Source organism: Vanessa cardui, chromosome 21, assembly GCF_905220365.1.
Source record: "Vanessa cardui chromosome 21, ilVanCard2.1, whole genome shotgun sequence".
Lineage (NCBI taxonomy): Eukaryota > Metazoa > Arthropoda > Insecta > Lepidoptera > Nymphalidae > Vanessa > Vanessa cardui.
The window spans coordinates 3,086,098-3,158,186 of NC_061143.1; the positions used below are offsets into that span (position 1 = coordinate 3,086,098).

General features: G+C 33.4%; 1 protein-coding gene across 2 annotated transcripts; it reads left to right on the forward strand.

The window, feature by feature from the left end:
* Nucleotides 1-29,695: 29,695 nt before the first annotated feature.
* LOC124538825 (synaptic vesicle glycoprotein 2A-like) lies at nt 29,696-56,462 on the forward strand. Of its 2 annotated transcripts, none has more exons than XM_047116035.1 (10): nt 29,696-29,953; nt 42,398-42,619; nt 44,215-44,377; nt 45,137-45,318; nt 46,811-46,995; nt 47,671-47,831; nt 48,327-48,489; nt 49,298-49,572; nt 49,915-50,042; nt 56,273-56,462. In XM_047116035.1, exons 1-10 carry the CDS (start codon nt 29,920-29,922, stop codon nt 56,338-56,340), a joined length of 1,581 nt encoding a protein of 526 aa, XP_046971991.1. In that variant the 5' UTR covers nt 29,696-29,919; the 3' UTR covers nt 56,341-56,462. The 2 variants fall into 2 exon arrangements, with proteins under 2 accessions (XP_046971991.1, XP_046971992.1); XM_047116036.1 differs by having other exon boundaries at nt 49,915-49,967.
* Nucleotides 56,463-72,089: the final 15,627 nt, after the last annotated feature.

A 72,089-nucleotide genomic window follows, 5' to 3' on the forward strand; every position in this document is an offset into this window, starting at 1 on the left:
CCCATTACTACTCGAACAAATATATCAGCTCGTTTCGAAGAAATTAAAGCAGATCCGAGTCATTCGTGATCGAATTGAAACTTTTTTTTTATGTTATAGGTTGGCGGACGAGCATATGGGCCACCTGATGGTAAGTGGTCACCATCACCCATAGGCAATAACGCTGTAAAAAATACTAACTATTCCTTACATCGTCAATGTGGCACCAACCTTGGGAACTAAGATGTTATTTCCCATGTGCCTGTAGTTACACTGGCTCACTCAACCTTCAAACCGGAACACAACAATACTGAGTACTGTTATTTGGCGGTAGAATAACTGATGAGTGGGTGGTACCTACCCAGACGGGCTTGCACAAAGCTCTACCACCAAGTAAGTAACTCATTTACACTTCATAAACGTTTCAAATAGAAACGTCTCAATCTTCGCTTTTATCACACAACTAGCGACCCGCCCGCTTTGCTCGGGTTCAAAGCTGATACTAAATGTACTATAGAATTTGTTTATTTACGACATTACATCAGAAACTTCTAAAATTATCAGTGTTTCTTTACTATATTGTCCATGTATTATATATAAGAAATTTCCTCTCGAATCACTCTATTTCTTAAAAAAACCGCATTAAAATCCGTTGCGTAGTTTTAAAGATATAAGCATAAATATGGATATAGGGACAGAGAATACCTGTTGACTTCCAAGCAGGATACATTAATTGAAATAATTGTATTTAATTAACATGACGTTGTATTTTTTAAATGTTAAAAAAGAGTAACTACTGAGTTTCTTGCCGGTTCTTCTCGGTAGAATCTACTTTCCGAACCGGTGGTAGCTTCACTTAATTGTAAAATGACGATTCAAAGGTGCTTATAAAAGCCTACTTGAATAAAGTTTATTTTGATTTTGATTTTGATTTAGAAAGCGACTTTGTTTTATACTATATAATGAAGAAATTTTATTTAAGTAATTCTAAAATATATATTAATTTGACATGGTTTTACAATTTTTTGGATTCATTTATATTCAACGGGAATTAAAACTTTCTACGTCTCGGGATCTTCGTTCGATACATACTTTATATATTAAATTAAGAGTACATGAGTCTTCAGTCATAGCTTGATTTTTAGCAGTACAATATTTTGGAATATTCTGGAATAATGTTAGGGGCGGCTAATTTTTAACAAAAATATTTTTTCTTCTGATCATATTGACTTTAATGTTTAACACGACACAACATCGCATACATTACTCTGATCCCAATGTAAGTAGCTAAAGCACTTGTGTTATGGAAAATCAGAAGTAACGACGGTACCACAAACACCCATACCCAAGACGACTTAGAAAATTAATGGTAATCAACATCGACTCGGCCGGGAATCGAGCCCGGACCTCCGAGTGGCGTACCCACGAAAACCGTTGTACACATCGCCACGGAGGTCGTCTGCTTCATTGTTTTACAAATATCAAATTGAATATTAAAAATGCTGATTCGAAATGAAAGTACGGAAATAAAATCATTCTAAATCGACAAGCATGCGTGCTATGTAAGTGTGCTCTACTAAGATTCATTGTTGACAATATTGTAACTGAAATTACATCGTAAACTATATTTGGATTGATTACCATTTGCTGTGCCATGTGTTATTCGTATATTTTTTTATATATTTAAAGAAGTAATGATCTAATTATTTTTTAATTCGAATCACGCAATGTGTCTTAGAGTCAAACATCTGTTACAATTAACGAAAGATAGTATCAATTTAGCTAAGGACGTGGTCCCAACACAAAGTGACTATTAACACTTTCCGACTAATTGCTCTCTGCCAAATGTTGGTACCGAATTCGAGTTGGTATTATAGTTTATGATAGTTCTCGACTTGGCAAATGTCTTACCAATATTGGATCATTTAGACCCAACTATCTTAATATATCATACCTCTTAAATGAGACCAACTCATCATTTTTTTTACCCGAAACATAAATGATGGTATTGTTGTGTCACTTCCCAAGGTTGGTGAAGCATTGGTAACATGAGGATTTGTTCATATCTTATACAGGACCAAAGTTTATGTACAGTGGTGACCATCTGGTAGCACATTTCCCTAACCACCTATCTACATAATATATATTATATTATAAAAAATAAGACTTGGGTATTGTCATTGCTTTTAATAATGTAGTTTCGTTTAATTTTTATAAATGAAACTTTGGACACGATTTGATTCTCTTGGGAAATCTACCATATTAAATAGGTACACAGGTAACCTTTTTATTTAAAAATATTCTAACTCTTTATTAATTTCACCCGAAATACAACGCAAGAGTACAAAATTAAAATAGTAATTCGGCTAAAGTTTTTCGTTTAAAAATGGTCCATTCTTAATTTAATACAATAATATTAATTTATATTACATAAACATATATTGTACTTTTTATAAAATGAAATATTTTTCTTTTAAATGTGAGAAAACTTTTCCATATTTCTCTTTCAACCGTATTTTTGGTTCATATTGGTTGAATACTAAAGTGGTGGTAAGTATATATTTATGTTAGTTTAGAAATCAGCTCCTAGCATTGTTATGAACATAGGATAGGTACCATTATCCAGTGGTTATAGAACATTTAAGCTTCTAATAAACAAGCTGCCACTAGAAGCTTAATAACAACAACAACAGCCTGTAAATTTCCTACTGCTGTGCTAAGGCCTTCTCTTCCTTTGAGGAGAAGGTTTGGGACATATTCCACCATGCTGTTCCAATGCAGATTGATGAAATACACACGCGGTAAAATTTCTATGAAATTAGACATATGCAGGTTTCCTCACGATGTTTTTCTTCGCCACCGAGCTCGATATGAATTATACACATAAATTAAGTATTCAGTGGTGTGCCTGGGTTTGAACTCGCAATCATCGGCCACCGACCACCACTTAATAAACGAGCATACAATTGAAGACACAATTTTTGTCTTAATAAGGCGATGTGTATTGGTCTCATAATTTGTCATGGCATTTTCAAGTCTTAGTATTTCAAGTGTTATCAAAATTCAAATGACTTCAACGATATTCAAATAACAAACTTTATAAATTTTTCCCTCAACATTTCGTAGTTCACAACTTTTTAAACCCCTGTAGAATGATTTCATTCAAACTTTAGGTCCGCAATTCTAAATTTTGCCGAAACTTTCGTGTGGCCTAAGATTTATAGTATAAAAGAATCTTTTTCGATCTACAAAATGATAACATCGAATCCTTCCCAATTTTTGTACCGATAACTTTACCTTTTTTTTCTGAATACAGAATTATCGAAACATTCACATGGGTCTAAAAATACTTTTAGATGATGATTTTGTTGAGTGATTTATGTTAAAGCAATTAAATTCAATCCCATCAAAACATAAATGTAAAATGAGAGCCAAATTCAGTTTATGAAGTATACCTTGGTTGTTGAATTCAAAGACAAAAGAAGTGAGATCTAAATGGGTGCCAAGTTCCATTATCCTTCCTGAAATTAATTTAATATAACATAAAATAACATTTCTCCCTAAAACTTTGAATAATGTATTGTAGACTAAGGTCTGACTCGGCTAGTTTGAAGTCGAAGACATTGGAATATTTCACTGCGTGCTTGGACACGTTCGTTAACATTTTATCGCAACGCTCCTATCCCGGTACTCCGGCGTCGGGTGACACGCTATATACTGAATTGCTTATTATTAATATTTTTATAAATGTAATGATTTTACACCATTGATGTTTGCATCCAATCAATAAATCATTGCAAAATCCCAGTAACGGAATAAATAAGTGCTAAAACGGAACTATTTAATTAAAAAAAAAATAAGTTTGATATTCAACTCGCCATATATTCACGTTAAGACACAAGTTTTAATTAAAGATTCTTACATCATTTTTTTTACAGTTGTTCCTAATAGAACCAATAAAATGAAAAATTATAACTAAATGATAAAAAAATTACCAGTTTCAGATTTTTTCCTTTATATTCGCTTAATTATCGGGTGTATGCCAAATTTGAACTTTGTAGGTCACCTAGAAGTGGGAAATAATTTTGATCTATAGGTCAGTCAGTCATAAAAATGACGACATTTGGACATTAATATCTAAATACCCGTTTGAGATGTACTTGTCAAATTCGGAGCACATATGTATCCTACAAGTCTTAATATATTTGACAATTTTTTTGACACGTTTATGTCAAACAGTTTTTGAGTTATGAAAGGGTCAAAAGTGCCTCCAAATGGTTCGTGTAAAATTACACACAGTCAAAAGTTCTGTAACCTAAACTTGGCTGACACACTACCGCGTGTCTAGATGATGGTAATGATTTTATATAGGTTACAATAAATTTTGTTGTTATATTCAAAGGCGTATAAGGTCACGGGCACAGCTATTTCAATAACATGGAGCTATAAAAACAGGTAAGCTTTGAGTATTATTTGTCCATTATTTCCACTCATTTTCATATGTAATCACCACAACTCAGTTGACAGTTTTAATGATAATGTCGTAACAATTACACGATATGAAGCTGAAAAATCACTCGATGAGATTGAAGACTCAATACAAAATTTATTAGAACGACATTTTTTTTATTTCATAGATAATAGGAAGAAAAAAAATACCCTCTTGCATTTATGCTAACGATAAAAATGAAACTGTATAAATAAAAACAAACGTATATTTTGATGTCCTTACTTCAAAAAGTCCTGTGTGTCCTATGAAAGGACATAATGATACAAACGAAACTAACAAAGATACTGAACTAACATTAAAACACTCGTAAACTGATTTGAAACAAAAAGGAAGAAAATATATAAAATTTTCAACGGTTCCCATAACAGCCATAACGGACTGTTTAAAATTCAGACGCGTACAAAGTTTATAAAGGCGCGGAATGAAGAATTACGAGCGTTAGGAAATCACTCGACGCAACTTGAGAAAGTACTTCTCTGATAATGATGAAGATCAAATATTTAAATGCCTCCAGTGAGTTATCGCATTTAAACGTAGCCCATCTCTGTCGTTCAAATAAGAAATACATTGGTAATAAAAGAGACGGTATAATTAAAGCTTGTATAATGAGTTTATTTAATAGAGTATAATGAGATAAAAGTTAAGATGAATTAGCATCCCAAGAATTCGTTTAATCCACCAAACGTGTTTTTATTTTTGTTTTTTTTTTCCTTTGTCTTAATTACAGTTATTTCACGCTAATTTTTCCTTGCTTAAAATTTAATATGAATAAAAGACGCTGTCGTTGACGCAATATGTATTAAGATATTTTTCTATTTTTTTTTAATTTATTGTAAATTATTATCAATAATTGGGAATACATTATTAAAAATAAATAAAAATATTGTTAAAAATGCCGTAAAATATCAAAAGTTTGTTGGAACAAAGTTCTTCCAAAAAACTTCTTTTTTCCTTAAATTCAAATGAGATCAATCGGGAAATAAAATCAACAAAGTATACCCCAAGGGAAGCATACTCCAAAAAACAAGAAAAAAATTCCAAATTTTCCAAAAAAATAACAAAGCATTGATTACCCTTATTCTTTCTTTCAAAAGTTTCTTCAAATTCTTTCCTGTGATGCAAATGCGTTTTGATCGTCTTAATGTAAAAAGTATCAATGTAATCAAGTGCTTGGGAGAAGTTCGGAATCAGTAAGCACTGTACACCAGTTAATTCGCAAGTCATTAAACCAAATTAAAGGTCACGAGACGAAGTTGCTAGCATTTTGTGTTGAGTTATAAATATTTCAAAAGTATTCTAGTTTATTTTTCAAGCAACAATGCCGTGAACATAACAAAGGCAAGGATTTATGAATAAATGTTTATCAAACACTGAATCGATTTCAAGATTTTCTAGTTGAGATTTATTTATCATATATATTTATAAACATTACAATACTACTATATTCATCTCGCTTCCACCGCAGTGAGCAGGAAAGGCAATATGAAGGCAATGTTGAAACATTCACTGCCTTTATAAAATACTACGAGACACTTATGACTTTTTGATGTTACGTCTCCATTTTTCGCTCTCAACTTATATTTGACATAAAATGCTTATAGTGACTTGTTTATTAAAAGATAGATAAATGGTCCGCTGACTTTTTTCAGATCTACTTAAAACTACTTTTTCGTTTTCGTTATATTGTTTTTATGTAAAGAACAATTCAGCGTATTTATTATATCTAAGGCAGGAGTTCGGTAGTGCTTGTGTTTCTAGCTTATTATTGTCTGGCTGGCTTATTATTCCGTTGTACTCATGATCGATGAGCCATCTTTGACTTTATGTGGAGAAACTTGGTGGTAGGGCTTTGTGCAAGCCCGTCTGGGTAGGTACCGCCCACTCATCAGTTATTCTACCGTCAAATAACAGTACTCAGTATTGTTGTGTTCCAGTTTGAAGGGTGAGTGAGCCAGTGTAACTACAGGCACAAGGGACATAACATCTTAGTTCCCAAGGTTGGTGGCACATTGACAAAAGGAATAGTTAATATTTCTTACAGCTTCATTGTCTATGGGTGATGGTGACCACTTACCATCAGGTGGCCTATATGCTCGTCCGCCAACCTGTACCATCAAAAAAATCTTTTCGTTTTCCAACAGAAAAAATCTGATGTCAAACTGGTTTCCTTGAAATTACTTTCCTCCCTTGAAGATACCATAATTCTGACCATAATCTCAAGCCTTACAATATGTAAAAGTGTCATTGAAATCCTCTGAATATTTCTTTTTTTGATAAGACATTAGTATCACCAGTCTCGTGACATATAGTGTTCCATAAATTTCCATAATTATCTGAGTGCAAAACGACCAACGTACATTTCGGAACGTGTATCACCACATATAACAAGGCGTTCGATACTCTCAGCTCCTGCCTGCATTCGCAATCAGATAAATAAACAGACGGTCGTATCGAAGCGCCGTTGAATGGTAATTATTCGTCAACAATAACTTCTACGTCGAATGCCATCTGGCCCAGTTTGCTTCGTTTTCCCCCGACACTTTTTCAATGATTCAATTTTAATTGACTAGTTATTTGTTTTAATAAATAGTATTGACTGTGGTGTGCTTCCAAATTGTGCGATGTATACCATTACTTTAGAATGATATTAGTAGTATATTATTTAGTAGTAGTCACCCGCGGATTCGCTTGCATTTTAGGGTGTTTGTTATGTGTTAGGAAAAAAGTAGCCTCTGTCCTTGATTGGAGTTCTACTTTGTTTCATACTAAATTTCATCAAATTCGGTTCAGCGATTTGGTCGTGAAAGAGCGAAAGACAGACAGTCATGGTTACTTTCATATTTATAATATTAATATAGATTAAGAACTACAATAAAACTCGCTGCAGGGCTTCCTACTGGCGTTTAGGTTTTAAAAATGATCGGTCTCAAGCACTGAGGACATTTGCAACGATATTTTAAAACTAAGTCCTTCCATAAGTCTTGTACTTAGAACTTCACTAACATACACTGATGATACAACTTTATTTCTATACTTGTACTACACAATATTGCTTTTTGCCAAATTTCATAATTTTAAGTAAACGGGAAGTACCCTATGGTTTTTGACCGCAAGAGACTGCAATCAGTATTTGATTTTGATTTCCACTTTATACCTCTTCGTGTTCCTGAGACAAAGGGCTTGAAAGACAAAAATACAGACTAACAAAGAAACGAACGTTGATGATTTTACAACGGGTACCCTTTTTCCTTAACTATATAGAATTCTTAAATAATTTCCATATCAATGTTTACATGATAATTAACTAATCTTTAAGTATTCTACAATAAATCTAAACACATATCAAACTTATATGAAGCATGAAATTTATTTGACATATATGCCAATAAAATAAGCTCTGTATTTTATTTTATTAATATGTGTATTTAAATTTTAACGCAAACATACGCATTCCAAATCAGTGGCTGTCAAAATATGATATATCCATTCATTTGTATAATACAATATCAATATTCCGGTAGTTTATACTAGAATTTTTTAACGAGTATTTTAACTGACATCAATAAAGATAGAAACTATTTTAAAGTTAATTAAACATTGTTTATTTCAATAAGTATCCCCCTCTACATATGCTTTATTCTCGAAATTCCTTTCAATCTCATAGCCCCAAATTTAGACTATACCCTGTACAATTTAGCGTGATCTTTTTGACGGACAGGCTACTGATGGGAAGCAGAAAATATCTAGTAGTCCAAAAAATAAACTATCTTGCTCAGGGCATACATAAACGTGTGCAACAACAACGCCTATTAAAAATCCTGTGCCATCACTATGTAGGAGTCGTAAGTTTATAAATTATTATCAGACCTTTTTAAATTAAAAACTTGACTAAGAAATAATTTATCATTTAAAGAAGTAAGGAACCTGATTAATATGGATTTTTTATCAACCAAGATAAATATGGAACAGAAAAAAACTGTGGTATCATTTGGAATTAGGATTGAACTCATTCGTTACCATCTCTACTCATCGCAGAGAAGGGCTTAGTCTTTAGAATTCTCCATAAGTCACTCAGGGTCATTTTGCCGATCGTTTACCCTAAGGTATCCAAAAGACACTTGGTCATAAGCTGTTATACTAACGAATACACAAATAGATTACCATATACTACTAGCCCATATGAAAGTAATGTTTTAAAGAAAACAAATACACAAGCATAAAAAAGTAAATATTTTTTTCACTTGAACACACTCTGTTCAATTTCAATATTACAGTTTTCTGTCTGATTTTATAAGCCATATGCTACGCCAATACGCATTTGAATACTGCATTTCTCCGCCTTCGATCTATTTGGAAAATATTCTGCTTACATATTCAAAAAGGATAATGTTTTTATATTACTGTTTTATTCGAAATAGAATATAAATACTTATATCATATTATAAAGGAATTATTGCTTGTAATATTTTGTTAACTGGAAGTATTCCATCAGCAAAATCAAAATCAAAATATATTATATTCAAGTAGGCTTTTACAAACACTTTTGTATCGTCATTTAACAACAATATTAAATAAAGCTACCACCGGTTCGGAAAGAAGATTCTACCGAGAAGAATGAGCAAATAACTCAGGAGTTATTCTTTTTTAACATTTAAAAATACAGTCATGTTAGTTAATTACAATTATATATGCATGTAATTAATATGTCCTGCCTGAAAGTCAACAAGTATTAATTCCACGATATTTGTACATATCTTGTATTGTAATCTTATTTTGAATAATGTGCCTTCTTTACTAATATATTTTTTACAAATGATTGAAATTTATGAAACGGCAAAGTTAAAAATGTCGTTGGAATTTGGTGCATTATAACATATTATGCAGAGTTCCGCATAAGATACCATTACAAGACAAACACAAAATATAAGACCACAAAAACTCAGTTCATAGTAAACACAATATGTTTGACCCACTGAGTTGTCTCACCTGATTTCGGTGACATAATTGATTCGTCCAATGTTATAAATTTCATTTCCATTTCCAATTAATTAAGTAAAAGAAAAACCTCGTAACATAAACTGTTTCCAAGATTCATTAGCTCAGCTATATATTGCTTGTTAAAACAAATCGAACTTAATCTGAAACACGGTAAGACACAAAGAAAGTTCAAAAGTAATCTCAATCGCTATTTGTGCTAACTTTTAAACAACGAACAACACGCTCAGTACAGCTGGAACGCAACTAATTTACAACTCATCCGAGATGCTTTATCATGTAAGCGAACTTATCGCAGTCTTACCTGAAAAAGGAAAACTTTTAAATTAAAAGCGCTTTACAGCGCTCGATTGATAGATATATCAGGATTTATGTGTAAATAATGATTATTTGCAGATAACGTTTACTTCCTTACAAAGTATAATGGGGATCGCCAAAAAATATCTATGGAAACGATCCACAGGAACCAATCCCCTTTCATATAGTATGGTTTGTGTCAATAAATGAGGCACTATTGAATCGTATATACAATTGCAAACTTCTGAGGTAGGCATTTCAATGGAATTCCTGTTTATTTGTATACGCTTATAAAGTAATGAATCAGAAGCAATGCTTCTTAAATAAAAATCTTGTTGTGTTTGTTTGTTGTTTTCAATTATAATACGTTCTTATTACCTGCTAATACACAAGGCACACTCTAAACCAGAGGACCCAATGGAATAAAATTTTGCACAGGCTTGCAAATGGCTTTTTTTTCAATTGCTGCCATGTTTCTTAAGGAATATGTTTCCATCGGATACACAGTTAGGTATTAATAGCTCATCTATAGGGTAAAAAACTAAAACCTTGTCTCGCTTACTCATATGGACAAAACCAAAAACTCAGGCTCAGCCAATTAAGACGTTGTGTAGCAAACTTAGTGCAATTTGATTATTTCACATTTTAGTCCATACGTTCATCGCGAAGTTTTGCTTCGCAATATCGCACCGTGTAAATATCTCAAAACGACGGAAACGCTTTTAATAAGACCACGACTGGTCCCATCCAGACGTATAATTTCATCCACGAAACTGCATGGTAAGAAGTATTCATTAAAACTTAAATTTTAATTCGGTATTGAATGCAGAACCGGCTGCCGTACTCGTGGACTAATTGCGTTGACTACGGACAGTCAACGTTACGTTTATTGAATAGAATTGTGGACGCCGAAGGTTTAATTATGCAGGTGATTAATTGGTTTAGTGGATGGATGAAAATTAAGATTGTCATCAGAATTTCATTAATTGGACTGTCAATGTGTGTCATTATGAATTATTCTATGAATATGAATTCATGAAGTTAGGAAGATTACTTTTCATCGACAGATTTAAGTTTGATTTCAGATTCAGACATTCGATTTCTGATTGGACATTTCTGGATCTCGTTGGTTTAGTTACTAGTTGCATATCGTAAGATAATGGGTTGTATTCCTAGAAAAAAAAAACAAGTTATTAAGTTTTACTCTCTATATCCATTATTTTTATCCAGAACACTGATTATATATATCGAGATTCGAGTTTCGACTATTTCTTTGAAATAAACAAACACAGTTTCTTCATCTAAAGATTTAGCGTAAAGTAATTTTAATAAGATATATTAATGGTTGAGTCAATATACACGAAACGAAGTATAAATGATCAATGATCATTCTATTGTTTTATACTGGATTTGAGTTCGATTGGGATCGAAGGATACGCGGTGTAACAAAGATCATGGGGTCATTGAACCCTAATCTAAAATCTTATTTATTCAGAATATTTGTTAAATATTTCGATTCTTAAATACCATATAGCGAATAACTTGAAAAATGAATCATAGTTTCATCTGGATTTCTCTGAACAGTGAAGTCATTGCTTACTATTTAGATTTTACTAAACTGTAAGAACACCTTCCTAGTATTGTCGGTGCTTTGAATATTTTAGACAATTGTGAATGAATATTATAAAGTATTATATTTGCTACATAAACTTAAATAACTCATTTAGTTCAATACGTGACTCGTGAGGTAAATCCAAAAGTGGCCAATTTTCTATTTCTTCGAACGTAGCTTTGAACTAACTTGTTATTCAGAATACATTTTTAATTTATTCTCATTTTACAACGAATTATATTCATAACTCAACTCTGAAAGTATTAAACTTAGTTCCATAATGACTTCTTGATAGCTACTACTGTTTTATATTCAGACAGAACTTACAACTTTTATAAATGAGGAAGTGAGTTTAGAGGTTTTTTTTTTTTCATAAAAGAATAGTTGGAAAATTCCTTAAGTAGAACTTACGTTCGAAAATATGTTTTATAAATTCCAGTTTGTATACATTGTATTTAGAAGTGTAATAAAATGTAACTTTCTTGTTTAGATGCAAAATATTTTTCTGAAACTCTTCTGATCAGTACTTGTAATTTGTGCGCTAACTTTTATACGACTATTTCAAAAAGTACACATTTAGGAAGCGTTTTACATATATTTTCTGATTATTTTGTAGCATTTCTACCGAACAGATTTATACCAGTACTCTTGGAACATTTCATTAGCATACTATATTTCATTTGAAAATTATAATATGTTAATCTCTTAGTAAGGTATAGCATTAATGAAGGCTTTATTAAGGATTTGATCCTTGGGTGGTTGGAGTGCTTTTGGAGTCGCTTCTAGCTTATATCAAATATGTATATGGTGCATACGAATATACTATAATAATTGTGTCCGCATGTAGCGGTTTTAAAATTACTTGTATTTTAATGTATCCTATCAAAAAAAAAAAAAACAAAAATCAAAATAAACTTTATAATAAGTGGGCTTTTACAAGCACTTTTGTGAAGCTACCACCGATTTGGAAAGTAGATTCTACCGAGAAGAACCGACAAGAACTTATTACTGAACGAAACATATTATTGATTAAAATAAAATATCAAAATTTATCCAACATTAGTCGAATGGAATTCTTCCACATTAAAGGCGAAAGGTAAAAAACGTTTTGAAGGGAAAAAAGAGATCCACCAACAAACACTGATCCAGAATGGTCGAATGTGCTACTAACCTTCTCCTCAAAAGAAGCAGGAAAATTACAGGCTGTACATGTTGTTGCTGTTAAAACCACCACAGTGAAATAAATTCCAAGCCTTATTTTAAGGAAAGGACGTCTTAGCCCATCAGTGGAACAGTTACTTTACTATACTTTTTACAAAAACAATTAATTATACAAAAAAATGTTTGACATACAATTAATTTAAATTGCTATTCTTATGTAAATTAAATTTAACATAAGCTGAATATGTAAATTAGTTTATATAACAAGGTTTCGGTTTCTAGATATTTCTGATTGTCCGAAGCAGATTTTTTTATTAGAACATCTCGTATCGTTACGCATTGCGATTTTAAATCATACCTAAGGTTATTTCCTTGTGAATATATAAATGAAAACGACGATACTTCCTTTGTTAATGAGTAACTACTGAGTTTCTTGCCGGTTCTTCTCGATAGAAGCTACTAGCCGAACCGGTGGCTTCACTTGAAATATTTGTTATATGACGATTAAAATAAAGCCTACTTGAATCAAGTATATTTTGATTTTTAATTTTAAATGCCACCTATTTTTGAATTTAAAAGGTTCAATAATATCATTATTAATACATATTATATTTAATAGGTCTCACATAATGTCCATATAAATGGTGGGTAATAATTGGGTCTCGAATAATGATCCCTGACTATCGAGTTTTCTTTTAAGTATGTATCTCCTTTTCCCTGTATGTGCTCGAAGACGTTGGCAATAAAAATCTATAACATCTTATTGGTGTTTTCGTTTCCGATCTTAACCTATTTTACACAATATCTGAAATTATTTCCTTGTAATACAAATACATGAGTAATTATATATATAATTATATAGAGTTATAATTGAGCCTTTTGAATTCATAAATAAAAAATATATTATAATACTTTGTAATATATTTTTTATTTATGAATTCAAAAGGCTCAAAATTATATATTACTAGCTGTTGTCCGCGGCTTGGCTCACTTAGAATATGAATATATTTAAAAATTAAAATATTATGTTCATGGACCTTATTTCCAATTAAAAAAATAGCATATGTCCTTTCTCAGGCTCTTGACTATTTGTATACCAAATTTTATTTAAATCGGTCCAGTAGTTTGATCGTGAAAGCCAGACAGACAGAGAGATTTAGATATTATAAGTACATATACACCAACAAAGATAATAATAAATCAGCGAGAAATAATATAAATATCAGCAACAAAAAATTAAATTCAAATTGTGTTTTTTGTTAAAATGACGATTCAAAGATACTTTTAAAAGCAAATTCGAATAAAGTATATTAAGATTTTATTGTTATAAAAATACAATTGAATTTAGTTACAAATATTTATTGACACGGCCCTCTGTGTCGAATTTATCGCTAACATCGAACGCGAGAAGAACTAAACTTTCACAATAACTAAAAATTTCTGACAGCTTTATACAACACTTGACACAAGTGCACTAACAGTACAATTGATTACATAGCTATATTACATTGCAAATAATAAAAAATAGTGGAGTAGTTTTGTGTGTATCATTATCATTACATAGTACAAAACAAAGAACCTTGCCTCTGTATGTACCTATGTATGCTTAGATCTTTTACATTACGAAACGGATTTTGATGCGGTTTATTTTAATAGATAGAGTGATTCGAGGGGAAGGTTTATGTATATAATACATGGACAATATAGTAAAGAAACTGCTAATTTTAGAAGTTTTTAATGTAACGTCAACATTACACCCGTGCGAAGCCGGGAGGGTCACTAGTATGTGAATAAGCCTCATAGCATCAGGTCTTTCTGCCGACGCTCTAAAGCCTTCTGTGTGGGATTATGTGCGTGAAATTGCGTACAAGATCTATTTCATTTTGACAACCCAAATTTTTATATGAATCACTTTGATCCAAAGTGTCACTTTTTTCTTAAACTTATTATTTATTAATTAATTTCTTGTAGTTCACCTTTATTTATCGTAAATATTTTGCATTTATCAACGACAAATTTGTGTGTTTTGAATTGTTGTGTAAACTGCGAGTCGATGACGTCATATTAAGACGTCGTAGGAACTTAATGTCGTACATGAAGAGAAGATAGTGTTAGATGGTAAACTATTATTTGGAATACCCAATCCAGTTATATTTATTTAAGAGATAAGAAAGAGGATTTAATGCAAGGAACACCCAAAAGAGGTTTAATGCATCTCCTTGAAATATACTTCGCCTTTTTAGTTTCCTATTTCATTGTATATGATATTCCTCTATCATATTATTGTGAAAAATATTATATACATATTTAGCATACGGAAGTGAAATAGATTAAAAAAAGACAAGAACATAAATTACTTTAATCAGAATATAAACAACTTCAATCATTTACAAATAAACCAAAAATAGTTCTAACTTCGAAAATATCTAAACATAAATAAATCACTAAATCACACATATTGAAGTAAATTACTTACTCAGTAGAGCTTACAAATCCAAATAAGGCACAAATTACACTTATAACAAATTACAAATCGCGTCAATATTGACCTTACTGTTCGCGCTCAAAAAGAAAGAATAATGACGGCTTGACACGATTTCGCACGCTTTTATCATTTTTTTTTTTAATTTTAATCTTTCCAGCCAGTTGTATAGTTAAAGGAATCTCCTAAATATATATATTTTACGCTGAATTTGTTTATTTACAAGTTTATGTAGTATTAATACTTTAATTTAACTAGTATTGACTTTTCAGTTATTAAATAATTTCATTAAGGAACGAGAAATGTATTTTGTGCAACAAAACAGTTTATATATATTTTATTTCAGCGAATATGAAGTACACTCGGTCTAGTGGTTGCTGTAGTGGACTGTTTATGGAAATTTAAAACTATAAAATTACGTTGAAAACAATTTTTATTTATATTTTGAACGGCTTTTGTAACTCTTTCTGTTGTTTAATTCGTTTGTTTTTTATTTTACCAATATGAGCATTTATCTTTTAAACCATTAGATGTAAGTTATCAGTATTCAACGTTGATAGTTTGTTTTATAAGGCGAAGTAAAAGTTGAAATCTATTATATTTAGAGGCTGGCAAATTTCAGCAACATTATCGGTCTAGTTTTTTTCTTATATCTTAAAAAAGGATATTTAAAATTCCTAAGTTATATGAATCATATTTCATGCCTGCGTGTGAATAAAACAATAGTAACACCATGAGTCCATTAACTTATTTATATTATACTAGATACACTTTGTGCAGTGACCCAGTGTAGTTTCAAGCCCAAGGAATATAACGCCTATCTGTCAAAGGTTGGAGACGCATTGGCGATGCAAGAAATTGATCAAACACAGCGCAAATGTTGGACAATGGTGACCACATGCCAACATCAGCCAATTGTTCCCGTGTTCCTATCAATGTAAAATAGAAAAAAAAGATGCTTTTTATCATCTATATAATGTTTCACGGCATAAAATGCTTTATATAAATGTAATTTAAACATTGTATTTATTTTCAATCTAAAAAATACTGATTGAAATTCTGTCTGGCAATAAAATGCGGGTACATTGAGATAATATAATTTGATATAACAATTATAAACAACTAAAATAAAACTAGTTATAACGGATTTTAATCGCGTATATTAATTATTTTGGACATCCCGACGTTTCGAGCACTTTACAGCGTTCGTGGTCACGGGTATAAACAACTAGCCATCCTCTCCGGCTTCGCGCGACTGCAATACTGATTCTAAATACATATAATACAAAAAATTGTTTACTAACGACATCACATTAGAAACTTCTAAAATTATCAGAGTTTCTTTACTATATTTTTATGCTATATAATGATATCTGTTATAACGCTACAGAGACTATACCTGTGAAGCAAATATACCACCCAAGAAAGGATAAATTTCGTAAATATGGAAAATCTTAATCAATAGTAGGCTTTACCTTAAAATAGATCTCGTTAAAATAATGTCCTTAAAATAATTTCGTGTGCTCAGTATGAGCGATAATCTACTATACCGATCGAAAATGACATATTGCGTCACAATGATTTGATGTTTAGTTTCAAAAGGTAGTAAGAGTCTAAGACTTGATAAGGGAATGAATTTAAAAACTGACGAAGGTTTTCTTACCCTGACTGTTTTAATGGTATAGGTTGGCGGACGAACATATGGGCCAACTGATGGTAAGTGGTCACCATAACCCATAGACAATGACGCTTTAAGAAATATTAACTATTCCTTACATCGTCAATGTGCCACCAACCTTGGGAACTAAGATGTTATGTCCTATGTGCCTGTAGTTACACTGACTCACTCACCCTTCAAACTGGAATACAACAATACAGAGTATGAATGATGAGTGGGTGGTACCTACCCAGACGAAGATTATTTTATGAGAAAAGCTTCAGCCATGTTTTATATTAATAAAGACTTATCAGTTAAAAATTAATTTCAACTCGGCTCAAAGGTAAAACTTAAAATTATCCGTCCCGTGCATCATAACCGCTACTTTGATAAATAGTTCTCTATTATGAGAGCAAGTTTTCAAAGTTATCGTGACTTTAATGGTCGTTTCAGTGTCCATTAGATCGTCTTGTTATTAAATGCAATATAATCGTATTTTATGGCTATGGATCAGGAGCTCCATAACACTAAAAGTGATTGTAAATAAATCTTCCAGAATAAATCGTCAATAGAAATCAATAGTGCTGTTACTCCTGCGCTTTGGAACGTTTGTAGAAGTAAGGCATTTCGTCTGTGCTTGACAGATAGTCTGCGGTTGAAAAAAAAGTTGAAAGTGCTACATCACATCAATTTCAAAATTTGATTCCATTTTTGAAAATAAGTGACACTAAGAGTCTCACATAAATTTCAAAATTTGTATCTGATGATTCCATTTTTGAAATAATTGACTCTAAGAGCTATATAGCGCAGGAGATATATTTGACAAATGATTGCGCAAACACAGTCACATTGTTTAATCAGTTACTCTCGTAATTCAATAAGACGAGTTGACACGACGTCTGAGATCCGGCACTCCGTTATGGCTTTTCGTGTTTATTGAGGCGCGAAAGTGTAACCAAGAAGTAACTTATGATGTTGCTCATCAGAATTTTTGGATACAATCCAAAAACTTTTACATACGCCTACGTCTTATAAACTTACAAGCTACTAAACTATAAAGATAATTTTTATGTACTATGAAATATCACTATAAAACATATTATAAAACAAAGCCTCCTCCGTCTGTCTATATATTCGCGATAAACTCCAAAACTACTGAACGGATTTTTATGCGGTTTTCTCTAATAGATAAAGTGAGTCATTTGAAATGTTGAGGTATATAATTTATTGAAGTTTTGTGTAAATAAGTTGAAATGAACAATCGTTAAACATGTCGGAAAAATCAAGCCGCCAGAGAGTTTCCAGTTTAATAATAAAGATATTTCAATATATTTAATAAAGCAATAAAAATATATTAATAAAAGGTAAAAATATAAAAAAATGTTATGTCTATCTGAGAAGCCGGGACGGGTCGCTAGTCAATTATTAACAACGCTTGTTAACATAAGACCGTGATTATTTCGAAATGACTCGCCGAAAATTCTCAGCCATAAAAAATCCTAATCAGTCTTTTACACGCTATGAATTCTGTTCGACCAGCGTAATTCACTCTGATTCACTGCTGGGGGACGATTTAATGAACCAAATGACAGCTGTGATTTAGTAACACTTGACCGTTGGTGACCTCTTATCTCCATAAAGTACACTCCAGGGTACTTGGGCGCAATTAGCAAGTCCAGATAAATTTATTTCCGACTTGGCTATGGTTGATTTGTATAGTGTGCGAGTGACTTGTGGATTTTAATATATATTTAAAGATTCTTTGTATAACTTTGCATTTTATTAATAGTATATAATTATAATTAAATTTGTAGGATTTATATTCATTAACTCTTAACTTACCATAACTAAAAATAATAAAATATTGGTACATGTGTATACTTAACATTTTAGGCAAAGCTATAAGTAATATATATATGTAATTGAGTCTTGATAAAGAAACCAAAAGTACAAACGCGAAAAAGCGTCGTGAACCTAGGACCTAATAACCGACTCATGTTATTAGTATAGGAGTCACATCAAGATGTACAAGTAAAAGGTGAAATTTAATGGACAAATTATTGGTACAAGGCATTGATTTCAGGTACTTCGAGTTAATTATACTACAACTGCAATAAATATCATTATACGAAAAGATTCGAGTGCAAAGGTGTGGAAAGCTGAATTAGAAAGAAGTGGAGATTGAAAAACAAAACGAGATAAAAAACTATACATTAGCTGTAAACTGTGTTAGCTTCAAATATGTTCGGATAAAAACGAACAAAACTGTTATTTAGTATAGTTTAAATTTGTATTGAGAACTAAAACTAGATACAATGCTAGACTTTAAATAGAGAACTTAAACACAGAAGATTTTTTACTTGGTGGTAGGGCTTTGTGCAAGCCTCTGTGAGTAGGTACCACCCACTCATCAGTTATTCTACCAAACAACAGTACTCAGTATTATTGTTTTCCGGTATGAAAGGTGAGAGGCAGTGTAACTACAGGCACAAGAGACACAACATCTTAGGTATGGTGACCATTTACAACCTATACTCTAAAAAAAGAGATTACGACTTCAAATTTAAAAGTGACAGTCAAAAGTCTTCGTTTAATATAGAAGTTTTTACACTTGCTTATTAATGGTCAAAAATCTACCACCGTTTCGGAATTTAACACCTCAGACCTGAGAAGAACCAACGAAAGAAAGTCAGCGGGATATATATTTTTTTAAATTTAATGTTACATGTATAGTAAGGGTCGAAAAGGTTCGTCACATTAACATCTTTTTTGTGATCAGTATAAGCGATTAATCTGCTTTACTGATCGAGAATGACATATTGCGTCGCAATTATTTGATGTTTAGATTAAAAAGGTACTAAGAGTATATGACTTGATAAAGCAATGAATTTGAAAACTGACGAAGGTTTTCTTACTCCGACTGTACAAAGACGTAACTTAGTTTAGATTATATATGATGCAGTGTCTAATTTTACGTCGTAGGTTAGAGAAGGACGTGTAAAAAAGCGTGGATTCGTATTTATTTACAAAAACTATGTTCTCAAAAAGCAGGTAGTAAGTTTCTTGTCGGTACGCCTAAGATAATCTATTTACGTGGCGGGAAATCCATGGTCATTTTTAAAATTATGATTCATAGATGCTTATTATGATTAAATTTATTCTTTTATACTAAATGCGAAGGCTCTCTTCATGTTTAAGCCACTGAACGAATGTAGATGAAATTTGGTAGGGAGATAGCTGAGTCACGGCGAAGAACATAGGCTTATTTATTTCACCCCTCAAAGGGGTTGACGTATTGTGTGCTATAGGTAAACATTTCTATATATCGAGTAGTATATTTTAATCGAGTGTAGAATTAGTTTTACTACGTAAACTTTTATTAAGCGACACGCCTCGGCCATTGGCATGGAAGTTTGATGCTCCCGAGAAGAAATTTCCAATAATTTACACAAATTATTGTCAATCAAATACAATTGAATTTAAATCTACGATAATGTGGTAAGTATATAATTTTTATATTTTTTCAACACACGATTTATTAATTGGAAATCTGTAGAATTAACTTATGGAATAAATTACTCTTATGAGGGTATTGTTTTTACGGTAAAATCACTGAACCCCAAAATTACAAATGAAATGGATATTTGATTTGAAATGTTGGCGTTGGAACATAATAAAAAATTACACATAAACATTTTTTCTGTTCACGTTTCACTTAACTTATTATATACTAGTGACTCGACCGGCTTCGCAAGGGTACAATTCTGATACTTAAGATTCATCACACTAGAAACATCTAAAATTAACAGTGTTTCTTAATTATATTGTCCATGTATTATATATACAAAAACCGTCCTTTTGAATCACTCTATCTTTTAAAGAAAACCGCATTAAAATCCGTTGCGTAGTTTAAAGGGCTAAGCATACATAGGGACACATACTGGTAAGCGACTTTTTTATACTATGTAATGATGATGCATTTTGTAAATGACAGAAGTTTGATAATGGTAAAAAATGTGCTTAGTTTTAAATGTGACCTTGAAAATCTTAATTTTTATAACAATGATAAATAATAAAATTGTCGGTAAATTATTTATACATATTACTAATGAGTATTAATTAAATATAATTTGATGGTGCTTTAATTTTTGGGTAACAAAAAATGAGGATTTATTACTCAGGCGTTTATTAATAAATCTTGATTTATTATAATTAAAACAAAAGTAAATATAGCCGGATTGTCCAAAGCTATATACTCAATATTACATAATGTGGTGCTGATGATCAAAAGTGATAAAAAGAGCTTTTTCTCCTTAGAGCAAAAACCGCTTCCTTACTTGGAGGAGGAAATGTACGTTACCTCATTATGTAAACCTTTTTTTTTAACAGCGAAAAAACATGCATAATAATAATGCCTGCCGGCATTTACACTTTTTCCCTCAGTGTGTGTGTTTGAGGGGGGGTTGAGCTGATAAGTCCATACTTATCAGCTCAACCCCCCCTCACTTACTGGCACCGAGCGCACTGAAATTCCCACTAAATTAGCGGTATCTACACGTCACTTCGGGGGGTTACGGGATCACTCGTGCATGCTTAATATGTATACCTTAAGCGCCAAGAACAAGATGAATAAACTTACATAAGTAAGTAAAGTAAATTAAAGGGGGCACGTGTTCGACCCTGCTATCTTATGTTAAGATTCATCTATTTTTGCTAATATACCATCTAGACTTACTTGACTTAACATCCTATGTCCCCTAGATGTGGCAGAGGGCGTCCAAAGACGTCCGATCCATCCATCGCGATCGGTCTTGAGCTTTAGAACTAGCCCGCACTGGTAACTTTTGTCACGGTGACTGTTTCGTCACTCTTGTAATCCGTCCGTGAATATGTACAGATGCAGACACAAATGTCACGTCGTAATGTGCGCGCACCTACATATATATAAAATATTATACATTATATAGAAATAATGTAACGGCTTTAAATATATATGTATAATATTAATGTGACCGTCTTACTGAGCATGTTACCGAACCCCGATGTTTTGTTTTTTACGTTTCTATAAAGAGTAATTACTAAGTTACTTGCAAGTTCATCTTGTCTTTACGATAGTTACTTAAATATACATTAATTCATTTAAATTCAATCTGCCGTATCATTCAATAAACTACATTTATTACTGGTACTTATCTATCATAGAAAGATATACGCTGTCGCAGACATTTATTAGAGATCTACAAATATCTCATACGAAATAATTTTGGCAGCGCTCTCTTGGAAAGTACCCAAAACGGCAATTTTCTCTCCAACCACTTTGATATCATAATAATGACAATTTATAAACTTATTATCCTTATATAGCCTTTCTACAACATTTTATATATCATAATATCAAAGGTTTATATCAATGGGATTCATGGGTTTTTGCACGAAGGGACAAAATAAACAAATTAACACGTATTTTGGACTTTCGATAGAAAGATTATATGAAAGAGTTACGTGCATTAACCATACTTGTGGTCTTAATCAATTTGTTTTGGTAGACTTGCGATGAAACTGCCTGATGGTAATAAACAAATTCAATGAACAAAGATTGGAATTATAGGTAATGAAAACCATCCTATACATGACGAATGGACCGCGAATAATGGCTAAGATGCTACGTCCCTTTTGTGACATACTGGCTCATTTACCTAAGGACTTTTGGAAAGGTAAGTTAAGGTAACTTCAAAAGTCCTACAGTAAAAACAATATGTAATAAATGATATTGTTGAAAGAAAATTTAGAAATATTAACGAATCTTATAATAAAATTAATTTGTTTTTTTTTTTCTCATAGAGAAAAGTACTGCTGTTCTGTAATGCTTACTCCAAAAATTAATTCAATACAAAGTTATTGTATATTACAATGTAAGAATTATCATGCAATGCTAGTGTGTTCAACACTACTGATTAACCTTTTTGTGATGACATACTACTGCATTTAATAACTTAACAGCGGTCTCTCCTCGTTAGAATGGAAAAGCTTCAATCTACCATATTCTTAGTCCAAGGTCGTTTTGATACAATAATAAAATAAAATGAAAAAAAAAACACGACTGCTGTGACATACTATTTTTTAACACTCAATATATAGTTATTTAGCATCGTTTCACTTAATTCAATAATCGAACGTTGACAAAATAGCGTGACCTTTTGTAATAAGCCAAGAACGCACGTGACACTATAATTCCATATAGTGAAACTTTACTACGTACATATGTATCGAAGCATCAAAATTTTAATTATGTTTTATTTATTTTTTGAGGTGGCAACGTCAGTATGAAAATTAATTGAATATTAAAAAAGGAGATTACGAATAAAAACGACGAGACTTACATTTTTTGAACAAAAAACATGTCTGATAATGAATTGATAAATAATATTTAAAATACTACATAAATAGTCGTATAAATAACATATGAATATTTCAGAGCTGTACTTTATTTTTTTAAATCTATATCACGTGTTTTCTTCCATATCAATTTTTAACGTTTTGTTATGCATTTCTGACAGGTTATATTAAATGATCATAAGTGAAATAATAGGCAATATTCCTATTTCATGGTGATCTAATCAATGAAAAATAAAACAAAGTTAATATTAGTTCAGCATAACAAACCGTATATCAGCTAATTAGGTCAAGGGCCTAAAGTTTCATATACTTCGCTGTCTGTTGATTAGTTCCTCTCCCACCGTCGCGGGGGTAATATAATTTACACAACGTTGTGTAGAAGCAGCTAGAATATAAAAAATGACGAAGCAATTATAAAAAAAGAAAATTAACTTTCACTAAAAAATAATTTCACATTTACAGATTTCAAATAATAAATTTCACAATAAACTATCTTAAGGGGAGAATTAAAAAGTAATCTATATCAGTTTTTGAAGGCTTAATATAACTTTGCACCAAATTTCATCAAATTTAGGTCCATTGGCTTAACGACAGACAGACTACTTTCACATTTATAATATATTATAGTAGTTTATAGTAATGCGAGTTTCTTGCTGTTTCTTCTCGCTAGAAGCTGTTTTCCGAAGCGGTGGTAGTATTTAATTATTGTCGATTCAAAAATATTTCTTTAGATTATACATTTTAAATTAAAAGTAAACTCGGGAATATTATTATAGAAACAAATACCATCGGGAAGGAACACTAACGTATTTAGCTTTTGAGTGAAGTTTTATCCTTCACTGAAATTTGAATACTAACTGCCAAAGTGTCAGTTGCTTTTGAAAATTTCTCGCCTGAATATCTTATTTTGTCTTATGTTTTCGGAATTCGGAAATCGGAATTCCTCAGGATCCTCATCCAAGAATAACGACTTCTAACAAACAAAATCAGTGGCCTTGTAAATTTTGAACGCAAAAAACAGACTTAAAAAATCTCAAAAAAAATACATCAATCTTAATATTATATAAGCTAAAGTACTGTCTGTATGTCTATCTATACAACCTGTGAAGCAACCTTGAATTGTAAGTGAAATAGGCATTTAAAACCTAACACCCGACCAATCAAGAACACTCGAGTGATTCCACGGCAACAACAACAACAACAACAGCCTGTAAATTCCCACTGCTGGGCTAAAGGCCTCCTCTCCCTTTGAGGAGAAGGTTTGGAACATATTCCACCAAGCTGTTCTAATACGGGTTGGTGGAATATACATGTGGCAGAATTTCTATGAAATTTGTTACATGCAGGTTTCTTCACGATATTTTCCTTCACCGCTGAGTACGAGATGAATTATAAAGACAAATTAAGCACATCAATCAGCGGTGCTCGCCTGGGTTTGAACCCGCAATCATCGGTTAAGATGCACGCGTTCTAACCACTGGACCATCTCGACTCACGGGATTCCACGGCAACTAGTTGTAAATATTTAAACCCAAAATCATTTCATATATTTTTTGAAGTTGGTTAATATAATATAATTATTAAACGACGACGCAGTCAAAATAGGATATGACAATCAAACAAGCGGCTTGCTCAGTCTATGCAAACATTACGAGCAAATAAGTCATTGTGTTCTGACATTATTTGAAATATAGTGTAGTACAATTATATGTAAATGATTTTGTACTAATGTAATTTCCCGCATATATTTTAGTTTTACCAGTTAATGATTTGAAAATTATGTTTAAAACTGATATTGATTACTTATCTATATATATACTTGTGGAGCTTGAGACTTTCTTCGGGATGTTTTTAACAAAGTAGGATTTCTCACTGTTGCGTCACAGTTTATTTACAACAATATTATGTATATTCACAGTGGCATTCACTGGTCACTTTGATAAAATCAGTGATAATCATTGTATGTGCACTAGAAGCAAGGATAAGCTTATAACGCCCAGTTTCCGACTCCGCAAAGTCAATAAATCCTTCTTGTATGGTATCCGTTTCTATAATAAAAATCCGCAGACATTTTTAATTTTGACGTTTCGTTAATTCAAATCGTTTATAAAAAATACATTGGTGAAAAAAGCGTATTATTCGATACAAGATTTTGTAGATGATAAAAAAGCGTGGAGTACCTTACTACTACTACCTACTACTACTAACTTAAAAATGTTGACTTCCAAGCAGGCTATATTTATTTAAACAATAGTATTTAACTAACTTGACTTTGTATTTTTTAAATGTTGAAGAAGAGTAACTACTGAATTTCTTGCCGGTTTTTCTAGGTAGAATCTACTTTCAGAACCGATGGTAGCTTCACTAAATTGTAAAATTTGTATGTGTAAATTGTAGATTCAAAAGTGCTTGTAAAAGCTTACTTAAATAAAGTTTATTTTGATTTTGATATAAAATAACTTCTTCTGACTGATTCATCATCGCCGAGCTAAAAATGAGTAAACTTAAAGTTAGGGCTTTGAAATTTGGTGAGTCTGAAACGTAGCGAAACGTTTTGTTGAGTAGATACCAACTAAGGAAGTATTGTGGAAATTCTATCCCTAAAGGGATGAAATAGATGTTGAAATAAAACTAGTTATAACGAATTTTTAAACGGATTTTTATCGGGTAGACGGTCTACCCGTGACCACGAACGCTGTAAAGTGCTCGAAATATCGGGATGTCCAAAACATTTAATATACGCGATTAAAAATCCGTTATAACTAGTTTTATTTGAATGTGTAATAATCGCGAAAATTTAAGACAACATTAGATGTTGGAATTTTATATGGAAGTTCGTAATTTTAAGACAGAACATAAAAAATGACGTTATTCTTAAATTAATTTAGAATATAATCAATTTTTCTGCCCGCGAAGCAGCGGACATCAGCTAGTCTAATATGTTTTTTTATGCGAATAATAGAGAAATTGTTAAATTTAATTTAAGAAAATGTCTTCAATTAAATAGAAATAAATAGCGCAGTTGACTTGCTGGTATTTATAAGAGTTCTGGATTGTGCAAATCTATTCAATGCTTGTATACTACTTATATAGGAGCTATAACCGTACGATACCAGATAAGTACAAAAACTTCTTCAAAGAGTATGTACAGTCGGGGTAAGAAAAGGTTGCTCATCTTAAGATCTATTTTCGTGTGCTCCTTATGAGCGACCTGCTTTACCGATCGAGAATGACATATCGCGTCGCAATGATTTGATCTTTAGATTCAAAAGGTACTGAGAGTTTAGGACTTGATGAAGGAATAAATTTGAAAACTGAGGAAGGTATTCTTACCCCCACTCTACATACTTAAATAATATATATACAAAATGACAAGATCCTACCTTTTTTGATGTCGGTCGAAAGTTTTAAAATGTTTGAGTGACGTACAACGCACGCCTAAACCATAAGGTGTAAAGGGATGCTGTCAAAACTTTTTGGAAAATCCATCACCTTAGAGGGTGAAATTGAGAATTTTTTTTTTTTTGCTTTTATTTTATGTGGAAGTTCTTTATTTTTATGCTTACATACTAAAGTTGTTATAAGCTATGAAGGAAACATACTTGAAACAAATTTACTTGGTGGTAGGGCTTTGTGCAAGCTCATCTGGGTAGATACCACACAAATTTAGATATTCTACCGCGAAACAACAGTACTCAATTTTGTTGTGTTCCGGTTTGAAAGGTTCAAATGTAACTACAGGTATAAGGGACATAACATCTTAGCTCCTAAGGTTGGTAGCGCATTGGTGATATAAGGAATGGTTTATGTTTCTTACAGCGCCATTGTCTATGCGCAGTGGTGACTACTACATATACCAACCTATAGCATACAATAAGTATATTTTAACAGCGAATTTAAAAACACGTACATATATTTCTGTAATTTTGGGTGATGGTAATAAATATTTTGACGTCTTAATGACGTGGCTAATGTTTAAAATAACGGATAATAGGATTATCATGCGAATATGTTATCATTTAATTGCATTTATTTAACATACATATGTTATCAAAAACTATTATACATTCATACTTATAATCTAAATTCTAAGCGGTAACTTTAAATTTTTCTTATCTGTTAAATGAATATTTAATAGAGTCGGGAGTAGAAAAGAGTTTATAGGCCCATGTGATTAAATTATAAAGATAATAACAACATAAAAAAACAGCTGCTTAAAAATCATTAGGAAATATATTGGAAGGATTCTATCATCAAACCATTAAAAAAGGATAAACATAAATAAAAATATATATTTTTCAAACAATTTAGATAATTACAGTCATTAAATACCATACCAATTATTCTAGCTACTCCTGTTAGCTACCACGATCGATAGTTTTCGTACAGGACATTGTTGGGTCTCATCAAAATTTAGCTAATAATAAGCTGCTTAATCAAGTGCAAAAATGGACACTCAGATCCTGTGCTATTTTAGTCAATATTGACAAATACACTTAATGTTAGCTTTAAGTGGATCCAGCAAGCTACCAGTCACTTACCATATATTCTAATCCCCAACATAAACAATTTTGTGGAACCAACTTTCGCCGGCGGTTTTTCCGAACCGATACGACATGGGAACCTTCAATAAAAGAGCGTACTCCTTTCTTAAGGGCCGGCAACGCACCTGCAAGCCCCCTGTTGTTGCAGATGTCCATGGGCGGTGGTAGTCACTTTCCATCAGGTGAGCCTCCTGTTCGTATGTCATAAAAAAAAACTTAGCGTTATAGTATTCCGGTTGATTCTAAACGCACAAGGGACATAACATCCTAGTCTCTTATGCTGGTAGCATGGTTGATATTAGGTATGGCTAATATTTCTTACAGCGCCAATATCTATGGGTGGTAACTACTTACCACCAGTCAGCTCATATTTTTGTCCGTGGCGGATTCACATGTGGCAGAATTTCATCGAAATTAGTCAACATGCAGGTTTCCTCATGATAATTCCTTCATCACAGAACTTGAGATAAATGTGTTAATAACATATATTAAGCATATGAAAATTCAGTATTGATTGCCTGGGTTTGAACAGCAAATTCTAAAACTCGTAATCAACGTTTTAAGATGTATGTTACATATTATAAAATGTGAATGGAGCTCTGATTTTACAATGAAACGCATATTTTGATAGTGTATATTTCCACATTAATTTAGTGTATTTATAATTAAACTCAAATTAACCCGTGTGCTATAATTAGTTAATTTAAATTTAAATTTAGAATTTCATTTTGTTCACTATTTAAAACTGCAGATTTATTTTTGTAGACTGTCATACTTAAATTAATTTCAATGTATTGTGGGAATAGATCGCGCATGATAATCATGAAGGCAGTTTAATATTTATGAATGTATGGAATTGCGTCACAGTTTAATGAAATTGTGCCATTAATTACAGAATGTGATAAGGAGTAGATATGCGTATGTCTATAAACCATCTATGGAAATTTTAACTACATTAATATTACATATTGATAAAATATTATCATTGGTTTACCTGTAAGTTCCAATCGGATAGCGATAGATGGCGTTGATTGAAAATGTGACATTTCTGCATCGCGCTGTCTAGATTTGCATTTGAACACTTACTTAAAAACATTTGATGATGAATGGCTCTCAAGGATACACCAAAGTGGGATCGGCTACAGCATGCAGTTCGCCGAGGCTCAATCTCTCTGCGGCGCGAACCCTACCCAAATCGAATACCACGGATAGTAATCCACCCAGTGACCCGACTGTAGTTACAAACGGCGTTGCCACCACTGCGGGGTGCCATCGTTCCGACCAGTTATCCCCGGGGCCAATGCGGACCTGCGGAGATATCTCCTTTGGAAGTTTTTAAAATGTTTATTGAACAAAATCTTCGTACCAGAACATCAGCGGCTTTTGCCGTCGGCTCTTCGACAAAAACTTAGTAAACGGAATAAAATATAATAAAATCGCTGTGTGTATTTTAATCGCCTGTGTGTAATTTAATTAAAGTGGGTGGCTCTAAAATATATTTTGAGAGTTTATACTTGAACCCGTTAACTGAGCTTACATTTTTTATATAAGATGGTAATTTGTTATAAAGTTGTGCTCCATCGAAAGCAAGATTTTTTTTGGAAATTTGTCTTTTGGAAGTACTAATAAGTTTGTTTTACGGATGCTACGTTTATGGTTTTATTTTATACATGCAAATCTGAATGTATCGTTTAGATAATTAATATTTTTTCTATCAGTAAAAGTTTAGTGTTTTAGCTACTTACATTGGGATCAGAGTGATGTATGTGTTGTTGTCTCATATTTATTTATTAATTTATTTATTCAAAACAAGAATTATATACATAAAGATGTCGTAAGTTCATAATGTTTGTTTCCTTGTAAAGTATTTGTTGATGTCAAAAAATATTTACCGGAATATCATAAATTATTATAATTAAAAAAAAAGAATTTTCTCCTCATATTATCAACACATAGTCACGCTGATAACGTTTTCATATACTGACTGCTTGTGTAAGAACAAATATCTTATTAATATAGAGTTGTATTAATATTATCTAGTATTAAAACCTCAAAATTATATATGAATTTTAGTAATGCAAGCAACACGGAACGAGTCACTGGTGTTTTAAAATTGCACAATTAAATTATTTTTTACGTAATTAATTATTATACGACGCGTATTTCAATGTTTGAATAAAAATTAAATGAATTTATAACCAGACGAAATATATATGTGCTTGTACCTAATAAGTGGTTTAATAGTGTTTTATATGTAATTGTTTTCCCCTATTGTGAATATTCAAAATGAATTTGAAAACTATTCCAGAACAGCCCAAAGGTATGAATTTATATTTAACTAGCTAGAGCACTTGTGCGCGTTAATAAACAAATAAATAAATAAATATGAGACAACATCACATACATTACTCTGATCCCAATGTAAGTAGCTGAAGCTTATTACGACGGTACCACAAACACCCAGACTCAAGACAACATAGAAAACTAATGGTCATCTACATCGACTCGGCCGGGAATCGAACCCGGGACCTCAGACTGGCGTACCCATGAAAACCGGTGTACACACTACTCGACCACGGAGGTCGTCAAATAAACAGATAGACAGACAAAGATGTAAAAAATGACATTAAGTTATAAGTATCGTGTATACACACCTATGCATTGAGTATAAAAGGGCTATTTTAATATTACAAACAGACACATTAATTTTTTTTATACGTATAGATAATTATGAATATTTAATAATAATTTTAATACAATGTTGTTAGCAGTTTCTGTAAAAGTAAGTAAAATATTATTCATTATTATGATATATTTATACACGATATGGAAAAATATTAAATAATAACATAAAATCTTTAACAAAGACAAATTATTCACATATTCCATTGAACTCGGAATATACGAAAACAATTTAATTAATTTTAAGACTTAATTAATAGTAATGACTTTTTTAACACGATTATAACAATCGCTTTTTTTTTTCTTAGTTAGAATTTTTTTCATCATTTAACTCGTTTCCGAAATGACGTATGTTTCCGTAATTAACGAAGATAACTTTTACGTTTTAAATATACGGTACTAGCTACTAAAATATTACGCTGATATAAGACCTCATTGCATGCTTCATTCATAACAGCCCTTAGGGCAGAATATCCAGAAACGCTTAAATACGTATCTACTCATTTTTAATCAGTAGCCCAAAAATAAAGTATCATGTTTTAAACTTAAAAATGACGGTTTTCTTTAAAAACTCTCAACCCTTATTACACCCCCTTAGTGGTAGAATATCGAGAAATACTTTAATACATAAATACTCATTTTTAATCAGTAACACAAAAATAAAACTTCATGCTTCTAATTTAAAAAATGACGGATTCACAGACTAACCTATATAAAAATATCAACCTCTAATAAACCCCTTACAAGTGGAATATAGAGAAACACTTAAATATGTATTTAATCAATTTTAATCAGTATGCTAAAAATAAAACATTTGTAGCCCAGGGATTCCATACATAGAAATGATAAACAAAATTAAGCAAACTAAATATAAGGAAAACTCTAATATTATAATTTTCTATGGAGACAGTTTATCAGTTAGGAAAAAAGATGTCTTAAAATCAATAAACATCCTTCTTGACATAAATAAAAATTATAAATGTAAATATTTACTATGTGCTTTCCCATATTCTAACTTATTAACGGAAGCACAAAATAAATACATCTATAATTTAAATCTATTTTTACATAGCATGACATGCCGTCATAGTGACGTATTTATTAATTTTGACATAAATAAATTTATATTTAACTTTAAGCTGACAAAGGATACAATGTACCTGCCACTTAAATATAAACGACATATAGCTACATTGTTAGCTTACAATATATTTGATCCAATTGTAGACACTACAATTAAAAAAAATATTATACCCTTGATTAGTAGTTGTGCTACTAACAATAATAAATTAAAAAACTAAGCAATAAGACAACGGATAAGCACTGTAAATATATTATTAGTATTGTACATCAGAATATACAGAGCTTATCCAGCAAAGATAACGAAATTGAATTATTTTTAAAGTACTATAATATTGACATATTTTGTATTAGCGAACATTGGATCCTGTCACATCAGCTACCACCTAGTATTAATAACTATAAATTGTCAAGTGCGTTCTTTAGAAAATTAACTAAACATGGAGGATCATTAATATACACAAAACAGAATATACATTGTAAAGAGCGAAAAGACATTGTGGATCTTTCAATAGAGCGCACTGTTGAACTGTCATGCGTGGAACTCGAGCATACTATAGCTATGTGCGTATACCGACCTCCACAATCGGATTTTAACATTTTTGAATGTGTGATGGAGGACGCCCTTAAGCGAGTCTGTACTGGGCGAAAGAATATAGTTATTTGTGGAGATTTTAACATTGACATTTTAGTGCAATCTTCCATAAGTACTAGGTTCATAAATTTATTTCAATCTTATAATCTAAATAACATATTTTGTGAACCTACAAGAATATCAGCGACTTCCGCAACCTGCATAGATAACATGTGGCGGGACTTGAATGGCGAAAATCTCGAACCATAAGCCGCTCGAATGTTTTTAATTGCTTGTTTTAAATTGAAATATACGTAACCCGTTTATGTTAAATTTTGTTAACTGTTCTAGTTGCAAGGAGTAAGTATAATGTAAGGATTAGAGGTAGGCTTGTAGGTACTTACCTCGGCCGGTTAATTGCAAATTTAGTTTCACAACAGATTTTGTTTAAAGTTCTTATAAAGTTCTGCTTATAGCACTGATGACACCTTTTATATGTCCTGGTAACACTTTCACTAGGCCTTTTGTGTATTTTGAGGTTTTAGTATTGTTTTAGAAGAATTTTAATTAAGTTTTTTAACACGCGCGCGCTGTAATGGCGGCGGATTAGCTTCGTCGCTCGATGAATTCTCAGTAGCGCCGCTCGCGTCACTCGGTGGTACTAAATGCTGTGATGGCCGAGGGAATAACAGCGGAAAAAGGATATGGGATTAATATTGGCGGGAAAATAGGAAAGCAAGCTAGAACATTCCCCCCCACTTGAAATCACTCCAGGGATTTCAAAAATATGACATTAAGTTTTATGAAAAGAATAAGAAATAGATAATTAAATGTAGTGCTGAGTTCAAATGAATCTGATGCGAGAATAATGTTTTTACATGTTAAAATTATTATAGAAAGACTGAATTAAAAAAAAAAAAAAGAAATAGGTAATTAATATATTGATGAGCTAAGAATTGACCGGTAAAGGACAAATTTTTACGACGGGCCTGCGAAGTAACCCATTTGCTGTACGTAACGTAACTACTCGCACTATGCCGTCAGTGCCAGGATGAAGTGCAGTCACACGACCGAAACGCCATTCTAATGGTGGTAGGTTTTGTTCAACAATTACAACTACATCATCTATTTTAACATTAGGCTGCCTCTCGAACCATTTGCATCTTTGCTGCAGGGTGTGTAGATAAGAGTTTCGCCACACCTTCCAAAACGATTGAGTTAGTCTTTGTAACATCTGCCAACGCTCTCGAGGCGGCAAATAAACTTCCGTAAGCGGCATCTCGGGTAATGAAACCAACGGCCCTCCAGTGAGAAAGTGTCCCGGTGTTAAGACATCCACTTCAGAAGGGTCACTAGATAACGCGCACAACGGCCTAGAATTTAACACAGCTTCAATTTTATTAATGACAGTTAGAAGCTCTTCAAATGTTAGCACTTGTAAACCAACGACTCTTTTTAAATGATATTTCATTGACTTGACACCACTTTCAAAAATCCCTCCAAAATGACTACCCGTAGGTGGGTTGTGATGCCAAATAATGTTTCGTTTCGAAAGCTCTACATTCAAATCAGGTTGTCTAGTTAAGAGGAACTGTTGCACTTCAGTTAAATAACGTTTAGCGCCAACAAAATTAGTACCGCAATCCGAAATTATCAATTTGCAAAGACCGCGACGTGATACAAATCTATCGAAAGCAGCTATGAATGCCTGTGTTGACAAGTCTGTTACCAGTTCTAGGTGTATTGCCTTTACTGCTAAACACACCATCACGCAAATATACACCTTGTAAGTGCGAGCATTACGCCTTTTGCTTTCTTTAATCACAAAGGGACCTGCAAAATCTACACCAATATTTTGAAAGCAACGTGTACCTTGTACTCTAGGTTCTGGTAAATTTCCCATAAGAGGGGTAATGGGTGTAGGTTTTACTCTACAACAGGTAACACATTTTGCGAGGCGCGATCTTATGAGATTTCGTATTCCTAAAATCCAGAACTTTCGCTGAATTATCGATTGTAAAGTTCGTGGTCCGCAATGAAGATGTAGTCGATGGTAGTAATCTATAATTAGAACAGAAACTCGAGAAGTTTTAGGTAACAATAAGGGATAAATCGCGGACAGTGGCAGCTGCGCATTTTCCAAACGCCCCCCCACTCGCAAGAGCCCTGCCTGATCGATGAAGGGATTTAGTTTTTGAATGGACCGTGAATATGATTTGTTATTTTTAATTGATTTAATTTCTTCACCAAAATGATTTGTTTGTTCATGTTTCACTAGCACGAATAGGGAGGATTCCAGCTCTTCTGTGATTAAACCTTCAAAATTCTTGTTGAGTTTTCTTGATTTAGAAATAAATCTTAAACACCATGCTACTATTCGCTGCACTTTAGATAATGATGAGTAATCTTTTAATATTTTTGCTATAGGATTTTCGTTACAGTGATTGGATTCAACAGTATGTACTAAATGAGGTAACGTTTTTAGCTCCGGTAGATTTTCAGATGATGTATATGAATATTTTGATATAGGCCAGTCAGACGATTCTAATATGAGCCACGCTGGACCAGCCCACCACAACGGAGACGAGATTAATTTGGAGCATGTAAGTCCACGACTACTGTGATCCGCAGGATTGTCATTCGTAGATACGTGGTGCCAATTTTTTGTTCCTATAGTGTCAGCAATTTTTACTACGCGATGAGATACAAATGTCTTTAGTTTGTAAGGTTCAGTATTAATCCAGGATAGCACTGTACTACTGTCCGTTAGTGCGATTACGTTTCTAATTTTGATATGTGACTGAAGTAAATCGTTCATATGTTTCAAAACTCGAGCTAGAAGCACTGCACCAAGAAGTTCAAGACGGTTTATAGTAATCGGTTTAATCGGCGATACTCGCGACTTAGCAATAATTAGATTTATCGATGCTTTATTTTGATTTATAGACTTTAAGTATACGCAACATCCATAAGCTTTAGAAGAACCATCACAGAAACCAATAAGATCGCATACCGTTGAAGTTGAAGCTAAAATGAAACGTGGAATTTTTATTTTATTTAAATTACTTAATTCAGCAACAAATTCTTTCCATTGTTCTACAATATCTTCTGGAATTGGATCATCCCAGTTCAACTGGAGCCGCCACAGTTCTTGAATTATAAGTTTTGCTTGCAGAACCATGGGCGTAAGCCAGCCTAGAGGGTCATAAATTCGTGCTACGTTGGATAGAATTGAACGTTTAGTGCATTTAGGGTTTAGCTCTGATTGAGAGTACGTAAAATTATCTTCAATTGGGTCCCATTGAACTCCCAATATTTTTAAAGTCTGTTGATTTTTATCGTCACAAAAGGATTTTGGGACTTGACAATGCTCCGTAGGCAGTTGTGCGAGAAATTCAGGTGAGTTACTACTCCATTTTCTCAACTCAAATTTACCGCAATCTAGTAAGTTTATTAATTGATTTTTCAGATCTAGTGCACAAGTTAAGTTGGGTGCACCAGCAGTGATGTCATCCATGAAAACATCTTCACGCAGTATGCTAGCAGCTTCAGGCCACTGTTCTCCATGATCCTTTGCTAGCTGATGTAGCGTTCGAATTGCTAAATAAGGAGAACTGCTAACGCCATAAGTGACAGTTTTAAGTTCGTATTCCAGGACTTCTTCGGTAGATGAATTTCGCCATAATATATGTTGATATTTGCGATCCTCGGGTCGTAAATCTATATTTCGATACATTTTTGAAATATCAGCTGTAAATACCAATGGCTGTAAACGAAACTTAGTAATTATGTCTACTATGTCATTTAAGAGTTTGGGGCCCGTGTATACGATGTCATTCAAAGAGTGTCCAGTAGTAGTCTTTGCGCTAGCGTCAAACACTACTCTTAGTTTAGTTGTTGCACTGTCGGGTCGCAGTACGCAGTGATGTGGAATGACATACCTAGGATCTTTGTCAGACATTTTGACAACTTCCATGTGATTTAGGTCTTCATACTCCTTCATGAATTTGCAATATTCGTTTTTTAATTCAGCATGACGACGAAAGCGTTTTTCCAAATTGTATAACCTGGATAATGATCCGTGGAAAGAATCACCTAACTCCTCTCGCTCTTCCTTAAGTAGTATCGGTACTACATATCTGCCGTCTTCGTTACGACGAACAAGGTCTGTATATAACTTTTCGCAATTTTCATTTTCTGGATTTGTAACTCTCGCCTTCGGTGGCTCTTCTACTTCCCAGAATTGCTTGACGATATTGTCTAAGTCAAGTGTGGATGCTACCAGTGCTGTAGTACATGCTGGTGTTTGATATTCAGGGTCAAACCTTCCCGTGATAACCCAGCCGAACACGCTATGCAGCGCTACCGGTAAGCCCGGGCCTACGTCTAGTCGTTGACCATCATAAATGTTATGGAAAAGTTCCGCTCCTATTAAAAGATCAATATCACCTGATTTATCAAAATTGTTATCCGCCAAAACTAAATGTCTATAATTTGTTTTTACTATTTGCGGAATTTTAACAGAAGGCATTTTATGAGTTATTGACTTCATAACGATCGCTTGTATATTAAATTTAGGTTGATCCGAATTTTGGGGTTGTATAGTGAATGACGTCATTCCTTTGACTTCATGTATCGGGTTCTGACCTAGACCGGCTACGGTTATGTTACAACGACGTAGCGGTAAGCCTAAAAGTTGTACACATTCTGACGTCACAAAACTGTCCTGCGCACCACTATCAATAAGTGCACGAATATTAAAAACACCGTTAGGGCCTCGCGCCCGTACAACACACGTACCTAATAACACAAACGAACGACCATGTTCTAAATTGGCACAAGAGTTGACAGAATTAATCGGTACAAATGATTCGCTATCAGCCGAACCTTGAGGAGGCACGGATGACACCGCGGGGCACGCCGCAGTACTATCCCGATCTCTATGAAGAAGCGTATGGTGACGGCTGTTACACTTCGTACAACACGTCTTTGAAAAACATTTATCCGCAGTATGATTTAATCGTAAACAGTTTACACATAATTTTTTTGTTTTAACAACAGTTTCCCTATCTTGAACGGTTTTGTCATAAAATACAGGACACTTATAAATTGAGTGGTTAGAATTTCCGCAACAGGCACACTCAAGGTATTTATTCGAAGTAGCGTGAGCATAAACACCGATATTAGAACATAAATTATTATTTTCCCTTTTATAATAATTATTCGTTAAAAATTCTTTTTCAGAGTACAGCCCTGTATTCGAGAACTGTCCGGAGTACGGCCCTGTATTTTCAAATTCTTCGCAATGTACGGGAAATGAAACGGATCTGTTATAGTTATTATTATTATTATTTTTACGTAAATGAGATTGCATATTATATTTTAAAAACGAGCCGGTGGGTTCACTAGACTCGAGTACCTTTATATAACGGTGTAAATATATTAAAAGGTCATTAAAAGTAGGTATTTGATTATTATTTTGTAACTCGAAACGTTTACGTGTATCGGAATCTAATTTACGAGACGATAAGTAAAACAAAATAAATTCACCCAGATTATCGATTTTTATTGACTTGAGAGCATTAACAGATTCTTGTAATAGACTTGTAAGTTTACGTAAATCATTAATATTACATGTTTTTAATGACGAATAGTTACATATTTTTTCCAAATAATTCACAGCTAATATTCGTTTATTTTGATATCGATCGATAAGTGTGTCAAAAACTATTTGATAATTATCTGCGGTAATAGGTATCCCCTTTGCTATGGATAAAGCGGAACCCACGAGACACGACATTAAATAATGAAATTTTTCGATATTACTAATGTTATTATTAGTATGCACCAAAGACAGAAATGTATCGTAAAAGGTTTGCCAATGTTCAATATTTCCATCGAATTTGATTAACTCGATTTTTGGTAAACGAGCTCGTGAAATAGGTTTTTGATTATTATAATCCGTCGTATTTGATGCGGCCCCCGCGAGTGGCATGGCGGCGCTTTCATCTGACAACGACGGCAATAATGCCTCGGCGACTTCCATTATCGCATAATACATTGTATCGAAAGAATCTAATGATTGCATATCAATATTTTCACTAGGATTCAACATAAGTTTTATCGAATTAATTTCATTTGTAAAATCTATGAATTCTTGACGTAAATCATTAATTCGTTTGTATCTACATTTAAAAGAACCGAGTTTACTTTTATCGTTCGTAACTATACAAGACAAATCGTATAATATTTGTATTTCTCGAAAAACATATTCTCTTTTATTAATAAGCAGTTTTAATTTTATTTCAAGTTCCATTTTTATAAGTTTTAAAAGTTATTATATTATATCAAAAATTAGTACCTAGGTATTCGTAGGTAAGCCGACGCTATAACCCGACTAAATTAAAAAGTTATTTCTGAACAAAGTTTTTAGAAATTATGCAATTTTGTTTTATTGATAAATAGTTTACGTGCTTATAATTTGTTTTAAATTATATATGGACTAATCTGGAGTATCTATTCAGAAGATTTGAACCCAGCACAACATAGGAATTTCGTGGAAAATTTGGCTCGATAGACCACTAATAATGGCGGGACTTGAATGGCGAAAATCTCGAACCATAAGCCGCTCGAATGTTTTTAATTGCTTGTTTTAAATTGAAATATACGTAACCCGTTTATGTTACATTTTGTTAACTGTTCTAGTTGCAAGGAGTAAGTATAATGTAAGGATTAGAGGTAGGCTTGTAGGTACTTACCTCGGCCGGTTAATTGCAAATTTAGTTTCACAACAGATTTTGTTTAAAGTTCTTATAAAGTTCTGCTTATAGCACTGATGACACCTTTTATATGTCCTGGTAACACTTTCACTAGGCCTTTTGTGTATTTTGAGGTTTTAGTATTGTTTTAGAAGAATTTTAATTAAGTTTTTTAACACGCGCGCGCTGTAATGGCGGCGGATTAGCTTCGTCGCTCGATGAATTCTCAGTAGCGCCGCTCGCGTCACTCGGTGGTACTAAATGCTGTGATGGCCGAGGGAATAACAGCGGAAAAAGGATATGGGATTAATATTGGCGGGAAAATAGGAAAGCAAGCTAGAACAACATGTTTTGTAGTTGTGAGGCCGTTAATAAGAAAATCTTATCTAACCTTACATCAGATCACTTTGGCCAAATGGTGACCAATAGGTATAAAAAAAAATCAAAAGAAACGAAAAATCACTTGTAGGCCAATTACTGTGAAAGGTTTAATCAACTTCAATAATGCTTTACACTGTAGCCTTCCAAAATTGAATCTCAGCTCAAATGATCCCAACTCTTTATATAATTCTCTTTTACAACTAATTAATAACGAATTCAATAAAATATTTCAGTTAAAAACCTTTTATCAAAACAATGAAATGCAGTTCTCAGACTGGGCCACTACCGGTATCTATATAAGTCGAAATAAATTGTATGAGCTATATGAACTTAAGAAATATAATCGTGATTGTAAATTTATCAATTTTGTTAAAAAATATTCCAAGTTATTTAAACAAGTTTGTCAAACAGCTCGTTCGTTGCATATTAAAAATAAAATCTTAAAATCTAATAATAAAATGAAAACTACTTGGGATATTATAAGTTCGGAAACAGGTAGGTTGAAGTTTGATGCAGGGCAGTTATCCCTTAGTATAAAAGGCAAAATTGTAGGCAAAGATCTAGATGTGGCCAATGAATTCGAAGAATATTTCTCTAATATTCCTCTGAATATTACTAAAGGACTTAATGCGTCTCCTAATGACGCTTTAGACCTACTCAAATGTTATGTTCCCCAGAATGAGTTAGAATTTTCTTTTGAGAATACAACTCCGTACGAAATATTAAAAATATTTAAAACATTAAATCTGAAAAAAACCTGTGATCTTTGGGATTTATCAGTCACAATTATTAACAATGTAATTGTTGACTTGGCTCCTTATTTAGCTATAATCTTTAATAAATGCGTACAATCTGGTATTTTTCCTGATATGTTGAAATTAAGTAAAGTAATCCCATTATTTAAGTCCGGTGATAAAAATGATCCAAACAATTACAGGCCGATCTCTATTTTGCCAGTATTAAGTAAAATTTTTGAGAAAGTCATGCTTAATCAATTGCTATTATACTTTAACTCGAATAAGCTATTGCATTCTCAACAGTTTGGTTTTACTAAGGGTCGCTCGACTGCTGATGCGGGTGTAGCATTTGTTAAGCACATTTATGATGCATGGGAAAAGTCACAAAACGCTATTGGAGTTTTTTGTGATTTATCAAAAGCTTTCGATTGCGTTAGGCATGATATTCTCCTAGAAAAGCTTAAATATTATGGTATCAGGGGCCCTGCATTGAAATTAATTTCCTCCTACCTTAGTGAAAGAGTTTTGAAGGTTGTGGTTAATGGTGCAAAATCAAATGGCGCTGTGGCGCAAATGGGTGTACCACAGGGTTCAATTTTGGGACCTCTCTTGTTCTTAATATATATAAATGATTTACCTTATTTCGTAAAAAATACTTGCGATATTGTACTGTTTGCAGATGATACATCCCTCATTTTTAAACTTGATAGAAAAATAAACAACTATGACGTTGTAAGCAGTGCCCTGTCGCGGGTTCTTGGTTGGTTTGACATAAATAATTTAGTACTAAATGCTAAAAAGACTAAATGTGTTTTGTTTTCCTTGCCAAATGTCAAATCAAATCCTTCTGCAATAACTTTGAAAAATGAAAGGCTTGAGTTTGTTGAGTCGACGGTCTTTTTAGGGATAACCCTTGACTCCAAACTGCAGTGGGGCACCCATTTGTATGCCCTGGCAAGAAAACTAAGTAGTGCCATTTATGCAATAAAAATAATTAGAAAACTTACGGACATAAGTACTGCTAGACTAGTTTATTTTAGTAATTTTCACAGTATTATGTCATATGGAATGTTGTTATGGGGTAATGCAGCAGAGATTGAAGTTGTTTTTATTCTACAGAAAAGAGCTATCCGATCTATTTACAATATTAGCTCCAGGACATCATTACGCGAAAAATTTAAAGAAATAGGTGTATTAACGGCTGTTTCACAATATATTTATGATAATATAATCTTTATACAAAAGAATATTAAAAATTATTCTATCAATGCTGATGTACATACTATTAATACAAGAAATAAGAATAAACTTGTAACCCCCAGTTTCCGTTTGCATACGGTAAATAGAACGTTTTTGGGTAATGGTATACGCATATATAATAAGATACCGGAAAATATAATCAATTTACCATTTTCAAAATTTAAAAATATTATTAAGACTAAATTAATAAATAAATCATACTATTCATTAAAAGAGTACTTTTTAGAAAGAAACGCCTGGAGTTAGGCTCGGGTTCCATCATAGGACGCTAATTACTGTCAATAACAGCATTGTAAATGTGTTTATTTGAAAAGAGCAACTATGCGAGTTTCTTGCCGTTTCTTCTCGCTAGAAGCTGCTTTCCGAAACGGTGGTAGTATTTGATTATTGACGATTCAAAAACGCTTCATTATGAAGTTTACTTGAATAAAATTGATTTGATTTGATTTAAAGTTGAATTGATGTAAAGTAACAGCATGTACATTTTTCCACTGCTGGGCTAAGGACTCCTCTCCGAAATCATCAATTAAGACAAACGCGTTCAACCACTGGGCCATATCAGCAGCTGAAATGACGTATGCTTTCATAATTAATGAGATTTTAAAAATACGGTTTTAAATAAGTTCGAAACTGCGAAAGGCCATTACTAACGGCCTAGTAAGGTCTAAAGAAAGTGTAACATGACATACTAATAAAACTAAAATTTTGTTCAGTTCCAATAAATGCAAAACCAGATATACTCAGAACTTTTATAACGTGTAAGTTTCAAAGTGACTAATAATAATAACAATAATGTAACATATTTCAAGTCATAAATGTCATAGTACATACTTGCGTTTTTTTTTTTCGAACACTGCTGAAGCTGATGGCGCCTTGTGTGGCGGCGTCTTGGAGAGTGATTGTAGGTTCAAACTCAGACAAGTACTACCGAATTTAAATATCAACTCATATGGATGGTGAAGGAAAACATCGAGAGAAAACCTACATGCTATTTTTTATAACAGAAATATTATAATTATGATTCCAATCCGCATTGTAGCAGCGTTATAGAATGCGATCGAAATATCTTCAAAATATTAATTTTACTATTCACTTTTATTTATTTATTAAGTTTATAAGTTCTATTTTATGTATACTTTTCGTAAATTGTGCCGTGTCTGAAATACCTTTTACTATGTTATTATAAACACACACACACACACACACACACACACACAAAATAACCACAGTTATTTTTATAATTTTTAAAGTTAGATACCTTAATAATGTTTTTTTTATTATTATTATTATAGACGAATCAAACGATACAAAGGATCCGATGCAAATATTGGAGGAGGCTTTGACGCTTTGTAAATTCGGAAAGTTCCACATACGACTGTTAGCTGCCACGCTATGCTCAGCTGTGTCTTTAATGATGGTGACGACGACGACATCATATATCCTACCTATCGCTGAATGTGATTTAAAAATGAATATAATGCACAAAGGAATACTGAATGGAATGCCGTTTTTTGGTAATTATTTTTATTTAAATTAATATAAATAAGTGTTTTTACATAAGAAACCATTATTTAAATCTTTTTGTGATCGAAACGCTTGGAGTAATAGTGCAAAAAGCTTCATCAAAAGTATAACACCTCGCCTTATCTCTCTACTGGTGACAGGAGGGCTAGTTCTTTTCTTGCCTAGAAGATCGGAATTGCCATTCAACAGGGAAATGCTGCTAGCATTCTTGCCACCATTCCACGCGGTCAAGATATATACAGTAACTATTTTTAATTAATATTTGAATATACATATTTAAGCACTTAATGTTATTAACTCTATGTTAATTAATATACTTTTCTTATGTATATTCATTTGTAGATTGTATGATGCTTAATGAATAATTTATTTCATATTATATAAGTGTCGGTAGAAAACTAGAGTTCTTAAAAGATGAAATATTTGTTCATTCCTCCGTATGTTTGTGACGTCACTCGGTTTTTTAAATTTCGTGCAAGCGAAAGTATTAAAATTTACTTTCCCAAGCATTGGAAAGTAGAAACGAAACGTACTCTATGCAAAACGTTTTCAACTATGCCGTAAAAAAACTTGCTTATATAGTATTTATATTTTTTCTTTGTGATTACCTTGAACTGCTTGCTGGTTTTTATATATTACTATTTTTGGCCCAAGGTTCAATAACCGATTAAAACAGCAACAAGTATTTCGATTTGGGACAGTTACAAAACTTGCACCAGCCAAGACTCATATACACACATTAGACAGACTTGGCTGGTTTTACTTGTTAAGCATCTGACATTTCGTTCCCAAGGTTGATGGCGCGTTGACCGTGTAAAGGATGACTAATGGTTCTTACAATCAAAATCAAAAAATCTAAATCAAAATATACTTAATTCAAATAGGCTTTAAGCACTTTTGGATAGTAATGTTAAAACTTTTTTATATGAAGTGAAGCTATCACCGGTCCGAAAAGCAGATTCTACCGAGAGGAACATTTAAAAATACAGTCATGTTAGTTAATTACAAATAAACAAATGTGTATGTAATTTATCCTGCCTGAAATTCCACGCTTCTGTTATTGTCTGCATAATTTTTTATTGAATAATGTGCCTTATTTACCAATGTATTTTTTACAAATGATTTAATTTTATGAAACGGCAAAGATAAAAACGTCTGTGGATATTTATTATAGAAACGGATACCTAGTATATACGACGTCGTAATCACTTATGAGGTCTTTCTGTCTCTATATATTTCACTAGCGATCCGCCTACAATGCTTATACTAAACAAGCGCCGTTTATTCCCTATCTCTTGGGAATTCTGAAATATCTTAAAAACAGTTTTTAGTTGTTGTTATAACCTACTTGCATGCTAAATTTGAAACCCCTAATGATTATAGTTACGGAGATAGAGCTACTTTGATTCGAAAATATAAATCCCATTTATTCCCTATTCCTTGGGAATTTTGAAAAAATCCCTTCTTAGTGCACCTCTGGGACACTCAAGGCATACGTGTGCCAAATTTCAAGTCTGTCAGTCATTCAGTCACTCAGTAACGGAATAGTTTTATATATATTGATTATTTTGATTTATTCTTCCAGGTCAAATAGGAGCCAGTCTTTTCGCAGGATTCCTAATAGACTCGTTTGGAAGAAGGATTTTCCTAGTGGGTGGTAACGGCATAATATTCATATGTACATTAATTGAAGGATCAAGTCAAAGCTACATAATGCTCCTATTGACAAAACTTCTAGAAGGAATCGCGTAAGTGTTTTCTACTATAAAATAGCTAAGCATAATTGCAAATGGGTTACCTGATTTTGATGATATTTATGTTTTATTCATTCATTAATAGACATTTATGAAATGTCATTCCTAATATCACCAATAAGCCAACCTTGGGAAGTAACATATCATGACCCTTGTTTATGATAATTTAATAAAATTTTTATTTATTCTATAAAAGCATTTGATGCCTATAAATCGTGAGGAGAACTGCATGTGACGGCATGAAATTCTGTCATACGTATCCACCAATCCAGTAATATATTAGATTTAACTGTACCCATAGAATAGAATTCAAATAATGAGCCTCATCATGATCCATCAAGTTTTCATGAAATATTTTTCTACTATATCAATTTCAAACCAATTCTCTGCTAGATGTAGGAATTATCATGACGTATGTAGGGTTTGATTACATCTTGGTTACCACATAAATTTTCTTCAACTGACACTTACAAAAAGATGACCCTTAATTCTGACTACTAGAAATATGCTATTTTAGATAGCATTGTCGAGTAACAAATTGTTAGTATATGGAATACTTTACAGTTTTTTATAGGAATAGGTTATATTAGAAAAGACCAATTGATTTTAAATTCGTATGGATTTTTTTATTACTAAAGTTATTAATTTCGGGATATTTACCAAGACATACCCTAAAAATTTCAGCAAATCCGTTTGGAACTAGTTCCAAAAATTTGAGGCTGTAAATTTAAAACACTTATTATTTAATTTCAGATTAAGTCTGTGCTTCTGTGCAATATCGACTTATTTAAGTGAACTATGTCATTTACACGTAAGAGACAGATTACTCATAATGTACTCTGGTTTCCTATCTGTAGCTTTAATAATAGCCGCTCTCTCAGCCTGGGTGATTTTACCTATAAAATTTAACTATACAGTCTTGGATGGATACTTTGGTAAGTTATTTTATTATTTATCTTCATATTTATTATTTACTTGACAACAGGCTTTGTTCAAACTTGGGCCTATAGCACCTATTCATCGCTTCTTCTATAACTAAACACTTAGAATTGTGTTCCTGTTTGAATGATAAGGTAATCAGCGTAGTTCCAGACATACAAGAGACAAATCAATGGTGACAAATAACTGGCATTGATGGTGCATTGAGAATAATAGAATAGTTAGTGATCAATTAACATTGCGTATTTTGGTCCGCCAGCCTTATAAAATTTATCGAGAAATATTAACAATAGTTCCGACGAGACCCCTGAGTTTTTAGTGTTTAATTTTGTGTGGAAACCTTCATGTGTATAATCCTCCAAAATTGGAGCAGGTCGGTGGTATATGCTCCTAAGCTTCCTTTCAAAAGGAGAAGAGATCTTAGCGCAGCAGTGGAAAATTTACGGCTATTATATTATATACCATAATTTGACTATACTATTTTCTATATGTAGGACTTAGAGTAGAACCTTTTAGACGTTCTTGGCTAAGTGTACTATACAAAACATAGTGATCGATTGAACGGGATTAAAGTTCAAGTAAACTTTCTTAAGATGTTTTGGGTATGTATATACGTACACACACATACACATTCAATAACTCATGCATTACGTTAAATGTTTACTTTTTCAATGCAACATATTTAATAATCTGTGTCAGTAACATTCCAAGAGTCAAAGACACTTTATCAGTCGTTCTTATGACCCTGTCTAACTCAACCTTTAAGAAACACGTTTTGTAGCTAAATAAGTCATAAATGGATGTTATCCACCCAAATGGACTTGTTCGAAACTCCAAGTAATATTAAATCTTCCAATATAACTTGAGCTATTTATCAAGGAATTCCCAAAGTGTTTCGGGTTAATCGTTACTGACGACGGTCCAGCCAGTAATGTGATTAATTTTGATATATGTGTAAGTGAAACCAAAACTATTTTTGATAAGTAGTTGTCTCTCGCGGCTTATCACGCATTTTAGTGGTTGCTCGTCAAATATTTGGCACTAGCTGTGCCCGTGTGCTTCGTTTATTATGAATTTAACAACAAAGTTATTGTTTTGGGATGTTACTCTTTACGATATCAGCTTTCTACCTGTGGAAATCCTGTCAAAATCGGTCCAGCAGTTCTATAGTTTAGCCGTAACAAGCAGACAGACAAACTGACAAAAAAAAAATTGAAAAAATATATTTTGGTATATATTCCATGTATACATATGCATTTAGTAAAAAGGTTTTAATTTAATATTACAAATAAACACTCCAATTTTAATATATGTATAAATGAAAAATAGCTTGTGAGATTAACCTTGCTTCATGCTCAACATCTTAAAATCCGGTTCAGTGGTTTAGCCATAAAAAACCTGCAGATCAATAGACAGAGTAACTTTCACGTCTATAATATAAGTATATATTTTGATAATAATATTGTGTAACAACCTTTTTTTTTACAGAATTACATTCATGGAATTTGTTTTTGTACTTTTGTTCTATTTGGAGTTTATTTGCTTTTGTCATATACTTGTCACTACCAGAGACTCCTAAATATCTATTGTCACACGGCAGAGAGAAGGAGGCTTTAGAGGTTCTCAAAGGAATATACAGCGAGAATACTGGAAACAAAGAAGACACATTTCCTGTAAGTATTTATTTTATTTGAGTTTCCTTGTGAGAAATCAAAGATTATCGTTAAATTTATCTGAATTTAGATTCTCACATTACTCACCCCAGTCTCCTAATATGTCGCAACCTCATCGACATATTAATCACTACATATGTCAAAACTAGCTTTTAAAAAGGCTATAATTAAAAAAGATAAAAATTCATTATAACACACACACACACACCACTCACACTCACACACACACATACACGCACATATTGGATTCCCACCCGTAAACAGTTTTACTTTTACAACCGTCTTCTAGTTATTAATATGTTTAAGCTACCTGTGTCATCCTATTTTGGTTTTAATTATATGTTATATAATAGTCAATATATCAACTTTGTATAAAAACTGTTGGATTACCAAATAAATAAATAAATACTATAAAACATAGTCGCTTTTTCTGTTCCTATATCTCCATATATGCTTAAATCTTTAAAACTGCACAACGGATTTTGATCCAGTTTTTTCGATAGAGGTGAAGATTTTTGTACATAATACATAGACAATTTAGTAATTTTATAGTTTCTAATGTGATGTCTTAAATAAACAAATTCTGTAGTATATTTAGTATCCGTATTGCAGCCGTACGAAGGGGGGCGGGTCGCAAGTAAATGCTATTTTTATATTGATAGTTTATTTTTACAGGTGAAATCATTGAATACATCTGGGACAGTAAAACCAACCAAAGAGATAAGCCTTAAAAAACAAATTGTGACCAGTTTATTCGAAGCGAAGGAGCTATTCCGGAAACCACTGGTCTTTAAGCTCATACTTTTTTCATTCATTACTTTTTCATGTTTGATTGTGTAAGTAATCAACTAGTATAGTAACAGCCGGTAAACTTCCAACTGCTAGGTTAAGGCCTCCTTTCCCTTTGAGGAGAAGGTTAGGAGCATATTCTACCACACTGCTAACCAATGCGGGTTGGTGAATTCACATGTGGCAGAGTTTTGTTGAAATTAGACATCAACTTCAACAGGTTTCCATCAACAGGTTTCCTTACGATGTGTTTCTTAACCACCGAGCTCGAGACGAGTTATAGACAATTTAAGCACATGAAAATTCAGTGATTCTTATTTGGGTATGAACCCGCAATCATCGGTTGAAATGTAAGCCCTCTAACTATTGGACTATCTCGGCTCTCATAATCAACTAATTATTTATTAAATTACTGTTTATGTTTATCATTGGTATTTTCGCTATGAAGTCGCATAGCCCAATTGACCGCCTCCCCTTATTTACCGCACTCAAAATTTCAATCCAGCGTGGGTTACTAGTAATAAAAGTTGATTAATTTTCAGATTCACTTCTCTCAGACTTTGGTTTCCGCAATTATCGACGATTGTAGAAAATTACGGCAAGGATAATGGAGAATCTGCCAGATTTTGTGTTATGATAAACGGTTACATGCAAAATCTTAAACCGGGTGTTACAAATGCAACTGAAGCGCTCGAGTGTGTCCCGGTAGGTCAATGAACTTAAGTAGGTGATAATAAATTTTTGTACTAATTACTTTATTAATACCATATATAAATCATAGTGCTACTTAACATAACAATTTGGATATTTAGATGTTATCCGAAGAGTTTAAGATACTGAATAGAGTACAACGTAAAAACTAGTACCAATTTCCAAATTTTGTAGGTATTACTACTAAATATCCTGTTTGCTAATACAAAACATAGTATTTCTATATACTTAAAAAAAAGATAAAATATAACTATTGACAATGCGTAGACGATAAAAATCAGATACTCCGTATATTTTACATAGTTACAATCAATTAATTCACGCTGTCTAATGATAAATATTCCAATTACAAAAGTACAGTCAGAGTAAGAAAACCTTCGTCAGTTTTCAAATTCATTCCTTTATCTAGTCGTAAACTCTTAGTACCTTTTGAAACTAAAGCACTAAACTGACAACTGCATATAAAATTAAGCTTACATAGTATAATAATTTGGATCAAAATTGTGTAACATCATTTTAAATTAGATAGATTATCTTCTACTGAATTGTTAAAATATGTCTGTCAGTGTCATATATTCTCGATTGATAAAGTAGATTATCCCTCATACTGAGCACACGAAAATGATCTTTAGGTGACGAACCTTTTCTTACCCCGGCTGTACATCGATGACACAAATACCCTCGCATACATACACCCATAAAATCTAATGATTTTCGTTAAGATATTCCATATTTTCGATGAGGTTCTATTTGAAATTCATAAAAAAAAACTGTTGTTCTATATTCAATCTTCTTCTTTCAGCAACTAAGTGGGAGTGAAACTTACACGAATGGACTCATTTTGGGATTTGCCGCCTTAATTAGCGTTGGCATTAGTGCATTTCTCGTGGACTACTTTGGACAAAAAGTTTTGATGTTTGTTATATTAATTCTTAGCACAATTTGTTCGACTGCGCTGTATTGGACAAACGCACCTATACAAATAGCTCTATTGATATCTTGTACTTGCGCGTTGCTGCAAGCTGCACTATGTCTACAGCAGAATCTCTTTGTTAGATTCTTTCCTACTAATTTAAGGTTAGTACTATCAAAAAAAGTGTATGCCGATACTTTCATATCGCCTTCTTCAGCAACAACAACAGTCTCTAAATTTCTCACTACTGTGCTAAGGCCTCTTATCCCGTTCAGGAAAATCTTTGGAACTTATTCCACCACGCTATTCCAATGCGGGTTGGCGGAATACATATGTGGCAGAATGTCTATGAAAATAGACACATGCAAGTTGCCTCACTTCACAGCTGAGCTCGAGATGAATAATAAACACAAATTAAGCATATGAAAATTCAGTGGTGCTTGCTGTTTAAATATTTTATCTTCATTTCAGGCTACTTTCATTTGATAAATTATTTTATGTTTCAGGGCCCTTGCAGTGTCGATTATAATTATGATTGGACGTGTAGGATCATTGACTGGTAACATCATTTTTCCAATTTTACTGAACGTGGGATGTATGGCACCATTTATATTGTTAGCTGTTATACCTCTAGGTATGTATTTTTAACTATTTATTAAAGAAAGTCAAATAACACTTGAGTCGCCAAATATTACCATCCACTTAATCATAATTCTATAATAATATTATATATGTGAAAATAGCTGTCTGTCTGTCGCTCATTCAAACTAATGAACCGAATTTGATGAAATTTATTATGGAGATATGAATTTGAACTCCAAAAAAGGACATAGGCTACATTTTTGCCTAACACATGACAGGCAACCTCCTAAAACACTAACGAAGCCGCGGACAAAAATTAGTCTAGAATAATTAGTAGTAGTAGTTGTCCGTGTAGTTAGAAGCGTATAAAGCACACAATGTAGACCTTTTCGATGGAAATGAATTTGACCTGACCCAGCGGACAAAACATTTGTGATATTGGTCAATTTGTTCTAGGGTTATGGAAGAATATATTTTACCAGTAATTGGAAACAAATTGCGTCAAAATAATCTTGTAAATTTGAATATATTCTTTAATGTCATAATGGTTAAATGGTTTAACGGTTGTGCAATGCGCCTTATGGATACATTTTGTACTGAGAAGAATTAAAATTTTAGGAAAAAGTTACTCAAAACGATTTCATTATATTACTTAATATATGTGTCTCCAGTGATGATAGAATATTTCTCAGATTTTTTTATGGAATAGGTTGGATGGGCCACCTGATGGTAAGTGGTCACCAGCACCCCTAGACAATGACGCTGTAAGAAATATTAACTATTCCTTACATCGTCAATGCGCCAACAACCTTGGGAACTAAGATGCTATGTCCCTTGTGCCTGTAGTTTTTTTTTTTTTTTTTTTTATATTCTGCTACCTCCAACATAATCGGAGCCTATATCATCAATTTCATTCATTCCAGTTCTCGCAAGTATTCTTCTCGTACTAACATTCAATCCTTTCACGCTTCGCTTTTAGTCTCATGGGGGGGATTCCCACTTTTTATGTACTTTTTATTTTACCTAGTAGCTATATGCTATGTCCTTTCGCAATTCTGTCTGGGGTAAGTAACTTCTGAAACTGCTCTTTATTTACATTCTTTCCAACTTTGTGTATTTTTTTTTTTTTACAACTTTAAATTTTACGTCATTTAACAATATTCTTTTATTACACATCTAGTTAAAAATTCTAATTTATCCATCCTTTCATTTATTATTTACAAATTACTCCTATGTTTATCCTAATATATTTATTATATTCGGTTAACCATATTCCTTTATGATGTTTTATTTCTGTTCGTTACCATTTCTGTTATTCTTGAGCAGTACGTTAAAAATTTTTCTCTCTTCTTACTCTGCATAATTATTTCCGCGGTCCCTGAATTTATTTCCATTTCTAGCTCGCACTCTAGTTATGATCTCATTCTTCCAAAAACGGGGCATTCAAATAAAAGGTGGTTAACATTTTCGTCTATTCCTGGGTCACAGATGCATGATGGGCTCGCCTTACACTTAAAACGGTGTAGGTATTCCGAAAACCCACCATGACCGGTTAGTATTTGCGTAGTTAGTCGTGTGGCATTGAACTTTCGTACTACACGGTAGGCTGTTTTAGCATTTGGGAAGAATATCTTCGTTACTGATGCCGTATCGCCTGCTGCGTATCTTGTATTCCACTCTTCAAGTGTTTCCGTCCTGATACTTCGCTTAACAAACGATATGGGGCACCGATCGTAGTCCGGTCGTCGCTTAGATTTTAGTGCGGCTTCTTTGGCTAGATGGTCAGCCCTCTCATTACCTTTTAACCCTGCATGTGCTTTGATCCAGAACAAAGTAACAACTTTGCCCAGCAGAGATAGATTGTGTAGGTTTTCTCTGGTTTGTACAGCAAGTGGATGCAGGGCATTAGGATTTTGAATGGTCTGTAGTGCCGCCATGGAATCGCTGAAAATTGCGACTGTCGGAGTCCTGATTTTCCCAATTTCCTCTGTTGCTTTTTGGATAGCCAAAAGTTCCGCTTGGTATACCGTGCAGTACTGTGATAATTTCAATTTTATTGCTTTAATTTCCATGTCCCCAGTCCATATTGATACTGCTGCTCCCACTTTTTCCTCTATTTTACTCCCATCAGTATATATTCGTATATCAAATTTTTTGTTTTGGCCTTCTTCTTCGTTTTGATTTGATATGTTCATAATTTCTATTGTTTCATATTCCGTGGGGTGTTTGATTTCAAGTGCTGAGAATCTTTGTTCCACTTCTCTGTCTGCTAATATCGGAATCGGCTCTTCCTTTTTGGCCTTGTATAGTAAGGCCGCCCGGACACGAAGGTCTAGCGGGAGTATACCGGCCAATGTGAGGGCCGAGTTCAGGGACACGGTTTTATATGCTTTGCACAGTTTCTGTGCTATACCACGTTGGACAGTTCCAAGTTGCCTAATTATTCCCAGTTTTTCTGCTGCTGGTGCCCAGACGCTGGCTGCATACAGTATAACGGGTTCTACCGCTGCCAGATATATCATCCTTATCACTTCCGGGTTCAGTCCCCAGCTCACTTTTGCCGCCCGTGACAACTGCTTGTAGATACCTATTGCTTTCCTGCACACCTCGGATACGTGCTTGTTGAAGGTAAGCTTGTTGTCTATAGTGACGCCTAGTATTTTCATTGCGTCTGTCGTAGCTATTTTTATCCCGCCCATGCTCAATCTGGGTGTGTCGTACTTCATCTTCCTCGTTATAACTATTGCACTGGTTTTTTGAGGTGCGAATTTGAGTTTGTATTCGACTCCCCAAGATTGTACATTTTCGAGCGCTTTGTTAGCTTGTCCTTCCACTTCTTGTGCAGTCTCTCCATCAAATACCAAGACGATGTCGTCCGCAAAAGCCTGGCAGTAAAATTTCTTTTCGGTGAGTTGTTTTAGAAGTGGGTCTAATAGTAAATTCCAAAGAATAGGGCCTCCGATGGAGCCCTGCACGCATCCCTTATTAGTGCGCTTCTCGTATTCCTCTCCGGCATATCTAACTATCACACGCCTGTTTGAGAGGTAGCTATCGAAGACTCTTCTTAATTTTATTGGACACCTTTCCTCAGCCAGCCGGACTCTTATCGCTGGCCACCAGGCGCTATCGAAAGCTCCCTCTATATCCAAGGATATTATCGTGACTATCCTTTTTTGTTCCAGTTTTTTGTGTACGTATTGTATTAAGGTATAGAGGGAGTCCTCGGTACTCCTTTGTGGCATGAATCCGAATTGACGGGTACTAATCCTGGGTAACGGTAAAGGTAACAGATGGAATTTTAACCAGCATTTTTTCGTAGATTTTGCCAAGGACCGGTAAGAGACCAATAGGTCTGAGCGATTTCGGGACCATATAATTGTCTTTACCAGGCTTCCGTAGAGCGACTACCGTGGCTCTTTTCCATATGTCCGGGAAGTAACCCAGTTCCAGGCATTTATTCATGAGCTTCAGGCATAGTGTGGGATCCTTTTTTATTGCCTGGCTGCAGATATCGGCAGTGAGGCCATCGGCCCCTGGGGCTTTTTTAGGATTGAAGGATCGGGTCGCCGTCTGTAGTTCCGGTATTGTAAACATTGGATCGCAAAGTTCATTTTGGGTTCCAATGTTTATTTCATCGGCCATTTGTCTAATTTGGCGATGTCGAGAGTTGTCGCTATCTTCGAGGTCTACTGGATAAAAAGTTTCTGCTATTAACTTTACTGAACCTTTTGCGTCTAACTCCCGACCGTTCTCAAGTATCGGCAAGTCTTCCTCTCTGCGTGATGTTCTGCTGATTACCCTATATATGCCTCCCCATACGCTCTCCCTGTCTTGTTTATTGCAGAAAAGTTTCCAGCTCTCCGTTTGGGCCTTCATCGCTTCTAGTTCGTATTTTTCTTTGCACTCAATGTATTCTTCGACAACCTTTTTCCTACGGACTTGCGCACTATTCCGGATTCGACGTTTTCTTGTAGCCACTGCCTGTTTAAGCTCCGCCAGTTTTTCGGACCACCATGGCAACGGAATTTCTTTTTTCGTTTTTATTTTTATTATGGTTTGTTCACTAGCTTCTTTGACAGCATTTGTGTATTTTGTTATGATTTCTTCTAATTCTTCGGTATTGTTTATTCTATTTATCTCTTCTGGTGTAATTTTGTTTATTTTCAGCGATTGGTCGAATTTTTTATCAAATTCAGGCCAATTCGCTTTCTTTGTATTATATATCCTTGTAGTTCTGCTTATTTGTATGCCTTTTGATTTTTTGAGTAAGATATCGAAAAGTATGCCATTGTGGTCCGAGCTGACGAGGCCTTCGTCCACTCTCCAATTGTCCACGTGATTCAGGATACTCGTCGAACACGCAGTGACGTCGACGTGGCTGCTATAGCGTTTTCCTCCTCTGAAGACGTCGAATGTAGGTTTACATCCCCTATTTAATATGTGTAGGTCCATGTCTATAATTGTTCCGACCATTTCCTCTCCCCTGTGGTCGATTTCAAGGCTGCCCCACCACGTACTTTTTGAGTTGGTATCTCCTCCTATGATCCATTTGCTACACGGTATTGCTTCCTTAATCTTTTTCAGGTGTTCGAGATAGGGTTCGATAGGTTTGTCAGGTTCAAAGTAAAAAGAGACCAATGCTAATTCCCAGGCTGCGGTTTGGAGACTCACCACCACCAAGTTGTTTGTGGTTAATTTGGGGTATTGCTTAACATTGATCTCTGAGTTAAAAACAACTATCGCTGCCTTGATTACTCCATCCCCGATCTCTGTGCTTTGGTAAACTCTTGTTCCTCTGTAGCTTTTGAGTATTTTGGCATTACCCACATATGGTTCTTGAAGGAGGGCGGCCACGGCTTTCCGCTTTTGAGCCTCAATGAATAATTCGTTGGTCGCTAGCTTTTCCCTTTGTAGGTTCGCCTGAATGATCTTATATGCGACTTTATCATCCTGTGTGCCCTTAGCAGTATGCAACAGTCGACCGTGCCACTTTATCCCATTTCCTACGGGTTTGGCAGTCTGAGCTAAATGCGTTATGATGTGCATTTTCGGCCTTGGCTCTGCTGCAGTTTATACAGGTCGCTGCGACTCCTGCCTCCTGATCAGCGCATTCGGATCTCAGATGAGGGCCTCCGCAGTGACTGCACAAATCCGTAGGTTCGCTGCAAAATCGTTTACTATGGCCGTACGCAAGACAGCGAGTGCATTGTACGAGTGGAGACTGGTCGTAGACTCTGATTCGCTGAAGATCAATATGTACATAGCCATTGCCAGTGAGTCTTCCCCATACAGTTGGTGAAACACTAATTACGATATGGCACGCGTGTGGGTTTCTGGCTCTTCTCCGGTATTTTATCATTACCCTCTGTTCCTCCTCGCTGAGGTCCTGAAAAACACTCCGGTTTTGGTTTTTTAGAGCTTTAAGGACGTCCTGATCGTTATTTATTTTCAAGACGTCCTTAAAGATAAGGAGCGGGTCTTTATTTTTCATTTCCTCAACAGTGAGGTGACTTCCTTCCTTTTCCAGTCTTTCCTTAATTTTCTTTCTCTCTTCTTCTGTTTTAAGGCCTATAATAACTTTTTGATCCTTTGCTTTCCTTACTCTTTCCACTTTCACCCATCCTTCCTCGCGTCTATGATCTTCCTGACCTTTTCTAATACTTCTTCGCCTGTGTGTGTTTCGTCAGTTGAGGTTACGACGACAGAGTGCAAAGTGCTCTTGTCGGTTTGTACTTGGCCACTTTTATTTGCTGTGACGTTTGCATACGTCATCGGGACTATATTTTCTAAGAACTCCTTTCGTTTTTCAATCACTTCTTTTAGTTCCTCCATCTTTTTGTTACTTTCCTGGAGTAATTTTGTATGTCCCTGGATTAGTGAGGAGCTTACAGAAATTTTTTCTTCTTCCTCTGCTTTCTTCTCTGGATTTATATTCTTCATCTCTTCATCCTTGGCTCCGGACTTTCTTCCTCTCACAGTTCCTTACATCGTCAATACGCCACCAACCTTGGGAACTAAGATGCTATGTCCCTTGTGCCTGTAGTTACACTGGCTCACTCACCCTTCAAACCGGAACACAACAATACTGACTACTGTTCTTTAGCGGTAGAATATCTGATGAGTGGGTGGTTCCTACCCAGGCGGGTTTGCACAAAGCCCTACCACCAAATAAAATTGGAATTGCAGATCAAAATAAAACTTCTGTTGGCATTCTTGTCTTTTTTTAATAGTATTGTTTTTATATATTCTTATTTTATTATACAATTGTATTTTCTGTTTCAGGTGTAGCAATTCTTGTTTATTTTCTGCCAAATGTAAGTAAGGACAACAAAACAACGGGTGATAAGTGATTGATAAGAATTATAATGTATGTTAATTTATTTTAATTCCGTACAAGTGCATTTTAGTTTATACGTTTTATTAGTAACCTTCTTTTGTTGAATTTAAATTAAAATATTTAATTGAAATAGAATGAAGTGTATTTTTTTAAATCGACTTGACGCGCTTTCGAAATTTGAATCGTAATGTCAGTGGATCCTAAACAATTTTCTCAACAAAGCCTACAACTCCCAATGTAATTAAAAAAAACAGTAATGTTTTTTTTATTAATTCGAAAAGCAGATAAATAATAAAGTGCATACCATTTAACATAGAAATCCCGATTAATGATTTTGGAAAAAAATCAACTCCAGGATTGAATGCATTACGTGCTTTTTGAGGCACATGACAAACACTGCCAACTTTCAGAATCCAGGCTGTTACTGATCTTTTAATTTTACTCATTTATGTTTTTACTGAGTACACTTGGATATGCGGCTTTATATACCTATATATTAGAAAATTAATACCACACCTAAAGCAAGTGTAATTTTAGATTTCATCCGCACGTTCATTACTCGCTTCTCAGTACGCGATCTTATAGACTGAGAGCTACTGCATCGGCAGACTTACAGTATAGTAAGTAGCAAGCTGCCTGCCTGCCTGCCTGCCATTACTGCCAGGTTTACTGCTTCACCTGCTATTGGGGAAATGGAGGTTCACTATTCCCATCGAGGGTTTCATTGAGCGACTTTCAAAACGTGATCGCAATATGTCTACTATTTAGATGTCTATCATATATCATTTGAATGTAAAATGCTCAGATAAATTTGAAGTATCTATACTATAGAAAAATGTGATTTGATTTCAACGGAAAGAAAATTTAGTGAAATAAAACGGAAGGGTTTTATTAAATTCCCAAAAGGCAGGAGTAGATTATTTAAAAACATAATGAATAACCCATTTTTTTCTCAATTAGTATCAAGCAGCATTACGAATATAAATCAAAAAATGTAAAGGTCAGTGGAAATTTCGTGATTTATTTCTATCGAGGAAATTTTATTATTTTATGTTTTTCAGCAAATATTTTTTTGTGTTACATACAATATTTTTATCTTTGAATCGAATTTAAAATAAGAACCCATACAAAATAAAATAAGCGATTAACAATCCTTATACGGCCTCTAAACTATGTTAAACTCAATCTATTTTCAGAGTATTCTTAGTAAAGCATCTTGTGTTATTGAATATATACATATATGCATCATCGTACATCAGTAATTAACAAGATATAGTTTCGAAGATTATACGAAATTATCTATGAATATTCATGATCATCAGCAGCAGCAGCCCTTGTTTGACCACAACTGGACATAGGCCTCTCCACATGCACGCGACTATGGTCTTTCTTTGGCTCCTAGCATCCAGCTTCTGCCTGCCTGAAGACATCTTACTCTACGTCCCGAGATTTTTTATGGAGTTTCAATTATTATTTTTTTTAAATAAATACTATCTTTATTAACATAAGAATTAACAACATTAAATGCTTAAATATATATATACAAATATGAACTAAAACTAGTTACTGTATAAATCTTGACCGCGTGGAATGGTGGCAAGAATGCTAGCAGCATTTCCCCGTTGAATCGCAATTCCGATCCTCTGGGATTATTATTAAATAAATTATTATTAATAATAAAAAATAAAACATTTAATCACAGAAAAATCAACATAAAACAAATAATTCCAGACACGTTCCTGTAACTCGAGTCAGCGTAAAAGTAATTAGTTGGGAAAATAGTTTTCCTACGCCCTTATAAATGTTATTCATATCACGATTCCACGGGGAAATCGTTGGTTTGTCAGGACATAAACAAGTAAGTCAATTGGACTTCAGGGTTGTTCTGGGGGATAAAACAAATAAATGATAAGTCTATGGAAAATATTAATGTTCTGTACGAAACAAGTCTCGACTACAACTTCAACGAACTATGCTTTTTTTAGTATTGATAGATATGACATCTTCTCAAAGTAAGTAACATGTCTTTACTATACTTCTCTTTGAGAATTAAGTTTTTTTTTAATCGTCTTGGACCCCTTCAAAAAACATGCTCGTTCCTTAAAGGTCAGCCACGCACCTGCAAGCCCCCTAAGATTGCAGATGTCTATAGTGATGTTTATTACCTCCCGTCAGGTGAGCCTCCTCCTCGTTTACCACCTATAACATAAAAAAATTAAGTAAAGTTAAAATCAATATGCCAGTATTATTTTTTTTTTAAATGTAAATCGTGAATGAAGGTTTCATTGCATTTATTTTCTTTAGTTTTTAAATGTTCCTTCTTGTCACTTTTTTTTGAGAATAACATTTTTCCTTTTAGTATATATATCCAAATATTTTAAACACAGGTTGATTTTCATCGACATGTTTTCTCTGTGAGTTATCTTTCGTTAGTTTAGGAATGTAAATATAATTGTCTACTGCAGATAAGACGTCAGTAGTGTAGTTTTATGCATGCATTATTTTGTAAAAACAACGCAATTATATAATTCCGACAGTCTTATCTTTAGTTTGAATCAGTCTTTTTTGTTTCATTATTTAATTTTATAACGCGCACTGTCAAGGATATAACTATTTATACGTATATCTTCTAAAACGTTGCTAATTTGTATACTTTAAACAGGTTTTAATTGTTTAGTATTAATATAATTAATAAATAAATTCTTAATCTGATGACAAACCCAACACTGGGATAGCCATTCTAGATCAAGAGTAGCCATCCATAGCCATTCAAAGTGGAAATTCCGAAACATTTTTTTTCTATCGTATACAAAATAAAATTATCATGAAACATTTCAACTTGAAAATGAAATGACAACAAAATTTCGTAATATTAAATATTACTGTCGACGGAAAGGTCAAAAACACCCTCGAACCTTTACAATTGCGTCGAGCGGCGCTTGGTGTTTCTTATCGACTGTAAAACGCTAAGTGCTTTGAGAAATTATTCTCTTTACTTCCTACTTCTATGTTCCATCACAAGTCTATGCGTGCTGCTTCTTCAACGTCTAACTGTGACATATATTCCAATATGGCAGCATTTTATTTATAGTATTCTCTCCCAGCACACGTTTTCCCCTAATCTTATAACCTGGGTTCCTTCAAGCGAGGCGTGAAGGTGTCTTGTAGGCCAGCATAGAGAGGAAAGCTGGTTTCATCCTTCCTGAATAAATTGGCCGTCTTCGCGTTTGATCTCCACTATCACTTACCATTAGGTGACTTCATCATTTGCTTAAGACCCACTATTTTAACTTATTTTCGCTATTAGTTATGTATTAAATGATAAACGAAATTGAGAAATCGATAAAGGTTGTGAATTGTTCAAAAATTTAATTAATTAATGAAAATTATAATAATTATGAAAATTATATAATAAATAATAGTTAATATTTCTTACAGCGTCATTGTCTATGGGTGATGGTGACCACTTACTATGGCCCATATGCTAGTCCACCAACACACCAAAAAAAAAATTATAATAAAAAAATTGTCTTACAATTATTATTCAAAATCGTTTTCAATGGAAAGAAACAGAAAAAGTAAAATAGCTAGTACGAATATTTTTTGTCAGAACTGTCACAGAAGAAACAGAACAGAAAAATCATTATGAATTAGAATTCATAGTTAACACGATTACATCAATACGTGTGTGGGTATAATCATAGAAGTATGATATAAATACATACATAATTACTATAGTAATATTGCAATATTCAATAAAATCAATTACGACGTGTTCTCTGAAGTATGATGAAGCGCTCACCCAGACATATTCTCAGAATACGTGTATTTGATGCTTTGAAACACAATCTCTGTTATATCAGCGCTGTACTTACCTGTTTGTGCCAACTATTGGTGGCCCATTAGCCAACTTCTTGTATAAAATTGTTTTTTACTCCTTTTATTGTAATTATTTTTATGTTTTTGTGAACATATGAGGAAGTTTGAAAGTGGCACCGATAGCCCAGAAGTTATGTGAAAGACGGCTATCTTGGTATGGGCATGTTATGCGGGGCAATGAAGAACAGATCGCGAGGAAGGTCTTGAGCATGAACATGGATGGATATAGAGGAGGGGGAAGATGATGATTGATGATGATATAGCTGGAAATAATGTAACTTGTGAGATGACATCAGATAAGGAAGTATGGAAGAGGAAGACATGCTTCGCCGATCCCTAGTAAATTGGGATAAGGGTTGAAGGATGATAGCGATGATATTTTAATTGAAAAACAATTCCGATATTACATATCTGTCAAAAAGCTTATATGGACCTTATTATTTTAATGATTTGTCTTTATTTTTTAAGCCAGTTGCCGATTTCAATGGACCACCTGGTAGTAAGTGATATCGTTAAACTAAGATATTGTATTCCTTCGCACGCGAGAGATATAAGTCGCACTAGAAGGGTGATTTGCCTTTCAAACTAGAACACAAAAATATAGTATTTTTATTTATCGGTAAAATTAGTGGTGGTAGTAGTACCGACTTAGAAGTACATCAATAAATACTTTGTACTTGATGGAAGGGCTTTGTGCAAGCTCACCTGGGTAAGTACCGTCCACTCATAACATATGCCATTGCCAAACAGTTGTACTTAGTATTGTTGTGTTCCAATTTTAAGGGTGAATGAGAGAGTATAGGCACAAAAGATATCTCGGTTCCTAAAGTTGGTGGCATATTTCATACGGTGCTATTGTCTCTGAGTGATGATGACTACCTTCCATCGGATGACCCAGGTGCTCCTCCATGCGTAAAATAAAATATAAAAATACAGAAACTTTGGAACTGTCTGAAAGAAACGTTCTCATTATTAATGTACAAAAAAAATGAGTTGTATGACACGTACTTACAAGATGTCTTGTGTGAGACCAGAAAAAGTAAATTCAGCAAAAACAAAATACAAATTAAATGATATTTTTTAAGTTTATTTTTGTCGTCAATCACCTAAAATATGACCAACACTGGATGAGTTGGACATATTCCTCTTCCAATGTGTGCCAAAGCTACCTCCTCTTCGCCTTCCGCATTCAGTCGGGTCCCGATACGTTCTCTCCACGCTGCGTTTGTTGAACCGTATTCTCCACACTGGAAGTCGTCTGCTCTCAAGGTTATTGGTACTTCGTCATAAGTGATTTAGTCTTTAAAGCTACACTATACAATTTGTGGACTAGTCCTGCAATTAGTGCAAACGTTTCGGCACCATACTTCATGTATTTGCAATCGTTCTTATTTCTAACGAGATAAGAGGCAAGATTGTCCAGTGGTTAGAACGCGTGCATCTTAACCAAGGATTGCGGGTTGAAACCCAAGCAAGCACCACTATACATATGTGCTTAATTTGTGTTTATAATTCATCTCGTGCTCGGTGATCAAGGAAAACATCGTGAAGTAACTTGCATGTGCCAAATTTCATAGAAATTCTGCCACAGTGTATTCTGTATATTCCACTAACTCGCATTGGAACAGCGTGGTGTAATATGTTCCAAACCTTCTCCTGAAAGGTCTTAGCCCAGCTGTGGGAAAATTAAAAGCTGTTGTTGTTTGTAGTTTGTTTATTTCTAACCTTAACTATGTCAAACCATAATCAAATTTCAAAAATTACATGCAATATGCTTATAACATACAATTTTCTCTTCTCAGATATATATGTTCATACATATGTATAATCAGAAATGCATTTGCACTAAGCTAAGCCAAATTGCTCGCTTACCGGAATAATATTGCTACTGTAATCGATATAAACCCTGGTTAACTGGCAATTAGAATATTATTATCCATTGTAAGCCCTAAATGTATTAAAGACATTAAGAAGAAGATAACTCTTTTTTTAAAACGATCTTGGTTTTATTCGAAAGAGGTTTGTTTGTTTTAATTAATTTGCTTTTATGGGCATTATTTTTGTAATATCACTTACTATGTATACATGATAATATTAGCAAAACTAAAATAAATTATGGAACAAAATGATTTTTAAATAAATAACAAATTATTCTTAAGATAAATAAAACTAATTATAACGGATGAATCGCGTATATTAATTATTTTTAAACATCCCGACGTTTCGAGCACTTTGCAGTGTTCGTGGTCACGGGTAGACTAAGATGACATTTGTCTATTTGAAGAACAAAGGATTACTATGGAATTAGAGGCAAATAATTCTTTAGCATTCCTTGACATCCTTATTATCAAGAATCCTGACAATACATTAAGTCACACAGTTTATAGGAAACCCACACACACCAACAAATACCTCAATGGTGACTCGCACCACCACCCTAGCCAGTTAGCTACCGTTGGCAAATCTTTGTTTCAGAGAGCCCACCATCTCTGCGATGCTGAACACCTAGAGGACGAGCTACGTCAGGTCAAGCTTGCACTCCACCAGAACAAGCTGCCCGTGCCTCGCCAGCATCGCAGAAGCCGTATCAAACCACCCACAGTTGAGCGACAACCTGCATTTCTACCATATGTGAAGGGAGTTACAGACAGGATTGGGAACATCTTGAAGCGAGCTTCAATTAAAACCGTTTACAAGCCTCATAAGAAAGTGAGCCAGTTCTTGAGACCTATCAAGAGTAATATTCCTTTACAAACTGCAGGAGTATATAAACTCGAATGTGAGTGTGGTTTATCTTACATAGGCCAAACAAAGAGAAGTATCGGTACCAGGGTCAAGGAACATATAGGAGATGTCAAAAATAGGCGTTCTTCTTTCTCTGGATAAACCTAACCATTTTATCCGATTTGATAAACCACAGATCCTCGCTAGAGAACACAGATTCATTCCTAGAATGATACGCGAGGCTATTGAAATTCAAAAACATCCGAACTTCAATAGAGAAGATGGTTGGAGACTTTCTAACACCTGGGATCCACTTATTAAAAATTAAAAAAAATTTAAAATCCCAAATCCAACAGACTGCAAGACCTAAAGATACAGTTAGTGCCTTCTGCGTGCAACCGGAACGTTACTCAAGATATCAATTGAGAAATCGTTGGCGGTAGTTGTTAATAATATTTCCTTTGTTCTTCAAATAGACAAATGTCATCTTAGTCTACCCGTGACCACGAACACTGCAAAGTGCTCGAAACGTCGGGATGTTTAAAAATAATTAATATACGCGATTCATCCGTTATAATTAGTTTTATTTAAATGTGTAATAATCGCGAAAATTTAAGACAACATTATTCTTAAGATAAACTTGATTATTATTTTTCAAAAATGTCATCACCGATTGGTAAAGAAATACATTAGAATTTTATGAAATTTGATAAGAAGTATCTTGAACTTCCATGAAAAGACAGAGGCTGCTGTTTTAAGTCTAATATCTGACGTCCAACCTCTAAAAAGCGCTCAAAGTCGCAGGCGAGAACTACTTCTCCAAAATTTTATTAATACGCCTTCAATTTGGCAAACTAAGATGTTATGTTCCTTTTTCTTATTCCACTATCAACATAATATATTTTGAAGCAAAAATTATTTTCATTCATCGTATTTGAGCAGCGCCATGTACAGTCGGTAAAAAAAGGTTCGTCACCTTAAGATCTATTTTCGTGTGCTCAGTATGAGCGATAATCTGCTTTACCAATCGAGAATGACATATTGCGTCGCAATGATTTGATGTTCAGATTCAAAAGGTACTAAGAGTTTGAGACTTGATAAAGGAATGAATTTGAAAACTGACGAAGGTTTTCTTACTCTGACTGTACGCAAAGCCTTAGAATTTCGGCTGAACAGATATTTCGATAGTTAGACGTTTTGCTACATAGACCCAAATTGACACTTTGCTTCGTAGACATTTCCTATAGTTAGACATTTTATAACTTTGAAGATTAATTAGGCAGTTACTTAATAGTAGGCTATATTTTGTGTTGATAATAAATCCTAACGCTGCTAAGTTATATTTCAAGTTCTAAAGAATGTTGAATGACGCAATCAATTACTGTGGAATTTTTCATACATGAATACAGAAAAGGACTAGAGTATATGACCTTTCTATTAAGAGGAACTAGTATTATATAATAGTATGATATAAACAAAACAAATAATTAGTAACAATAATTTAGTACTGTAACACCAATGCCTACTTCAATAAAAGAATATTTAAACCATTTCTTTTGCTACACACATACATTACATAGATTATACACAACCAAATAATTAAATTTAAAGAACACAGTGTAGGCAGCAAGAGGTTCATCACAGTATAAGCTGTGCTAATGCACAGCACTGATTTTCAGATGGCTCTTGACTATTGGGTAAACATAAACACATGTGCGCACACGAAAATAAATAAATGAAATTATAAGAACAAAAAACTAAAACTAAAAAGCCCTTTACTAGGAAAAAAAAATTACACAAGAAGAAAAACATCACAAGGAAATTACCCGAATAAAAAAGACATTAAAAATGAATATGATAAATACTAAGACTATGAGGTAGTATGACTGACACTATATTTGGAAGTTGTTAGTCTGACTTTTGTTTATTTAAAAATAATACCGTCAAATGTTTTTTCCAAGTCACCTGGAATGTACTATTTATCATTTTTAATTCTGTCATCGCTTTATTTTTAACAAGGCCTTCATTTAAGACAATAATTTTGGACGCTATAAACAGCAGACATTTTAACAAGGAGGTTTTATATTTCAATCATTTCATAAATAAGCAAAGTTCAACCAGAATCTTTCACTCTGATACAAATATAGGGTCATTGCGCTGGCAGGAGCCGTTAAGTCCTTTGATTTAATACCGCGGTATCCCCAATAGACGAACACTGCAATGCGGTACGTTTCACCTGTAACTGCATGTGAAATTTAAAAAACGAAGCGATTGAAAGGCTACTAATGCAATAAATGAAGTAATAAAAAAAATTACCTACAACAGATTATTAAGACTTCTAGCAAGGAGTATTTATTCTGTATAAGATAATACGTTGCGCATTTGAGGTTTTGATGAAATTTTATATTCTGTTAGGAATAATAAATTCTTACTCGTTTCTGAACGAACTCACAACGAACTTGTATAGTCTTATGCATTTAATAAAACTACAAAATTAGCATCTATTCATAAAAATGATAAAGTTATGCTAAACGACTAGAACTGGGGTGGTTCAGAAGATTACAGGTTAGCGTCTGAATGACTGGACTATGTTGTGCTTATAATATATTATTTCATGCAAGAAAAACGTGATGAGGAACACTGAAAGTGTGAGATGAGATAATGCTACAAGCAATGATGTTCTAGTAAACAGATATGTCATTAACGCGGAAAAAATGAAGACAAGAAAACGTCCTAATTGAGACGTTTGCCTTTAGCCTTTTCATCATAATTATGCCAGTAATACGTTATAATAATCATAATTATGTAGTAATACGTTTTGCGTAATTAAAACATCTGGTTATCCTTTTTACTTATTGTTTTTATCAAGCTATCCTTTCTACTCGTTACGAAATGTAAAATAAACGGTCCCCGGCGCGGCACACTTTTTTCTGTTGTTTAGTGTGGGTATAACATATCTTTTTATTAGAATATCATTGGCTACAAGTATAATCAATCTGCAAGGGAGTGTGTGTGGAATTAACATTATTCATAGTGGTCCTTCGGCCGATAGGCAGTACTTTTTTGAAATCCAATGACCTTTCCCATTTTTTGTTAATGTACTGATACAAATATTAATTTATATGTATTGTAAACTAATATGTTACAGTTAGAAATTATGTATTATAATTCTTACCCAAAGTATGGAGGTAAAATAGAGTGTGAAAATTTGTATGAAAAATATTTTTTCTCCAAGTAATTCATTATAAAATTGTGAGAAATATTTTAATGCAAATAACTCAATAAATATTTCAATATTTTATAAAATTCAACCTATCAAGGGGTGAAAAGGGGTGGCGAAGATTGTGGGGATGACATAATTTTCCTCAGTCAAATTACTTCGTACAAATATTTACAGTTTATACGGGTAATCAAATTCTTAACATAGTGTTCACGGCACTATATTTTAATATTAAATTGCTATTTTTATTACGTAATATGAAACAACAACGTGAAAAATTGCTGTTCATTTAAAGCAGCCTCTATCGAAGGTTTTACATATTATATAGATTTACTTTAAAAAAATTGTTTTGTCAACTCAATTTATTTTCAATTTATTTTTTTAATTTTTTACCTGAAAACTACCTTAATTATGAATCGATATGGATCCATTTTTGTTTCAAATATTTCGTTTCAAATTTCGTCCCTTTTAAATTTGAATAAGAAATACCACCTTAATACTAAGGATAACAAAATACGGAATATTTTATAGGCTCTACTTTCATTTATAATTGGATTCCTTATAGATTTTTGGGTTACAATTTTATGAAACACGCTTCGTTATAGACTAACTTAAAATCTTGTGTGATAATACTCCTTTGTTCAGTGACTAGGTACTGTCTTAGGTTCATATCTGGGTCAGGCTGGTAAAAAGTAAATGGGTCTATTGAAAAAATGTCAAAAGATCCTGATGTTGATTCAGTTTTAATAAAGTACAAGCTACCTTAAAAATGCACATCATGGGTGTTTGATACAAAATGATACAAAAATATGTGATGTTGACCTCTTCCACAAAGTCCTACCCAGCATGTAATGTGACTAAGTGAGATCAAAGAATAGATCGAAATAAAAATGCCATGAAATATACTTTTATTCCGGTTTCTAGTTTCACCGTAAAACCGTAACCAAAAAACAAACAGATAACTTTCCCATTTATAATGACGACCTGCGTGGTCGAGTAGTGTGTACACCGATTCATTTGTTTTTTTATTGAACCAAAAATTGTTGAACCAAAAATTTGTTGAACCCCACCCCGAGGTCCCGGCCTCCCGGATTCAATTGCTGGCAGAGTCGATGTAAAAAAAGTTTTCTATTTTGTCTTGCGTCTGGCTGTTTCTGATACCGTCGTTACCACTGATTTTCCATAACACGAGTGCTTTAGCTACTTACATTGGGATCAGAATATTGTATGTGATGTTGTCCAATATATATTTATTTGTTTATAATATTAGTATTCAGTATCGTTATGTATGTTTAACCGTTCTTTGTATGTTACGAAGGAAAAGTTAAATTGTTTTTGTGTATAATATCGTTTTCTCCAGTTACAACACTATTGGGAGCCGTTCCGGTACAATATCGAACTTCGGAAAACACTTAATATTTCATTCGCTTTTTTTATTACTTTTATATGAATGCCTAATTTCAATTTCAATTCCTTGCATTCATGTTTCGGAATTTGATGCAAAAATGAGGTCTTCGTAAAATATATTGTAATAAATTTACAACTTTAAGTGGAAATTGCGCAATGCCTAACGAGAAGCCTAGGATGTCGCAGGTTCGATTCTGACTCTTGAACTATTATTGTAGCCACGCCCAGCACAAGCTTTAAGCTTAACAGCGGGAGTAAATAAAAACAACTAAATATTTATTTACATGTTTGTGTGGGATTTTCCTCTCTGACTTAGGTCTAGCTAGTACAGACCGATGCTACCCTTTTTACATCGTAGGTAGTTACAGCTACCTCGTAATTCACTTTTAACTCTGAATCTGTCGATACAAACCGGGAAATGATATAGTCCTTATTCTTCAAACCGTAATACAAAAATACTTAATATTGCTTAATAGCGGTAGAATGTATAAAGCTGGTACCTACTCAAAGAGGCATGCATAAACACCTGTATACTTTATCTGCATAATTGAAGCGACCTTAAGATTCTCTACAGTGTTTTCCGACACCGTTGTTAGTTTCAGACTTAGTAACACTAGTCTCATAGGTTTTGGCTGTTGCTCTTCATTAGTGTAATTACAGTCTTAAGGCTCGAGTCAGCTTCGGAGAACCCGTTATAAATGACAGGGCACAGAGTTGCCTCAATATGTACGGACATATAAATTTAACAAGGAATTTCTCAAAGCAAATTTTATACAGCAATCTTTGATTAAAAAAACAAAAAAAATTGTTAAACCTTATTTTACTGTTTTATTTAAATACCACATTTCTTTTAATACAATGAATGATTAATAGTGCATTTTAATTTTCATTGATCGAAAACAAAATAACTCGAAAAATAAATTACATTTATTCAATAAACACACACGTAAAATACAAATATAATATCAAAGAGTAATCATATAAACGTAGTGACGATTTACTCAAGATGGCTGGCAGGAGCTGGATGCAAGTAGCCGAAGACCGACCATCGTGGCGTGCATTTGAAGAGGCCTATATTCAGCAGTAGACAAACATTGGCTTGTGATGATGATGATAATGATAAATTATCTTAAAATGTGCTAAAAGCGAAATTAACTTCACGTTCAATAATTAATAAATAGATCATTATTATTTTAATTATTGATTTTCATGATATTTAAAAGTAATTTTAATAACGCCGAATAAGTATAACTACTCAAGCGTAAATAAAAACACGTATCTTTTTTAATTTAATTTCCATTATAAATTTCATTAATTAGCAATTAACGAATACCCTCAATGGTTTCAGCCACAGCGACAGTCTCATGGGAGAACAAGTAATTACACAGGACACATCAGAGCACAAGTATGTGCGTGACAAGGGCATTCTCTATTTCTTCATTTTGACAATCCCATCAGATTATCCTAATCTTTGTTGACTTCCAGACAGGATACATTACATTTTTATACAGTTGTATTTAAAAAGTCTTAAACGCCTCGTTCATAAAAAACATGTTTAACTAACACGACTTTCTGCCAGTTCTTGGTAAAATCTACAATACGAACCAGTGGTAGCCTCACTTAATATATTGTTAAATTACGATTCAAAAGTGCTACTTGAATAAAGTATATTTTGATTCAAAGAAAAATCTGACACAAACAGAAAGAATTCAAGCAAGGCAACAAACTTCCGACCTCCAGACTCCAGACTGAGACTTCAACAACACTCCAAAAATTTTTTAACGGGTCTGGGGTTTGAACCCCGAGCTTCGATATCTGTGTCTAGACTATATAGCAATGAGGAACTATATAGTAAATAATCAGTATAAAATATGACAGCGAAGATGTACATGTACTAGCTGAACTTCATCAGGAGTATTACCATCAAAGTTCAAACTATCATGTGTGTAATACACGTCATTCAGTCGCGTTGTTCCTTGCTGTTATTTTCGTTCGAGGAATTATTTAATCATATAATTATTGGCTGCAATTATTGTAATAAGTTGCTTCTTTTTTTTATATGAGGCAACAGCACATACATTACTCTGATCCCAATGTAAGTAGCTAGAGCACTTCTGTTATGGAAAATCAGATGTATTGACGGTACCACAAACACCCAGACCCAAAACAACATAGAAAACTAATGATAATCTTAATCGACTCGGTCGGGAAATGGGAGGTACCCATGAAAACCGGTGTAAACACCACTCGACCACAGAGGTCGTCAATATTTTATTAAATGATGTTACACTAAAATGTATAAATGCAAAGAAATTTATTAGTCTAATGATAAACTTAGATCATGAAGGTAACAGGCTGAAACCGTATCTCATAACAAAAATATTGATGTATAAGAATAAATTGTGAAAAATCGTCTATTTCTTATGCGACTAATAAATGTAATTTAAAAACAAAAATTCTTTAATTATGATGAAAAATGGAATGGCAGAACTATTTATAACTGTTCTTAATTATCTACAAACGCTAATATGAGAGCTAAATTCAAATTTTCCTCTTTAAAATTACATTAAATGACGAAAACAAATAATGGCATATAATCCAGAACACTTTTGGCCATGTTTGGTCTTTGCTCAAGCCCATCTGGAGGTGGTAAGCGACTAATATATTCTACCGACTATAAGCAATAACTATTACTCTTACGTTCTATGTTTGAAAAGCTAATGAACCAGTCTAAGAGCACAAGGGACATAACATCTTAGTAATAAAGGTCGTTGACACATTGCTGATATATAGCAATGATTAATATTCATTTGGACAATTGTGACCACTTACTATTAAGTGGCCTCTCCATAGCATAAACACAAACAACTAAGACATTCTGGAAATAGACGATACAATAGATGAAATATTAAATACAAGACTCATAGCCAAGGATGGAAATCTGGAATATATCCTATACAACATAGATATTTATTTTAATTTTTTTTTCTACGTACTTCTTACTCCCAACGTGCTGTAATATCGAATTGGGACAGAGTTTTGTAAAGATGTTTATACAGTTTTGCATTATAAATAGATAAATAAATTGGTTGCCTGGAAGAGATCGATGAGCGATAACGTCACCAAAATTGTACTCCTCTTTTATTGAGGCTAAATCAATGTTGTATTTACTTTCCTCTGTGTGGTTACACCACATTATTAAAATTTAATGTTAATCGAAAATGTTATAATAAACTAAATAACGAACATTATGTCTTCAGAGGTCAAATTATTATTAAAAAATTAATAACTCATAAAATTTAAAGTCAAAAATAATAATCTTTACTGAAAGAAATGACTAGTAATATTTACCACCGGCCTATTCTAGGGATCATTATTTCATCATCAACTGTATTAATATTGCTAAACATTATCCCGTTATCTAATACACTTAGCAGTTTCTCTGGCACCCTGACCCTTGTAAACCCTGACACCGTGGACCTACACGGAATAATGTTTATTGTTATTCAGAAGGCGTTCGGTATTTTCCAAAGTTAGTTGCTTATCGCCCAAAACTCAGGCTTAAAGGAGCTATCCCCTCCGGACAAGTGTCGCTTATTACACTTTTATCATGAAGAAAATATTCGAAGAGAAATATGTTATTATTTGAAAAAAAAAATACATTTCCAGCCAGAAACTGACTTTTATCATAATACACCTCTTTCAAATTATAAATATCTTAAGACGTACTTAATCTCCGTGAATACTTTTTTATAAGAATTAACAACATTAAATGCTTAAATATATCTTCTGGGCAAAAAACGAACCAGCTCTCCTGTCACTAGTGGAGGCAATGAGGCGAGGTGCTATACTTTTGATGAAGCTTTTTGCACCACTACTCCAAGGGCCAAGCGTTTCGACAGCAAATGGACCAATAAAGTATCATAACAAAGACACGAATATTAAGATCTCTGTGAACGATTGTGATGAAGATTAATTTATAATTATTTGGAATAAAATATTGTTAAAGGACCACTTTATTAAGACCTCCTCTACTTAAGAAGGTTGAAGGCTTACTTTTCTTTGCCACTTCAATGTGTGTAGGTCATATGAGACAGGCTTCCATCTGACTGAGGATGTTTTCCTTCGTCGCCAAGTATGAGAAAAATTATAAAAATTTTGAACTTTGATTGATTTGATTGCTATCTAATGATGCCAAATTATATGATATAAGAAAACATAAATAATCATCTTGTTAAAGAACCACTTCATTAAGACCTCTATTTGAAAAAGTTGGAGCTTTTCACAATGCCACTCCATTGTGGGTTGGGTAGTTCACATAAGGGTAACTTCAATCTAACACAATGCTTACTCACGATACTTTCCTTCACCATAAAAAACGTTTAGTATTCGAAACTTGTAAAATTATCAATGTTTCATTATTATATTGTCCATGTTTTACATACAAAAATCTTTGTTTCGAACCAATCTATCTATATATTAACAAAAACCGCATCAAAATCAGTAGCGTTATTTTGAAGATCACAGAATAA

Coding starts and splice junctions, on each gene's coding strand:
- LOC124538825 (XM_047116035.1), top strand. CDS start 29,920: ATGAATTTGAAAACTATTCCAGAACAGCCCAAAG. Junction 44,378..45,136: donor AAACTTCTAGAAGGAATCGC/GTAAGTGTTTTC, acceptor ATTTAATTTCAG/ATTAAGTCTGTGCTTCTGTG. Junction 47,832..48,326: donor ACTTTTTCATGTTTGATTGT/GTAAGTAATCAA, acceptor ATTAATTTTCAG/ATTCACTTCTCTCAGACTTT.